This window comes from Marmota flaviventris, chromosome 15 (genome assembly GCF_047511675.1).
Source record: "Marmota flaviventris isolate mMarFla1 chromosome 15, mMarFla1.hap1, whole genome shotgun sequence".
Classification (NCBI taxonomy): Eukaryota; Metazoa; Chordata; class Mammalia; order Rodentia; family Sciuridae; genus Marmota; species Marmota flaviventris.
The window spans coordinates 20450438-20522526 of NC_092512.1; the positions used below are offsets into that span (position 1 = coordinate 20450438).

The 72089-nt window shown below is 36.6% G+C and overlaps 1 protein-coding gene across 1 annotated transcript; it reads right to left on the reverse strand.

Annotated features, from left to right (window-relative positions):
* Nucleotides 1–10193: 10193 nt before the first annotated feature.
* On the reverse strand, nt 10194–42729 carry Colec10 (collectin subfamily member 10). The gene is made up of 6 exons (XM_027952710.2): nt 42582–42729; nt 23307–23378; nt 21836–21907; nt 13881–13934; nt 12413–12508; nt 10194–10585 (listed from the first exon to the last, which is right to left on the reverse strand). Exons 1-6 carry the CDS (start codon nt 42727–42729, stop codon nt 10194–10196), a joined length of 834 nt encoding a protein of 277 aa, XP_027808511.1.
* Nucleotides 42730–72089: the final 29360 nt, after the last annotated feature.

The window sequence follows — 72089 nt, forward strand, 5'->3', positions numbered from 1 at the left end:
GGGATCCCAGTATATCATTTTTTTTCTCTCTCTCTCTCTCTGTCAGAGCAGTCGCCTCTCAAGGTTCTTTTCAGGAACTTTATCACATCTGACTTTAAGTGTCTTCAACCAGATCCCCCTGGAACACTCTATCTCTATTAGAATCATTTTCTTTATGTGAAGCTGTATTTTTTTCTTGCCTTCTGAGGGACAGAAATAAAAGAATAGTTTTCAGAATTCTTGAAATATCTATTTGTTCCTTTTGAGGAATAGATTAATGTTCCAAAATTTCAAGCCTATTCATGAATGATGGAGATGTCATGAAATAGCAATGTTTGTGTACATTTTTCTTCTTTATGAATAGATGTGCTATACACACAGATAACAAGCTTAGAAAAATTGAGTTGTGAGAAGTCACACAGAGCATGAGTGGCAAAGCTCATGCTTTACAGAGACTCTAAACCTTCCAAATATGCCATTATCACATGGTAAGACAGAATAGGACTGCCTTATTGAAATCTCAGCAAAATAACCTTAGGGTGACAGTGTGTGTGACTCAATTTCCTTGCAGGTAAAATGGAAATCATAATAGTATATGCTACCTAGTACTGATTTGAGGATGACACTAAAACCATGTGTAAAATGCTTCATGTAATAATGTTCAAGTTATGGAAGTTAGTACAGTAGTCCCTGCTGACCTGCAGGTTTGCGTTCTGTCATTTTAGTTACCTGGGGTTAACTGTGGTTAAAAGCTTTAAGTGGAAAATTACAGAAATAAATGATTCGTAAGTCCATAGTTACATGCTATTTTGAGTTATGTGATAAAATCCTGTGCTGTCCCACTCCATCTCACTCAGACATGCATCATTCCTTTGTCCAGCATGGCCACGCCGTGTACACTACCTACCTACTTAGCAGCACCTTAGTTTTCAGATCCACCATGTGGTAGTACTTGTGTTCAAGTCACCCTTACATCACTTATTGGCTCCAAAGCACAAAAATATAATGCTGGCAATCCTGATATGAAAGAGAAGCCCCCAGGTGCTTCCTTTAAGTGCAATGGTGAAAGTTCCCTGCTTAGTAAGAAAAGAAAAAAAAAAAAGCATGCTGATGTTGTTAAGATCTCTGTTAAGAATCAAGCTTCTCTCTCTGAAACTATGAAGAAGGAAACAGAAATTTGTGCTAGTTTTGCTGTTGCATCTCAAAATGCAAAAGTTAGGGCCACCATGTATGGTATGTGGTTTTAAATGGCATTAAATTTGTGAATGCATTAGTGGGAAAAATGTCATATATAAAGGGTTTGATACCATCTTCAGGCATCCACTGGAGGTCTTAGAATGTAATCTTCCCAGATAAGGCAGGACCATTGGACTGTATGCCCTGTTTTCTGACTAGACATGTCCAACCTCCATTCTTGATCTTGTTGTTTTGACTCTTCTTTATGGGCAAACTTCTTCATCCTCTTCTTTTTTGGTTTTCTTTTTTTTCTTTCTTCCTTTTTTTGGGGGGAGGAGGGTACTGGAAATTGAACCCAGGGACACTTAACAACTGAGGCACATCCCTACACCATTTTTAGTGTTTTGAGACAGATTCTCACTAAATCCTCAGGGCCTTGCTAAATTGTTGAGGTTGGTTTCAAACTTGAAATCCTCCCTCTCCCTCCCTAGTTGCTGGGATTATAGATGTGACCACCATGATCAGCTACAGGCAAACTTCTTGAAAGTATTTCCATATATGTTTACTGAAATTCTTTGCAGCCAATTTTCCCTAAAACCTAACTCTACTTTGGCTTCTGCTTCCATCATGCTTTTGAAAAATCCCAGAGACACTTTTAAATCATTATTTTAAATTAAATTTTCAGAGATATTCAACACAGTTGAATGATTCCTCCTTCAAACATTTTAGAAATCTATCACTACTTTTCTGACTACTCTTCATAAGTCTTCCTAAAGAAACCCTCCACTTCCCTTCCCTTCAACACTTACATTTTAGAATAACTGAGATCTCCGTGTTGGAATTTGTACTTTGCTCATTCGATATCTTTACTCTAAGCAACCTCATCCATTTTTTACTGTCAAATTCCATTTCTGTGTCCATAAATCCATGTCACTGTATGACCAGGACTGCCTATAGAAAGAACCTAAAGTAATATAAATGGAAAATGTGTGGGCTTTAAGTTACAGGCTCAGATAATGCAGGATTGCAATGCTGCTGGCACAGAAGAATTTCAAGTCCTAAAAATTGCTCTTTAGGAGTATATAATATGGTTGCTCAGGTGCAGAATCATCATCTTATGTAGTAGCATACGTTCTTTCTGATTGGACTTTTGGAAGAAGAAAATATCGTGCTTCTCACATTGTGTGGGGGTGTTGAGTATCACTGTCTTGAGTGATTTCTAGTGGGTAATAGGAGGGAAACTTGCTGTGATGTATAATTTGGTAGATATTTTGATTAATTAATCAAAAATTTATGATCTTTATCTTTTCAGTCTTTGAGTTCAACCTGATTTCTTTGATCTAGATCTAAGACATTCTTAGCATGTTGGCTAGATGGTAAAAATGATCTAATACTTACGTGAGAGGAGAGGAAACAAAGACAAAAAGGCGCTGTCCTCATGTCAGAGTGAACTAGCACTGAGCTTGGCCCATGTGGTAAAAGGCCCAAAGACTTGGTGAGCATGTTCTATCAATGAGGAAAACCAGGAATTTATCCTGATGTATATGAAAGGAGGTAGATAAGAAACTAACTCTTCTTGGCTACCTAGAGTAGTTGGAGAGAACATGTTTAGTGAAGAGGAAGGACACTGATAAAGTGAAAGCAGAAATCCATATCTTTCCAGAGCACATCAATAAATCAAGGGGAAGTTCATGGTATTGTTGATCACCCAGGCAATGGGGTCCTGGGCCCTCAATGCAGTGCCCACCATGCATTTTTAAGAAGGATCTAGTTAGCTAAACATGAAATTTCTGGGGAAAGCCCTAGAAGGGCAGGGGTATAGAAAATGATCCAATATGACCAAGTCTCAGGTTTAATTCCCTGAGACTTCTAATGTCCAGTGGGTGCTCAAGTTCACTGCTGTCTGGAACTTAATAGAGTATGCCCCATGCTATCTCTGCCCACAACCAGCAGCATTAGTCGAATTCTTCCAGCAGGAGTTTGATGAGAGGCATCTGAGAAGAAACTATAAAGACCTGCTGTCTTCTAGTACAAGTGTCTCCCAAAACAGGGATATTATTAAAACATCAGTTGTCTTCAGTTTTTGTGAATTGAGGTGGGGTTTATTGAGTTTGGTGGGAAGAAGTTTAGTTCAAGTGTTAATCAAAGGAGCCATTGAACATGTAGACCTAAGCGAGGAGGGTTAACTTCCAATGATCATGGAAAATTCCCTTTATTCATCTTTAGGTATCAGAGGAAGAAGTCATGTCAGGAATAAAGTTTGGGTCTACAGTATGAATAATATGTGGTAAGTCTACTCCTGCAAAGGGCTGTAATATGGCTGGTAACGTCTAGGGATTAGTGGGCCAGAAATATTTTGTTAAATGCAAGGTTGTTTCAGAATCCCAAACCTGCGAATTATTTAGGAGTATAAACAATTTGAAAACTTGCAAAAGAGTCTCAGAGGTTTCTCATACCAGGGCCCAGATTCCAAGTAACTTTTCCACTTGGATATAAGGGCTTGTTTTGGGGTGATCAAAGGGACACATTTATTGTTTCATGTATAATTTCACCTTGAAAATATTATCTTGATAATCGATGGGAGCATAAATGGGTGAAACCAGATCATTAGTGCATGTTGAGCTATTAAATTTCTTAGCTTGCAATAATGAGGGAAACTTATAACAAAAATATTTTTTAAAGAGAAATAGTCATGTAAAACCCCACTCCAACCCCAATGAGATAGATCATCTGAGGAAATTAGCCCTCAGCTATTATCTCTTTTGTGCTTTCAATGGCAGAGACATAAACATGAATATTTATTCCCTGCCTTATTCCTTTTATAAAAATCCTACTATGCACAGGTTAGCGAACTCAGAAAAATATTTTCAAGCTCATTTGGAAACTGTCCTCTTTTGATATTTCATTGTAGGGTCTCAAGTATTTTGGGCTATTTCAACATATTTCCTCTTCTCAAATGTGGAGACCGAAATTAGACATAGTTTCCTGTGTTTAATTCTGTTCTTTAAATCTTATGGTCCTTGAGGGCAAGGACAATGACACTGTTACATAGCAAGTTAAGAACTATGGTCCATGCAAATGCCAGTAGAATCAATCCTAGAGTTTGAGTCTCTGAAAAGTACCAAGGTCAATGACATCAAAGATGAGATCACAAAACAGGGGGTTTGGGGAAAAGATTTTTAAACATAATCATTTTCAGAAAGTATTTACCTTAAAAACACATCTCTTCCAACAAACTGTCTCTAGAATCACCTTCTCTGAGTTGATTCCGGAAACAACCGCGTGAATCTACTATGTGGTCATAGGGGAAGAGTCTCCTATAGTTTATACTACACAGACTACACTGCTCCTGAAATATCCACCTTGAACTTATTGGATTGAAATTGGATGTGACTCCCATCTCCAACCCCGCTCTTAGAGGTCCATCAGCTAGGTTTACACAAAGAGCAATGGTTAACTATTGATAAATTAATCTGTTTAAGGTTTCCAAAATGTGCCTGTGTGTGTGTGTGTGTGTGTGTGTGTGTGTGAGTGAAAGAGTTACGTATCTTTGAAATTGCACAGACACACAAATCTCCATTTATCTCCCAACTTCAGTTGCTAATGTGGTGAAGAATCTGGGGTTGCCACATGCACAGGTCTGTGAATTGTAGATGTCTGACTCACCTCTCCTATCTCCCTTCTTACCCCTCCTTATTTTGCAATGAAAGTGACAATCTGCAGCACATCTGAGTTTCCTGAATGTCAGGTGCAGGTCACCAAGAGAAAATAAGGCAAAGAAACACTTGCCACTTGTCAATGCTCATTCTCATTCATATGCAACCACAGGATACATTCTGTCTTGAGAGGAAATAGTGTGGGCAGGCATACACACTGACATGGGAACGCAGTGTTCACATCAAAACTAGTAAGTCAAAGTAGGAGTGCTAATGTATTTGAACAAATGTGTCAATGTTACTCTGTAAGAAAGAGTGACGCAAATACTCCCACAAGAAATTCATTTGCCCAATTTATTTTAGTATATTGTTGAAGAGTTGTTATGTTGTAACATAACAGAGATATAAAAATAGAATACATTTATGTAATCCTGAAAATGTATTGAATCTGGAGGCTCAATGTCCCAGGTTTGAGACACAGAATGAGCCTGACATAGAATTAGCTTGAAGTACAACCTACCTATGAGACTAGAAATCTGATCTGTCTTCTCCCATTCTGTCTCCAGTGTTTATTGGTGCCACATAAAACATATTAGATATGTTAGCAACTTTTAATGAATTCATGAATTCTACTATTCACCTAAGCCATAGTCTTCATGCACCTGGACACTGATTTTGACTTTATTCACTGACTGGCACTGGACATCTGCCCTACATCCTCTCAATAGGCCTTACCAACTACCTCCCTCCCTCCCAGGTGGTTGAGCTCTGTCTATCATGTACTGTTTCCTAATATACAGATTACTTATGATTGGGATGCTCCACTTGACTTTGAATGCTATTCATAGCCTACATCTGTGTCTCTTGTGTCTCAGCAACAAAACTTAAATTCAGTCAATGTGGAACATACTGTGTCAGTTATTAGGATCACGAAGTACTGGATATTCACCAGTATTCATATTATTGGCCAAGGACATAGTGGGGGAAATTCTTAATTCTATTCATCTTTTCCATAAGAATCTGCTATTGATGCCTCAGCTTATCTTTGTGCTGGGCCTCTCAGATAGAAATAATAAAAGATAAAACAAGGACAACAGGGGAATCAGAAAGAAATGTATTTTAGGTTTCTATAAGGAATATGTTTCTAATAGGCTTATTGAAATTATTGAAAATTCTCAAATATAGATTGCATGACTATTAGGAAACAGTAAAATTAAGTCTCTTATTCACAAAAAGATTCATATTCTATATGGAAAAGGGCAACTTTCCTTCAATCCCCATTTAAAAAGACTTAATAGGTTTTCCCTCAAATTTTAAAAGATTTAGTTATATTATGAAGGTCTTACAAACTCAAGGCAATACAAGTCAATGATTTCACTTTGAACTTTAAAAAAGTTAATATATGTGACAGATAGAGGTTCAAAAAAGCTACATCATAGAAAAAGTACAGATGATTTTAAGATCAATCATATCCAGTTATGAATCTCAGATCTAAGTCTAATAAGCATAGTTACTTCTGGCAAATTTATGTACTAGAATAAATTCATCTATAAATAAGTATAAAAGGTTACTTTGCTATGTATATTCACATAATATCTAGTATGTATACACATATGCTGTGTGTATAGTTTATATAATTTATTAATAACATACATGTGATACATACAGACTTAGGTATTTTTTTTATATATTAAAAGATGCAGTTTGTTTCTTTAAAAAAACTTATAGCACATGTAGCTTGTAGTAATGTCTAAGTTTTACTGCATACATATAGCATGTTTAGCTGTTTCTCTATTGAATTCTTTGTTACATCACCTCCTCAATTACCACAGTACTTTCTGGGGAGGAACAATGTAAATTAGGAAAACAAGTTTTAGAGCACTAATAGTCCCTAATGTGGTTGGTAAGTGCACAGTCAGCTCTGGTACTCAGATAGTCATGACACCAGATCTAGCTTTTGAATTTCTAAATGATGCTTTCAGACTCTTGTTCCCCTCATGGAATGACACCATCATTTTCTTATCAAGGATAGCACCTGCAAAAATTCAATTTCAATCTGTTGATGATGCTGTGAATGACTTTGTTTAGTTTACCCTTTCTATTCCACAAATATCTTGTTGCTTCTAAATTATGCAATCTACAGAGCTGAAAATCAGTTGGTTAACAAAAATCAGAGCTACTCATATTTAGATAATACAGATTTTAGAAGAATAAAACACATTTTTTTAATGCCAGCAGTTTTTATGGATGAGCTGTACAAAATGCAATCAATGTTTGTTATATCTCTTTCCGCCTGGAGTATTCACCTTTCTACTGTGTTTGAGCAATAACAAGATATAGGATATTTCTTCCAGCCTGGTTGAAGAATGTGTTGCTTTGAAAAGGCAGGATTGTAAATTTTTTTTTTAAAAAAATTCTCTCCTTGAAACTTTATGTAGTCCTTGGGAGATACCCAGATGTAACCCTGAAAAGCCTAATATAAATTCACTTGTTGAGAACAAAATTGTTTTAAAATACTATTTATGGGACATTTCTAGTGAATTATTGTATGAAGAAATGATTATTCAATCAATTTTATTTTGGAAAAATCTTGATTTTTCCCCATATATATAATATGATCTCCTTCTATCTGTAGATATCTGCAAAATTGTACTGAGCTTGTACTAAGTCACCTTCACAACACTATTGTCATATATTGGCAACTATGAATTTAAAAGAAACCAGTGAACACTGAGTCTTTAAGGCAAGATTCTGAATCCCCTGCATCTCTGTTAGTTAACCTTTGTCTTTCACTTGAAAAAATAATAGAGATGGATTATTTGAGCCCCTACTATCACAGGGCACTGTGGATGAACTTCCCATTCAACATTAAATCAACAGGCATAGGCAGGATAACAAAAACCACTGGATTGGCAGTTTCAACCATCAGACTGGAGGCCTGCGTTTTTTTTTCCCTCCAAAGAATTTATTTTGTTAAAATTCCTTGCTTCCTGGGGCCTTAGTATTCTCATTGGGAAAATGGTATAAAATGCCTATGCTTCAGAGTTCACAGACTTCATCAGGATCAAATGAGCAATGACATGCAAAGGCATTTTATAAAGCAAAAGTTCTTTGCAAATGTAGGTTTTCATAGTAATTCCAATTAAATGTGTGGTGCCTTCTAAATATCTTCCAGGCAAGGATTCAGGATGAATCTTAACTCTTTGAAGGTTGTCATCTCTAGGAAACATCCATAACAAAGATGAGTCATAGAGACAACTTCTGTTAGTATTATAATATTCATAACAGATATGATAGCATTTGCAGTATGCATAATAAGCATTCTTATTTTGGGGGACTTAGAACAAATCAGAATATGGATCCCCATGGGCGCTGTTTCTAGGCTGGATATGCCGTCTGTTTCCCCCTCTTCTCGTATCCCTTTCTTTCCCTCCACATATTTCTAGGTGTTCCTGTTCCTAACCATCTTGGCTGGCATTCTACCCAAGGATATGGGCATGGGCATTGTTGTCCTGCTTTATAATTTTTATTAAGCTGCCTATCCTTCAAAATAGCCTATGCCACATTCTTAAAAGAGAACAAGTAATGAATTCCATAACCTGACAAATTTCTATTATTAAGGTGAATTGAATAAGATGTTAATGGGAGACCTTGACTTTCATGTCATCATATCTTAATGACATTTATATGATTAGAACCTTCAGAACTTTGCCCCAGAAGTGAAAAATGGAAAGATCACAATTTTGGCTAGTAGACTTTTTTTTGAATGACTTAAAAATCTAGGTTAAAAATTGATTAGTTGTCAACATTTAAAAATATGAAGATATAAAGTTACAGCTTTCTGACTTCTTTTCAAATGCCAGGTCTTGTAGCAACACGGATTGCTCCATGGCAACATTAACAGTGGCTGAGGAGCATATGGCTCCTCCAGAAAAGCAATTGTGTTCATGTATCAAGGTCCTCACCTATTCCACCTTGTTTATGTATGTCATCAGTCTGGCCCCTCTAGGATCTGAGTTTGTGGTCCTTGCTGACCCCATAGAACTAACCTCATTAAATCCCAACTCATACCCAGTGATGGGAAAAATCGTGGACAGATGGTTTAAGGAGAACATATGTTGTTGATCTGTTTTTCTCATTTCATTAACCCCTTTGCCAGCATTTAAAACAGTCTAATCATATGTCACAAACCATAACTGGAGCATCAGTTTATAAGAGGATAATCTAGAGTTTCATTGAACTGTTTATTTTTAAATGTCAAGTGAAATCTGCTTTAAGATTTAGTCTGTAGTTCAAGGCAAATTTTACCAGCTCGACCAATGTGAACTCTACACACATTCCAAATTCCATGCCAGACACAGACCTGTGATGTCCAAGCTGTAGGAAGGGGACCTCTGGTATGGATTTTTCCACAATGTAAGTAGATAGAGAGTGAAAGGTTTCCCCATGAAATGTTACATGTCACATGTTAGAGGGACATGTTAGAGGCAAGGGGAAAGACACCTGGAGACACAGTGATGGTAGCATGTTTTAGTATCTAGAATTTCCTGAAGGCTTCACAACCCCTCTCTCATTCTCCGTACTTAAGGGGAGGAAAGTCTATGTGAATAATCTCATAATGAAAAAAAGTGAAGATGTAGTTAACGGGAGGCAGCAATCAGGAACACGTTGTTTGAAAACAACCCTTCTCTTTCTTTTTTTTTTCCTTTTCAATTTCCAGAGTTTCCTTTTACTTAAATAAAAAAGTTTCTATCTAGGGGCCTGAGATGAAAGTGTAGGTCTCTAGAACAGGTCCAAGGCTCCAGTCTAGTATTCTTCAGTGAAGGATACAGATCAGAAGCACAAAAGGAGTCTCTATGATCCCATGTGACCTGGAACAGGTCACTAAGCTAGAAGTTCCTCATAGAGAGGTTTGAGGTTAAGCATTTCTATGTCCGGGTAAACAAGGGGAACTTTCAAGTTTGACCAGGGCCATAGTGGGTGACTGGTCAAATATTTGGATTGAAAGGCAGGTAATACCTTGGCATTATTCACAGAAGTCTTTCCTGTGTGTCTGGCTTTGAGCAAGGGCAGGTTAGCTTATTCATCACCAACCAACCTAATCATCTCTGACCAACTGGTCAATTACCCACAGTGGATAGAGCTCTAAGGGGAGGTGTCAGAGCAAATTCCAAGTGAACTCTTCATGTGGGCATAGACAAACACCTTCTGCTCAACTAGTGATTCAAACTCTCTCAGGACCCATGTCATCTGGTGAGGTCTTGTGTCAAGGATCTATTACATACAAACATATTAAGTATGTCACAGAAGAGAGACAAGAATGGATAAAACCAACTGCAGTGGAAAATGCAGGGAAATTTCAATTGTGTAGGATGAGGGAAATTACTTTTTCTTCTTGACAAACTCACAGACAAAGTACATGGTGAGATGACACTCCGTATCATTCCATCTGCCTGAACTCAGCATTTCCACACAGTCCTCATGACCGTAGGGGTCGCTGGGCTCCCCCTCCTTCCAGTTGCTATAGTTCTGCAGTGGGGTGTTGTCCGTGAACACATACTGCCCCTCTCTCTCAAGGTCATTCACCCCAATGAACACCCGGAAGAAGCCACTCTTGGCAACATAGTCAGCAATAAGGGTGTTGATGGCTTCATCCTTGGGCATGGCTAGCATGCCTCCCCGGATCCTGCAGTGGGTGAGGGATTCCCTGTAGTTCTTCTCCTCCTGCACGATGTAGTAGAATTTCTCTTCAGTTTCCCTGATTCCTGCAATGACTATATAGGGAGGAAAAAGAGAGTATCATTATGCATCTCCAAAAGACAAGGGTCAAGTTTGACTGAAATACAGACAGATGTAATTCATTTGTTCAGCACTCGAGAATTATTTTGCAAGGTCCTGTCATGCGAGCATCACTGGTTTTTCTCTAATCATTAAGTGGAGAATGAACATCTACCATCTGTCCTTCCTTCCTTACCTCCTCAACCTCCCATAGAGCTGTCCAGCAGGGAGTTCCATTGACAAGGATTTGCTATGGGAACTGCCACCCAGATCATTCCATACTATCTTCCCAGCCCCACTTATGTTTTAGCCATATTTGCCCATGATCATGTCCCCCTCTGTCTTCTATTTCCATGTCTGGAAAGTCTTACTGCTCTTCTACCTGACAGACTCCTATTCATCACTTAAGCAGTCTTTCTGATGCCCCTGCACAGACACGGGATTCTAGTGTTCTTCCCTGTATTCCAGTGCTCTCCCACTTTACAGGTCTTTACAGGCCTCAGCATATTCTGCTCTAATTGTTTGCCCAAGTGTTACTTCTACTCCACTATGAATGTCTTGGGGAGAAGGCCCATGTCTTTGACGCTCTTCAACCTCATTGCATCAACAATTCCAGGGAATTATAAATGCTTAATGACTGGATAGAAGAATAATACAGAACCTTGTCAACTTTGGGCGAAGTTCTGAGGCTGTAAACTTGTACATTGAGATTGTCCATGTTATCCAGATACAAGAGGGAGACCAAGTTACTGACTGAATTTCCAATACAATGAGAGACTCAGAATCATCTTTAGCTCATATAATGGAATACTTTGGGCTTTAGGGGCATCTATGCATACATTTGGGGTCCATAACTTTAATTTATAAGGATGTATGTGACCACTAAACTATTAGAAACTATTGCTCTGTGTTGTACCTTTGAGGTCTGGTTTATCCATGACAGTCTAAGTCATATCAGATACAGAATCTTCAGTAGGGTTACAACTAGAGCTATAATTAAGGTGATTATTTAATATCAAGTATTTCCTATGCCTCTAGTATTACCAGGTAACTATGAACACAAGATGGCAGCTGTGTGCTTCCTATAATATACAACATATTTTTGTGAATTACAATAGATAAGAGTACAAAAAAAATGAAATCAGTTATAATAGTAACTACTATAGTTCCTTCAATAGTTCCCTCTTTCTCTGAAGAGCATATATGAGCACTTTCTACTTTAAGGACCTCACTGCTAACTGTTATGGGGAAATAGACAAAGGATAACAAAAATGACCAATATGGGAAGTTACAAAACTTAGAGAAACATATGATTTGTACTGAGTTTTACTGTGGAGTAAAAGGACTCAGGATAACCTGTATTCAAATCCTGTTCATTAGGTCTGTATCTGTGGGCAAGATACTTTGTCTGAGCTTTAATCATGGTATCTGTCATAACAATCATAAACATTCAGTGAAATAATGCTAGCACTCACACATTATCTCAACTGCTTAAGGAAATGGGTCTTGTTTTCATCTCTTTTCCTGAGATTCTTGCTGTCCCTTTTTTATCCCCAAGGCACAGGTTACCAAGCTCTACTCTTTTCTCCACTGCCCTCTTAGGAAAGTACCTTTTTTTTTTTTTTTAACCAAGAGGCAATATACGCATGCATGAATCTATGTCCTAGAATCTCAGTGGATATTTAGCATTTCAGTAGGCCTGTAGACTGGTGACACTATCCCAGTAAGTCTTTGTCCAACTTAAGGTATTTTCTGCTGGGAAATGTGTTGAAAGAGACAAAACCCATAGATATATAGTCCAAAGCAAAAGAGAACTTGTTCACCATTCTTGACGAACTTCATAGATGTCTTAAGCCGGGCAACACTAATGTCAAGTTGTCCAACGACTTTCCGGTATCTTCCACAATCACAGACAGTACCTTAAATGACAAAAACTGTGCAATCATGTGGAAGTAAATGCAAACCAATTAGAAAGGGCATTTGTTCCTTTCCTAATATTTACTCTCTTTTTCTAGTCTGATAATAGCTCTCTGTGAAGACTATCCATTTAACTTTTTGTTTAAAACAAGGTTTCCAATTTATATCCTTTTTAGGAATCCAGACAACATCTTTTAAAGTGTTTGAAATGATTTAAAAAATTCTAAAGTAAATTTTTGAAAAGAAGAATAAATCTGACACACCACCAAACAAGCGTGGTGAACCATTTGGCATTTTTGTTGAACACAGAACTTCTCTGTTCAATCTCAGAATACAATTTTTACAGCCTCCTTAAAACACATTTGCAGCCAGGATCTCTTGTTACTGCATTATTCACTCACACAGCTCTCCAAAGAGAGGAGACATTTTTCATGATTTGATCAAATGTTAATTCTGATTATTCATTTAAAGTATAGCTTGCATGTTTCAATGTCTATGTTTAACTCCTGCAAGTAGGTCTAATTTATAATTTTGAAAACCAGCTGTCCAGTTTGTTGGTTAACTATGATTTTAGTTTGCCAGTCTCCTTTCCTCACCTACCTTTTCACTTTTCAGTCACCTAGAGAAGCAATTAGATGGAAAATAAGATAAAACTCAAATTGAGTCCCTTTTTCTGTTTAATAATGTCTGTATCATGTAAACATTTGTTTTCTTTTTTCCTTGGTCATGTAAAAAGTAAAAACAATTTTATTAACCAAAGGAACAACAACAACAACAAAATCTGTGGCTTAATTATTCCATATTCTCTGTTAGATATAAGGTATGAAAACAGTTCTTTGAATTAGTTAGTCTTCACCATACCCCTGTGAATAAAAGCCACTGAAATTCCCCAGAACAATTTACCTTGTTGAATCTAATTCAACAAATATTTATTTTTTTCTTTCTCTGGAAGTGAAACTGAATACTAGGGGAACTCCCTGGCCACGGAGGGCATTCTGGAACCACGGGCCCTTTCTGGATCAGGCCAGCATTTGGTTGAGATGCTAGTGGAATGTAAGGCATGGTATGTTGATGCAGGCTCTGCTGATTCTCCCATGGGTCCCAGAGATTGAGGGCTGCTTCCTGACTTGCTGGGTTTGCTTTTCACAATAAGCATGACAGGCATGGAATGTGCCCTCATCTCCTTCCCTAGGGCTTGGAAAGTCACCGGTGGATAGAGAGGAAAGTCCCCTTCTTCCCTTTCCTCTAGCCTGAGAAAAGTCAGGTTAAGCAAGCTGAAAGTAATTTTGTTTTTCTTAAAAAACATACGCATTTTTGAGATGAACATATTAGGGATGATGCTAGAAATCACGGAGAAAAATGAGTATACCATACCTGCCTTTCCTTTCTCTCCAGGTATCCCAAGCAAACCCTTTTCTCCTTTGTCACCTGTATAAGACAGCAGCAGAGACACAAAAGCACAATGAAATAAAAAGGTAAATTATGTATTTAGTTTGGACTGTGGATTGAACCAAGGGATGCTTAACCACTGAATTATATCCCTAGCCCTTTTTATTTTTGAGTTTGAGGCAGGGCCTCTTTAAGTTGCTGAGGGCCTTGCTAAGTTGCTGAGGCTGGCTTTGAACCCATGATCCCCCTGCCTGCCTCAGCCTCCCTAGTCCTTGGGCTTATAGACATGTATCATGGCATCTGGCAAAAGGTAAATTATTTCAAGCAGAAAAAATCCTACACATTTAAAATCAGAAGAAACAGTTTTTCAAATTGCATGGGCAATATCTCCAACTAATAACCCTTGGTTTTAGATAATTTCCTTCTGCATTGGTTGTATAGGCACAGATAATCAAACGAGTCATAATTTCTTTAGATGGAATGTGGTATCCCAGCAGGATGTGTAAGAAACATTTGAATCCGTGGTATCTTTCCTACTAGCATTTTTTTAAAATAATGTGGCCTTCTGAACAAGGCTAATAGAATTCTCAGTGTGTTTTTAATTTTAGAAATACAATTGCTTTGCAAATCTGGATCAGTCGGTTACCACATTGCAGTGTCAGTGTATTTATTAAGCCCCAAGTCATTCTGTGGCTTTGCTCTTGGATTTTGAAAAACATGTGTTGTGCTTTTTCAATTTAATTCAACAAATATTTATTATTTACTCTCTGCAAGACAAAGACCTGGTGAGGATATACAGGGAGGGAAGATTAAACCTCTGACTTGAAGGTTTTACAATTTTCAGGAGAGATGTGATAGATGTAAATATCTATACCATAAATTATGTCAAATATATTTTACTGATAATCCTCTGTATTCTCCTTTGCATGTGACCATATTCTTATTTAATCAGACATTCAAAGAATAATTCTTAAAGAATTAGGAATTTTAAGACAAAGAGAAAAAATGTTGATTTTTTTTAAACTTTAAAATTAGCTCTTGAAACCCACATCAGACACAATAGTTGAAAGGAAAAGCTTTTCATTTACAAGAGATAAATGTTTGGTGGATGTTCTTGAGGATCAAAAGAGAAGACCCTGAGAGAAATAAAACAGATTTTAAAGTTTCAATGGTTATCTGGGATAAGAATAGGAAAAAACATATGAGGGATAAATACAGGCTGAAGATCACCCAGGCTAGGAGGAATATGGGGCTTAACCCCATTGGAGTTTGGTGCAGCCAGGAATTGGGTATATGACCCAAGAGAACAAAGCGAAGGAGGGAAGAGTCAGCAAGGATGTTCTAACTTCATCCTTCACCAGCTACCGGGGAAAAAACAAAGCCATTCTAAACCCTGTAGGGTGCCCTTTGTCGCGGGCACTGAGGACGCCCATTAGCTCTTCTCCATATCACTGTCTGACGAATGCTTTTCCAGAATACAGTTTAAGGTGGAAGGGAAAGTCTCAGAACTTGAAATTTAGACAGTGGTAAAGTCAATGACACTTGAGGATGGAAATGCTGTGAGAGAGATATCACTGGACAAAGATAACACCCTGAGAGGGAGCCAGAGGAGAGAGTGTTTCATCTGGAAGCATGAAGGAGTGTTCAGCCTTTGAACTTGGTTTTGAAAAGTTTCAGCATCAGAAGATAGAAGTGAGGGCTTGGACAGCATATAGCAGGGGGTACAGCTGGGGAATGAGAATGGAAATATGTTGAGCACCTTACCGAGGAAGATTGGTCTGCTTACAGCTTGTCTGTTTCCCATGAATTCCTTATTTCCTTATGTGCAAATTGGAAAAGAACAGATTTTCCAGAATATATTAAAGGAGGCAAGGGAACATGTATTTACTAAAGGCCAATCAGTTGCCAAGAACTGTTCTGTATACTTTACACATGTTATCATATTAAGTCCTGTGAACCAGATACTATGATTATATGTATTCTACAGCTGAAGCAACTGAGGGTCAGAAAGCAAATAACTTGCTCAAGGACATCCAGCAATTAAATAGAAGTGCTGGTACTCAAACACAACCATTTCTGACTCTGCAATTCATGGTGTTTCCCAAATGGTTTGACCAATGACTTAATAAAGTAGAGTATTTGAAAAATGTTCTCAAAGTGAAACAAACCAGAAATAGAAAGACAAATACTACATGATTTCACTCACGTGTGGAATTCAAAAAACGTGGCCTCGTAGAAGTAGGAAAAAGAGTAATTGTTATGTCAGTGTAGTGGGGAGAAGTTGGGAGAGGTTAGTCAATGGGTACAAAGTTGCAGCTAGAGAGGAGAAATAAATTTGGGGGTTCTATTGCACAGTAGGGTAACTATAGTTGATAATGATGTATTTCTACTTCAAAATAGCTAGAAGACAAGATTTTGAAATGTTTTATCACATAGAAACAATAAATGTTTAAGATAATGGATATGCTAATTAGTGTCATTTTATCATTACACAACATATACATGTATCCAAATATTATATTTTACCCCATAAGTTTGTACAATCATTATATATCAATTAAAAATAAAATAAAACAAGGGGCTGGGATTGTGGCTTAGTGGTAGAGTGCTTGCCTAGAATGCGCAGGGCCCTGGGTTTGACCCTCAGCACAACATAAAAATAAATGAATGGAATAAAGGTATAAAAAATTTTAAAAAATAAAAAATTAAAAAAATAAAATAAAACAAGAAAAATGGAAAGTAATAGCAGTCCTTATCACCAATAATTATATGAACTTAAAACATCATGAATATGAGTTTAATATTTTTATTTTTTAAAAATTTGTATTTTATTTGCATGCAAATCCCTTGTAATTCAACATGTATTAAAGATTGTTTCCACTTATGTTATGATTCTAGTTCTGGGTAAGTCCCACAATAGGCATACAAAAAATATAAATACAGAGCAGTAGTTCCCCCTCTTTTTACTTACTTTCTTTCTTTTTCTGCAGTTTTGCTTTACACGGTTTCAGTTATCTGTGGTCAACTGCAGTCCAAAAATATTAAGGGGAAATTTTCAGAAATAAATAATTTTTAACTTTAAAATTGCATGCCATTTTGAAGAATGTGATGAAATCTCAAATCATCCTGCTCCATCCTCCCTGAAATGTGAATCATTGCTTTGTCCATAGTATCCACATTATATGCTACCTACCCATTAGCCACTTAGTAGCCATCTCTGTTTTCAGATGAACTGTCATGATAGTGTAGTGTTAGTTTTCAAGTAATACTTATGTAGTAGCCTAATGCTATCTCACAATGCCAATGTCTTTCACATCACTTAATCTCATTATATAGGCATCGTATCATCTCACATCCCTGGGAGAAGGGTGAATACTACACAAGATATTTTGAGAGAGTAAAGGGGGCAAAAAAAAAAAAAAAAGACCACATTTGCATAACCCTTGCAGTATATTGGTATTTTAAGTTATTGTGATTAATCATTTAGTTTGCCTAATTTATAAATTAAACTTCATGATATAAGAGAAAACCATAGTATATATTGGGTTTGGTACTATCTGCAACTTCAGGCTTCCACTGGAGGTCTTGGAACATTTCCTCTAGGGAAGGGAGGAATACTGTATTTGCTTTGGAAAAATTATGAGATTAAAAAAAATGAAACATATGTAAAAGATAAAGGAGAAAAGATGGATGATATCATATATGAACAGTGAAATAAATGAAAATCCTGGTAAAATCTCAATAGGAGAGCAAAAGATGCCTCCCTAGGGTTCATGGTAGAGAAAGGGGGATTGAAGCTAGATTGAAGTCACCTTCAGCTGAATCTTAAAAATGCAGGAAGCAACTTCTTAAATTGGCATGTGGCTTTTCTTCTGAGAAGATGTCAACACTCTAACTGCTTTCTAGTATTTTGATATTAATTCCTTTCCTCCCATAACAAATGGGAACACCATAGTAGTATGGTGAAGTGAGACCATAGAAACCCCACAATTCAGGGTTTAAATCCTGGCTCTGCTTTCTAATAGCTAAATGTGGGCAAGTTATTTAATTTCTTTCTTTTTTTAAAGATGGAATGAAAGTATCTAAAATGATAAGATCATCAGGAGAATAAATTAGGTAATGCTATCTCATAATTGGATGAACATTGATCTGACTCACAGAGGATGCTCGACTGATGTTAGCTTCTGCCCTGTACCTGAGTTATGGTAGAGGAATGCAGGACATGATCTTAGCTGGTGCGCAGAGCATCTGGGATTAGTGCATCTATTTCTCCAAAATTCATTACAGTTTAAGGTCATCCACAAAACTTGTTTTGACCCATGAGTGAGAACATGTCTGTAATACTGTCTTAAGTTTGAAGACTTAGAGGTCACATTCAGACAAACAAAAAACCATAATGCTTTCAGTGTAAAAGGATTATTGACCTCAAGTAAAAACATTTATTTTGCTATGAGATTGAATTTACCTATACTAAATCATTGTTATTTGTTATTTCTCAAATGAAATATTGACATCCAGAAAGCCACCTTACCCATGCAAGTGACAACATTAAGGTCAGCCTAAAAAGTTAAGATTAATCCAAGTCAATGAAAAACTTAGAAGGGCCATCATCAAAATGAGGGTGATAAATATCAAAGTAGAGATTAAACATGAAATTAATCCAGGTGGCCCAGAACACTGCATCTCTATTTCTTTCGAAAATTCGAGGACATGCTCATAAATTTTGATGACATATCTTTGGAGGAGAAGGAAATCTTAGTGGCCAATAGTGGAAATGGATGCTAAGGGAAAACAGAATTTATAGGAAGAAGGAGTAGGATAGAAAGCCGCATTGTGGGATATAAAGTGCTTTATTGTTCTTTTTAAAAATTCTTATTGTATCAAACAATTTGTAAACTTTCTGCTATATAACAGGTTTTAGGATAAAAGTGGGGTTCCCTAAGTAGAGCTTATATTTATTTAGGCAAACAGACCCAGTGAATCTGTCATTCATTTATCCCCAGAATATCAGGGGGAAACACAGGAGCTAATAGCCATGGCATTGAGGACAGTGACAGAGGTATGCATAGTGCTTCATACCTGAGCCTCTAAGGAGAAGCAGGCCTGTGGGAGATAGGTGTAGTTACCCCTATCATTTCCAGACTCTTAATAACTCAACAATTCTGGGAGTTCATCCACAATGAGATTCCCCAATCACAAAGGGTGGAGACTCTTTGCCTTTTCTTGTCTCTGTTGTCTACCACTTTCCCCAAGTCTCTTGGTCTTGTTCTAGGAGATGATTGAAACTTAGACCAAGATCTTTAACTAGCTCTGCTTGTTAGAGACTTCATAAACCTGACACATCTGCATCTTGAGAAGTGCAGTGTCTAAGAATGACTCACTGAAGCCATTCACTTCGGGACTTGTTCATGTCAGTGGATTGCCGCTATCCTCCACCTCTGCTCTCTTCAGGGAAGTACACAGTGTCTTCAGGTGGGTCTTAACCTCCTCTACCAGGGCTAACCTCTAGAAGTCTTGAAGTCCAATATATGCCCCTCTAGCTGCACCCTCTTAGGTGTAGATATGCTAATTCCAGGTGATCCATGTACCAGCCAAGAACATGTCCTGTGTTCCTCTACCAGAAACACTTTATCCACTGATTCCCTTCTGCTCCAGACCATGGCTCCTAAAGTCCTATTCATTTTGATAGCCATCTTATGCCTCCAAATATGTGTGTGATTTATTTTTTTTTGACCTAGCTAATCACAATTAGTAGAAAGAGCAACCTAATGCAGGCCCATCTCTCCTGGCCTATAGAAGAAGCCTGAAAAATTTCTTCCACCTTTACAACTTATTATTGACATATTAAAAGTAAGAATATTGTACAAATTGAAAATATCCCCTTGCAAAGTCTTTTTCATTGATACCAAAACTTTGGATTTGGACAAACTTTCCACACACTTTCTCTGGCCCTGTATTTTTCAAACATTATTTATTTTCCACAAACTACACATTTCTTGTGCCAGATTCTCCAGGACATATTGAGATAATGATCTGACCTATTGCCCAGTGCTTTGTAACATGATTTTGGATAGACCTGCATAATAAGTGGTAGTACTATATTTGGAGGCTATTCCTACATTGGACTTGCTAGCAATAACTTGATTGTACATCAAAATAACTTCAGACTATGTAAATGTACCTTATGAAGTTCAAACTTAATGTTTTACCCTCTCTAGCTCCTCTTAGCTAACGCCCCAAATACTTGTATCCACTCCTGGACACCTGATACTAGATGACGGAGGGAAATTGGAGCAGGGGAGAACAGCGTTAAGTCATGCTTTCTTGATGGGTAACATCACCTCCAAATATCAGTTCTTGGGGGTGAAAAATTCTAGTTGTTAAAATATATAAAACATAAACATATACAATATGAATAAATGAATATACAGCCCATGAATAATATTAAAATTTCACCAGAAGAGGCAATTAGGAAAAATACATTATAAAAGGCTTGTTGGAGGAGCAATTATTTAAGAAATGTGGAGAAGCACTGTTTTAACCAGTTGAGGCCAAATGTCTCACTAAGACATAGAGTTATGTGAGCCATGCAAATGAGAGGCTTGTTAAGGGGTCTTGGGAACCATGCAAATGAGGGACTCTAAAGCCAAAGTTTCACTAGCCACAAACAGTCTGTAGCAGGACCTGCGAACCCTGAGGAGGGTGTGTAGCTCTTCTCCAACTACAAGGATTTCAATCAGAGGTGAATGTGCAGTACAAATCCCTGGATCAAAAATTACCATAGCAGTTTCTTTTCAGTACACTGCTCTGCATCCCCGCCTTCAAATGTCACCTAAGGAAATTCCTCAAGGGAGTTAGTTAAAAAAGAGTGGAGAGAGAAGAAGTACTGAGTGAGTTACAGAATGGAAGAGAGGGGCCACAGCCTCAGCAGGGACTCCCAACTATTACCCTATCTACAGGAAGACATGCAGGCCACAGAAGGGCACTTGTTAAATTATGCAGAGGCTCAAGCACTTACGAAAAGACAGAGGGTACATCAAGGTGGCAGAAATAGTAATACCCCAAGCCACTGAGCTTCCCTAATCTATGACTTTGTACAAGTTTTCTTGCATCTTTCTTAAATGTCTTCTCCCCATTCCCTCAAGACCTAGATCACTTCCTCCTCTTAACAGTCTTGCCTTATTCTCCTATATGGCCCCTGTAGTAATCATGTCATTCAGTATTATGATTTTTATTGATAAATTTCTATCTTTTTGAATAGTCTCTGAGTCACTTTCTATACAATTTTGATTTTCCTTAAGCTTTGTATCCACAAACCAAATGGAACAATGCCTGTAAGTTTGAATTATTGAATATCAGAAGCAATTAGAACCTGTTACTATTGTGGGGTTTGGGGAGAAGAGGAAGGGAAGAATTGCTTAGAGAATAAAGAGGAGACTATCTCTGTTTTATAATATTGAGATAGTGACTATGTTCAAGATCAAAATATGTCTGAAATCAAATGGGGATGCACACATATACCTCAAGTTTTATCCTGGTAATAGATCACAGGTATAGAATCATTAGTTTACTTCATTCAAATTATGAAAAAAAGTTATTTTCTTCTGTACTGATTTATGTTTTATGAATAATCATCATGCCATTTTAATTGTACCAAGAATTAGTAGCCAATGAGTGGATCTGAAGGAAAGTTTAATACAGACACTAGTAGAACTTTAGGCTTGTCTCTGTCCCTGAAATCTTGTTAAATTTTGCTCAAGGACTTTCTTTCTTTGAGCTGCGAGATATATTGCTTGTGTAAGAACCAAGATAGGAAGACAAAATTTATCTTTTAAAAGAGAGAAAAGGGATCATTTTCATCATACAGAATCTTAAAAATATATTAAGGATATGTTAAATTTACTTTAAGTTGCTACTACAGAAAATAAAATGCAACTTACCCTTCTTGCCAATAGGCCCAGACTTGCCAATATTGCCCTGGGCTCCTATATCACCCAGTTCTCCTTTAATTCCTGAAAAACAAGAATGCCATTTTTAATACCATAAAGTTTTTTTCTTCCCTTTAAGAATGTGGCTAACATGATATTTGCCAAAAAGAAATAATAAAAAGTATATTCTTCTTCCTGTGATATCTGATTTGTATCTTGTGCTATATTATCTATTTTAACAATTATACTTTATGTATATGTTATTATGAAAATGAAATATAGGTTACTATGACAATCCTGAACATGATGATATTAAAATACCTGCTGGTACAGTATTTCTAATGACCAAAGCATAGGATGTTTAATTTTAATGTTAGATAAGGGCTCAGTAGAAGGATTCATGTCCTCCTTTTTGGATCTGTTCCTCTACACACATTTCAGCTTTACTTTGGGATTCTGTTTTCTCTCTCTTTTAAAGCAAGGTTTGCCCATCTTAGCAACTTTTTAAAACAGAGGAGGAAGTGCAATCCTAAAATCTGGTGATCAAAGCAACATCAGAGATGGTCTTGCTGAGTTTTTATTCCAAATGTATGATCAGGGATCACAACACTCTTCTAAAGCATTATTGATTTTGTTTTTTTAAAAAATATGATAATGTAAAAATATTTACAAGTAATAAAGCTTTATTTTGTAAGATTTTTTTTAATTGACATACATATTTCTAGAAGAAGATGGCCGTTTCTCAAAATAAGGCCTCAAGGACTTATGTATCCTTTCTTGCCTTTCAATTGCTCAAAATTTTCAAATAAGGGCAACTATCTTGTAGCAGTTGGCAAGGATTAATTCAAAAGTTCAGATGCATCACAATCCAGAGGCTGTGTTTTAAGGAGGTTTACTCTGGACATTTTAAGGGGAAACATTCCCTTATAGTTTTGTGTTATCCTCATCTCTTTTGCTTCTGATCATCTCATTCCCCTCTCCTTGCCCATTGTGTTATTCATTTTTAGAAGAAAAGAGGATTTAAAGAAATAGAGATCTTGGGGAAAGGTAAACATATCCATGAATCAGGCAGCTCTTTCTATTTCTTTGTGTCTTTCCCCTGAAGCTCTATGCCAACTGCAGAAAGTTTCTTAGTCTCAGCTTCTGAAGAGAGATTCAACCTTGAACACAGCTCTGTTTCTTAAACTCCTCCTTTCTTAGATATTCTTGGAGAGAGCTACTCCTTTGGGGCTCCCAGAGTGTCCACTCTGGCCAACCCTAGGAACGCAGCTGCAGAAATATGTCTTCGTCTTGTTGACAGGCAGGCTCATAGGAGCCCTTGGATGGTGAGTTAATTCATGTCTGACATATATTCCATGTGTCATGGGGGCAGAGAAGATAATGAAACTGCTAAATTTCCAGGATGAAGGCCAGGGCCAGGACCAGGAGAGAGAAACATAAGCACTTTCACATTGTAGTGTCAATTTCCTATGGGTTTACCTACCTTTTGGTCCCCTGCGCCCCACTTTGCCATCCTTTCCCTCTTCTCCTGGATCTCCTTTTTCACCATCATCTCCTTTAAAAACAGAAAACTAGAGAGAGTGAAGCAGCTCAAATAGACACCAAAGTGCATTCTTCCCAGGGGAGGGTGAGCATGGTTAGATTCTGTCCCCCAGTACAGAGCTTGCCTTGCAACTCAGATGTGATGACGTGTTGAGTTCAGGCAGGCTGGAAACCCAGGTCAAAAAAAGAAACTTCCAGTGTATCTTCTCTTTTACTTTTCTCTGCATCCTACTTTATGTTTAAAGAACCCCCAAATTGTAAGCATGAACCAGGAAGCTAAGAACAGGAGATGTGGAATGCGGAACAGCTTCAAAACAGTCGCATATGAGTGGCAGCTGTCTGAGTTATAGGAGAGTGTGGCTCTAGCACCCTGAACAACCCGGAAGGGCTGAGCGACTGGTTTCATGGAAGGTAACCTGGACTATGAATTAGGAGTCCTAGATTTTAACATCATGTTCATTACTCACTAACGTTGTGGTAATTCACTGCTGCCACCAAGAGACCTGATGGCCAACTCCATTCCTTGGGGCCTGAGATGAGGCAGAATGGCAGAAGTGTGTGACAGAGAAAAGCAACTGGGAACATGCACCAGGAAGCAGAAAGAAAGAGCTCTCCTCACCACCACTAAATATAAACCCCAAAGGCAGGCCTGCAATGACCTACCTCCACCAGTCGCAATCTACCCACTTTCAGCTCTCACCCAGTTAATCCTATGGGGAGCAATTCACTGATTATAATCACTGATTATATCACTGATTAACTGGTAATATCTGGTTAGGTTAAGGCTCTTATAAACCTATCATTTCATCTGTAAACCTTCATGCATTGTCTCACACATGAGCTTTTTGGGGATACCACATATCTAAATCATAACATATGGATTGAGCAAATCTTTGATAAGTCAATGATTGAGTTTACTGATTTTGGAGTAAGACTGGTCTGGACTTGAATCTCAGCTCCTCCACTTACCCTATCTGGAGGAATGTGAACACATGTTCTTCAAGTCTCACTTTCCTCTCCTGAAAACTGAATTAATAATGCCTATTATAGTGGGCTCTTAAGAAATTCAAGTCAAATAAAATACATAGAAGACCTGGGACACAATCAGTGCTTATGCAATGATGGCCTTTGCCATTCCTTCCTTTGTTGCTGAAATTTCCTCTTCCTTTGGGTGGGCATAGTATCTGCCCTTTCTGCTTCGCCCAGTTTTAAGATCAACAAGGCAAGCAGATGATTGTTGCTTTGAAAATAAAGAGCAAACAAACATTGTGCTAACACCAGATACCTACATTATCACTGCAGTAATCTCAGGAAATGAAGGTCTCTGTCCATCACCAGAAGAAAGATGGAAAAACAAAGTTCAAATGGTATTAATGAAATTCCTGGAGTTGGGAGGAAAGTTGGGATGTTCATTGATTTGTCCAGGTAAAAAATATACACTGAGAGAGTTTCTCCATTTCTTTTTCCTGAGAGGAAAATGGGGTGGGAGGAAGAATTCTGGGCAGTAATACTGGTCAAATTAAATTGTTATATATTGCATGCATGTATGAAAAAATTAAATAAAATCATGGAAAGTGTATGGGTAAGATGGATTTCTAGTTGTGAGATTTGGGGTACTGCCCAAGGGGATCTATAAATTTCTGAGGAAGGGAAAAGATGCACAGAGGATTTATGTGGTTAGACCAGAGAGATACAGTTTGGACCAGGTTGCATTTTTCTAGCTAAAGTTAACAGTAAATGTATATCAAGCAATTTTAACATGTGCTAAGTGCTCAGTTAAGGACTTGACATGGAATCATCATAGAAGACTGAAACTACTATTATTGCATTTTATAAGTAGAAAAAAAATGAGACTCTGTGGGTGACGGTGCGTGCTTATTGTCACAGAGCTAGTTAGTGGTTGAAGGAGGATTCAGCACCATATACTCTTCTGCCCCTCCAGATCCCTGTCACTATGTGGTATTACTTTCAGCCTGGGCTTCTGTGACTCTTAACAGATGGTGAATTTTAGAGAATTTGGCACTTTGTTGAATTCTTTTTTTCAGGGAGAAAAGGTGATATTCAGAAAAAAAAAACACAACAGTTTATATTATCTTTTAAACAAGAAAGATAATGGGGGTAAAAATCAAAGAAAAAGGCTTAACTCACTATCTCAATGACTTAAACCACAGAAAATGTATCCTTCTGGCAGGTTAGTATAATTGAGAACTAACTTTGCCACTCACCAACTGAGGGACCTTGGGGAGTCCTTAGATTTTCTGGGCCTTGTTTTACTCATTTGTACAATGAGAGAAACTTTCTCCAAAGCAGTTTTTCTTTTTTTTAAAAGAAGTGTCAAATTATAAAGGTTTTAGACTCTAGGAAGACCTCTCTTTGTCACTCTGTAGAAATTTAAAGCTAAATTATTCAATTATTCCTCTAATAGCATTTGTTTAAAACGTTACCTTACACTCAATGTGTCAGTTCATCTCTGTCCATCCCTTACCTCCTTCTGTGACCTTAGATACGGCTGTGATCATAAGTGATTTATTCTAGCACACCCAGAATTTAACACAATGCCTGATTCTGGTTCTTAATGCCTGTAGAGTTGTATGTACTTTGAAGGAACCATAAAATATTTTACAAATGTAGTAATAGAATTATTGAGTACTATGTGCCAAGAGTGTTCTTGGTTCTTGATATGCATTCCATAATTTGATTTCTGCAATCTTTGAGATAGATATTACTTTGAACTCCGTTTTATAGTTGAGGAAATGGGGACAAGGGGAGGTGATGTCATTATATAGGGTCATACAGCTTAAAAACGGTAAAGTCAGGATTCAAATCAGACCATTTATCATCAAAGCCTGTTCTCTGAACAAGCTGTATGATTCAGAGGAAATCCCTATCTTACAATTTCTGGTTCTTATATTGTTCTGTACAATGGGACTAGGAGGTATGTCCTGTTCACCAGAGGTTGAATTGTAAAGTCAACTGTAAAGTCATGGATGTGAATATTAGCATTATTATCACTTTCATTCCCACTTCTCCTTCCTGTGAGTTTTCCCATTCATTTCCAAGGAAGTGTCTAACTGGAGGCAGCTGGTGAGTGACAGTCATCTGCTGCTCCCTGGTGGCTCTGGGAGGGTGAAAATCGCACTGCTGTTTTTGTAACCTATGTGACTGTATCCAGCCTGGTGGCGAGCAGGAGGCTGGCAGAGATGAAGTAAACAACTTGTGTCCTTGCCTTCAGCTCAGGGCCCGGTTCATTTGATCTTTGGGACTTGCTTTAATGAGAACAGAAAGGAGACATAAAAGTAAGCTTTGGGAAGGACCCCCACTTGGTTCACAGTTGTCCACTTTTATCCTTCTGGCAATAGTTCACTGGATTAGTAGTGCTATTTAGCCTTCATTTTAAAATAGCCACTTACATTTGAAAATTAGATGAAAAGCTATAAACTGAAATAAATGAATTTCAGTTTTATAAAAGTGATTTGTTTGGGTCCCTCTAGGCCATTAGCTTGGTATGATAATCTCTCCAGCTGAATTCCAGCAGAGTACACAGTTGACCACATTTTCTTAGGTACTCTTTTCTTTCCTTTCTCTCAAGCAATCTTTTAAAATTGAATTCTACTTTGAAATTAAATAGCTGAAGCTAGGTCGGTACCCTGTACTCAAAAGAAGTGATTATTAAAAAATTAGGGCATTCATTTTGGAAATGTTAAAGAAAAATTCAAAGGAAGCTATGCCTTTTTCATTGCCAATATCATTTTAGAGATGGAAGGAGTTGTTAGCAATCTTTCTCCTGATCAGCATTAGAATCAAGTAGGATAGTTACCATGGTGTTCTTCATTAATGAGGCAAGTACTCCTTCCTAAAACGTGTGCTTTAACCCCTATATATATCTTCGTTCCACAGGTGCCAACTGCATCCTCATGTTTGGAAATTTCAACAATCGTATTGATTATTCCCCAGACCTCTCTGATACACATCAAATACACTAATAGGGTCATACAATGGATCAGCAGTTTTCCTTCTCTAATCGTTTTGCTGAAATATTTGGGCCTCCCTGAGATTTGCTATTGCTCACCTTTTCCCCATTCATCCAGTTTACCATACCCCAAGGTACCTGCACTTACCCCTGACCTGTCTTGAGTTATTTCCACCCAGTCACTTCCACACAGCTCTCTCCAAGGCAGAGGGTCCGTACCATTGCTAAGAGCCTGGAGCAAGTCATTTCAGTTTTCCGAGTCTCAGTTTCTTCTTCCATAAAATGGAGAAAAATCATTCTTACCTTGTAGGATTGTTATGAATTGAAGGAGATAGTGAATAAAAAGTGCTCACACAGCTCATTGGGTAAACCCCTCTATTTTTCTCTAATAAAGGAAGGGAAGCATAAAGTGATTGTTCCTTGGTATTCACTACCTCAATCTTTAGCCTATAACCATTACTAACGGTTTTTATTTGCCCATATTTTATTTAGTTTTACTCTTTCCTATTGTGTTTATCAGTATTCTTTTTCATTGTGACCAAAATACCTGACCAGAACAACTTAGAGGAGGACAAATTTATTTTGGACTCACATTTTCAAAGGTTTCAGTTCACGCTCATCCTCCTCCATTGCGGAATCATAATGGAGGAATGGCATGGTAGAGGGAAGCTGCCCAGTTGTCGGCAGTTCAAAAGCAAAGGAAGGAGACAGAGACAGATATATTCCCCAAGGTCACATCCCCAGTGACCTACCTCCTCCAGCCATACCCCAACTGCCAATCATTTTTACCACCTCCCAGTAAACTTATTCAAATACTTAATCCATTAAGTGGATTCATCCATGGATAAGGTTAGAGCCCTCACAATTCTGTCTTCTCACCTCTAAGCATGGCTGCATTGCCTAACACATGAGCTTTACAAGGCATAATCCAAACTTAAATCACAACTATGAAAATTTTCACACATTCAAAGATGAAAAGACAAACACACCCATCACTGAGTTTAGCGACCACACTGTCATTGCTTCATCCTTCTTTCTGATTTTTTATTTGCCCATATTTTATTTAGTTTTACTCTAGTAAAGTCAATGACATATCTTTCTTAACTACTTTAGCAAGTGTCCCTAGATGATGGGAACAGTCTCCTACATAACCCTATCACCATTATATAGATCTTGTTTTCTAATGGTCTACAAGTATTTGCTAAAATCGCCTTCATAGAATTCTATAATCTTGTTTGTCTTGAGTCCAATATGATTAAATATGCTATGACATATTTAATCTAGTAAAAAAGGAGAAACAAACTCTTAGAAAGATTTGCAGAAATTCACAGACTAAGCCTAAATTCTTTGAAAATAAATCATGACAAATCATTCATTTGCTCTTTTGGTAGAACTAACTGATAGATCAAGAAACTACCTTAGGGCTGGGCATGTGGCTCAAGTGGTAGCGCGCTTGCCTGGCATGCGTGCGGCCTGGGATCGATCCTCAGCACCACATACAAACAAAGATGTTGTGTCCGCCGAGAACTAAAAAATAAATATTAAAATTCTCTCTCTCTCTCTCTCTCTAAAAAAATAAAATAAAATAAAATAAAATAAAGAAACTACCTTAAACAAGTATTTGGAAGAAGACAAATTCCCATTGGTCATTCACAAAAGGTGGTTTCTGGGAAAGTGGGCTGATCTGTGATGAAGCCCATAGGCAGCAAACTTACCTATCCCCAGTGCAAGTCTCCTCATTATATATGATTACCTGTTGCTGTAGTCTGGCTGTTAAATGTGTCCCTACAGCCCACATGCTAAAGACTTGGTCACTAGGATGGTTCTTTCTGAAGAACAATAAACATTATGCTTCTCAGGAATACAGAAGAAATATTTACTTGGCAGTGGGACATGGATCCTCCAGGATATATCTGATGTTTTCCTCTAACATTCTGTCACACAGTTATGATGAATGTGCATAAAATAAGATCATTCTTGTAGAACAATGAACACATTCCCTAACACATTTAAAGTGCTCCAAAAATATTGTAGGAATATAGCTACAAAGGGACCAGTGGAATCTTAGTTTATAGGAAAACTTGTCTTTAAGTAGAAAAGATATCTCAGGGAGCATCTTATAAGAAAGATATTCTTTACAAAGATTTAATTTGGCAAAGGTCTTCACTCTCAGGAACCATGTTTCTATTCAATTTCCCTTTGGAAGCCTGATGCAATAGATGAAACTGGAATTTATACATATATCTGTATATAAGTATGTATGTATTTATGTATATATGTATAAATATACAGACATGTATAAATATACATATTATACAGATATAAATATACAGAATAAGTATCTATTGGTTAGTTCTTCCAGAAGAACAAATGGAATTATGGAATTATTGATCATGATTTATTTTCAAAAAACTTAGGCTTACTCCTGTGAATTTCTGCATTTCTTTCTGAGAGCTCATTTCTGTCTCTATATAAATATAAATATATATATATATATGGCTATATCACAAATATATGTATACATATGTATACACACATGTAAGTATTCATGCATGAATATATGAATTTTAGTTATACACACATACTTAGATGTATATGTGTGTATTATACACATATGTATATGTGTACAAACTTAGGCTTAAATTCTGAATTTGTCATATAATAGCTCTTTAATTGTATACTAAATAATTTATACCTATACTTCAATAAATAATTGAGTTTAATAAATAATTGAATTTTAATCATTTTAATAAGTAACTTATTTAATAAATTATTTAAACTTAAATTAAATCTTGTACTAAATAATTAACTTCCCTGCTTCAGTTTTCTATCCTGGAAAATGGGGATAATGACCTTTTCTCACAGAGTTACTTGACGACTAAAAGAGATTATGGAGGTAAAATTCCTAAAAGAGCCCTTTGCATGGGGTGTGCCCCACTACTCATAGATGCTGTGTATATAGTGGGTATTCTTCCTGGTACCTATCTCTGGCATTCTGGTAACAGCTCTACAATTTTCTGTAGCAAATCAACACTCACTCATTCTTAGACCATTTGGTTTGGGCTTTACTCCTGGTGATTTGTTCAGTAAATTGACAAGTGACCCAATTAGAACCTATTAAGTCTCAATTTGAGGTTTTCAGTTAGAACTTAAACAAAACAAAACTTGATTTGTCTACAGGGATTACAGAGGAGATAGACTATCATTGAAGAGTTTGAATCTATCTTGACACCATGAAGACAGAATCTGCTTTACAACAAAGTCATTATAGAATAAATTAAAACCAAATGAGTAGACTGAGTCCAGAATATATTGCTCAAGCGTCTGCATCTAATGCATCTTGAATTCCTTTTTGTAGTGAGTCTCTAAATTGCACTTGTCTCCTGTTCGTTTGTTTGATAAACCAGGGTAGGTTAGGTTTGTGATGGGTTCTTGTGTTTGCAAACACAAGTTTCCTTACTAATACAAGCTTTAAGCAATGACCAGGAGAATGGTGTCCCTTCCCAGGGGAGGTAAAAACCTCAGGAGAAGATAGGCATGAAAGAGCCACTGTTATGGTGCATAAAGGAAGGAATGCCTAACTCTACCTGCCCACATCCCAAACTCTCTTCTTGCTTTTTTTTTTTTCTTTTTTGGTCAGGATTATGTAAATGGAATTTCTCACACTGGGCTTCACCCGAATAACCTTACATCTCAAGGTATGTGCAAAGCAAATAAGCAATCATATAAATTTGTCACTATATTGTAGTGGGTTGGTGATGAAATGTCCTCACAAGTGAAAGCTCATGTGGATTTTTATTTTCTGTTGATCTCCATGTACCTTACAGATACAGGTCATGGGTCACCTCCTCTGTCTATGTCTTCAAGGTACAGATGTTCCTGCTTCCACCTCCCTTGTCAAGAGTCAGAATTTCTCTCTCTCTCTGAAGGGCACCGATTTTGCTCTTCACAGCTCCATACCACGCAGAGTCCTAGAGGGTCTGGGGTGATACATTGCCTTCTTTGCATCCCTAGCTGTTGGCATAGTCTGGGGTGTTGGTGCTTTCTCAATAAGTATCCTCAATATAAAAGGAACAGCTTTTCCAAAGACAAGGTGGATAAATGAGAACTTAATGACAGTACAGTCAAATGAATTTGTGATTGATTAAAATGTCATTCTCAATAGTGATTGGTTAATAAATTGACTTCAGTCTTCTAGGGGTCTGTGGTGATGGCCCTTAATCTAGCGAAGCAGCCCAGATGAATACACAAACCACTGCTTCTATTCTACTGTTTCCACGGCTGCCCTACACCCCACATTTCTGCTTTCTCTTCAATTTTACCTTTGTCTCCCGATTAGTTCTGAATTTCCCAGGCTCAGCTTTGATCATTCCCCCTTCCTCAAGTCCATCTGGATTCCCAATTTTTCTCATGTCCATTCTTTCTTTTTCCTCCCATACTCACTTGCATTACTTTGCCTCTGCCTGTGCTTGTGCCCCAAACTTTGTCCCTGTAGGTGATTCCTTAATGGTCTCCAGAGTGTTTGTTTTATTGACTTATCTGAAGTGCCTAGAATATTTTCTGTTCAATAAATAGTGTTGCAACACTTGTTTCCTTGGATTTGGACTTCAGTTTCCCAAACCATCTTGCAAATTAATCTTTATAAAAACCAGGTTTTCATCGTGCTATTGTGCCATTCAAAACGTTTTAGCAGTACTTCTATGTTCATAGGCCCAATCTAAACTAATTATTCTAATATGCAGACTGTCAGTTTGGCATCCAGGGAAATTCCTCAGGTTATTTTCTGGCATTGACCTGCATAACCTTGTCTTCCTGTCCAACCTGTCTGTTCATCGTTCATCAAAATGCCCTTCAGGTCCTGTTTCCACAGAGTGGCACATGCTTGTTCTTTCTATTTGAAATTTATTCACTTAGAGAAGAAACCAAATGTTGTAAATGATGGACATATGTGACCATATGAGATTAAAGTTTTGATATGGTGAAAGACACCACATAAATGTACTAGGTTTATTATCAAATAAATGATAGACAAGAAAAAAATTGAACACTAAGACATTAAAATGAATATTAGTCTTAATTTACAAAGAACATTTGCAAATGGCTTTGCAAAATGACAATAAATAAATTAAAAAGATGGATCAAATATTTAAACAATAAATAAGAAATGAAAAGTGTCCAGGTTCTTTATTAGTTATACATATGTATACTAATACATATGTAAATATCTGTATCATATTTCACTAATCATATCCAAAGGTACTATAGATATAGAGAATTGAATGTTCTCATTCATTGCTCTTGACAATTTAAATTGCTACACTTATGAAAAATAATCAGTCAATATGATTAAAATTAAAAACACATATACCCTAATTTACCTTAGGGAACTTATTTTACGGGAATAACAGTAACAATAAAAAAATATACAGTGGCAGAAATATAACCCATAAACAATCTAAAATTTATATCATAAAATTGATTAAAAATATAATAATTTATATTACATTCTTATGGCTAAATTTGTATTTAAGATATGACACAATCTTCAATGATAGTAAAAGTAATGAGTTATAGAAGGTTTTCTGGATAAGGAGTGAGCTCTACATTACGTTTCATATAGAATGTTTCTTGGCGAGTAATGTATCTAGTATGATACTATTTAGAATAAAAATAAATAAATATAGAGAATAATATTAATATCAAGGCATTGATGATGGTTACATGGTAGAAGTGGATCCAGAAATAAAAAGGTGACCATAAAGAAAGACCAATATCTTTACATGTCTCTATTTTGTACATCTTTATACATGTTACATGTTACCATTAGCATGAAATTCTCTTGCAAATTAAAAATACATCATAAATAATGTAATGAGAACTATGGCTCTTCTCTCCCTTTATAAATTTTACCCATGAGTCTTATCTCAAGTTAATTTTTAATTTCTATGAATTTATTGATAGAATTATTTCCTTGATAATTCACCATCTGGTTCCTGTTACTGCATTATAATTGCTGCCTTGGAGTATTATTTAAATAATGCATTCTTATTTAACTGTTCGTATTAATGTCAACTTACTTAATTAGAGTGTGAGTTTTTTGTGATAATAGAGGAACACTTTGATCTAGAGTGTTGTTTAAAGCTTCACAATTCACTCACTCGTTCACTCATTGAACAAATATTGATTGTGTTTCTACTGGCTATCGAGCTCTACATTGGGTCTTAAGGATTTCAGCACCATCTTGGGCAAGACATTATCAATGCCTAACAGTTTTATGGGGAAGGAGGAACCAAAGGAGGTCTTGGAAATGAGTAATTTGCTAATGGGAAATTGGAGTGTGTTGGTTTTTAACAAAGTGAGACTCGGGAATCAGGAGAATTGACTTTGACTTGTCTATGCTTAGCCTGTTAATAGCTTCTTAATCCCCACCCACATTTTTATATTCTTAAAAGTAAAACAAGAAGGGGTACAGGAGAATGAGCTGAGATATGAAGCATTTGGGGAGATTCAGTTCCTGTTAATAAAGACTTGTAGGCAAAGGCAGAGTTCCTTTGACAGCAGTCAGTGCTGGACATGTTGCTTTTCACATTCATTTTCTCAGAATTAAAATGTCAGAGAATCAGGAAGAGATGACAGCACAAAACGTTGTTCAAATGATACCCATGTGGTGTTGCCTCCCCTGATCATGGGGAGACAAGAAAACCTTCCCTATACAGGTTACTCAAATTTTAAGCTCATTTAAATTTGAAAAACAAACATCCTCTTAAGTGCACTCCAACCAGGAAAGTGGGTCACCTCCCTTGTACCGTACTCTGTATGAACTTCCTGGAAGCACATTGCTCTGTGAATAGGATCATACACCAGGGTTGCCCCACAATCATTGATGGATTGTTCTGTCTTGCTCCTCAGTGATAAGCATGGCACTAGGGTGACACTGGTAAACAGTTCCAGAGGTCTTCCTTGTGGTGTGTCAAAATCACCTGGTTTCTATGGGGACCTTCCTTTTTCTTTGGAGCACATTACCTATTTACCCTACCGGCTGCCTATTCCATCTCCCCACTTCCCATTAGACATATGGGCCTCCTCTATTTGGTCGTCTTGTCATTTGGTCACCCAGCATGTGTTCTGATGAGAGAGAGGTGACTTTGTTGCAGCTTTTGGCTCTGAACAGCAAAATCATTTTTCTAGATACTGGTTTATCTCAGGCCCAACTGAACAACACTATTGAAACTATTTTTGAGGAGACCCAATAGTATAGTGTCTTACATATACACTGGCTCATAGCAGCAAATAAATGACCCTCAGACTCTAGAAGTTCTTGAATAGAGAGAACAATAAGAGCCACCTCCTTAAGGAATTTGGTTTCTTTATTATATCTAACCTGCTTTATTAAGATATGGCTGTTTTCCTGAGAGAAGACTATCTGTTTAACTGAGCTCAGCTCCCATCAACAGCCAAGTGGGCTAGGTTTCTGCCTTCATGGTTAGGGAGGTAAAGTGGGCACTGGATTTCTCTTCAGAATCCTCCCTCACAGCTATGCAGTCAAATCATATCTAAGAGAAGCTTTTTTTCTCTTCAATAAGGAAAGTAACCCCTACCTAAGTCAGGAGAGCTGAGACAAAATAATAAACCCTTTATAAATTCTCAAGAGTTATGTGCATGTATTTGTTTAACAGATGCAAGTATAGACTAATGGTCACAAGAGACCTAAAATGATGCTCCCAGTATCAAATCAAGCACAATCACCATGAATAATATGAAAAGTATTAAGTTATTTAGATGCTACCTCACTTGAGTCTCTGCATGTCAGGTTTTTACTGTACATATTTACAATTCTTTTCTAAAAGAGCAGTGAGAGCTATAAAACATAATAAAGAATTTTCTAAAATTATAGGGTACACAAATAAAATATGTGATGCAGAAAACTGACAAACTGGAGAAGGGATAGAATATCATGAGACGATGTGGGGAGGCCTAATAAAATCATTCCAATTGAGTTGTTAAGTTTTCACAAGTCAAATTTCGTAAACACAAACATGAAGAGTAAGAAAGTGAACAGTTGTGCCTGGCTTACCCATGTCATCAACCACTGGAGCCAATAGAACACCCTGCTGGTGGAACAGATAGTAACTGAAGGAAAACATTTCTTAAAGAAAGAAAAAGTACAAGACCTGAGGAAGCATAGTCTCTTTCTCCTTTGGGTCCTGCTAACCTCCAGTTTGGTTACATTGACAGAGTGCTTGACACTGAGTCTGTTCTATGCCAAGAGCTTCACATGTCTTAACTCACTCTTGCTCACCTCAGCCCTATGGAGGAATGGCCTTGTTATCATTCCATGCCATTGATGAGAAAACTCAAGCTTAAGTTTAGCATGTCTTAAAACCCACTGCATCCCTGTTTTAACCCCAGGGGTGTTTATACTGTTATCATTCTCATGTTACTAACAAGGAACACCAGGACCAGATGGAGAACTGCAGAAACAAGGCAATATTAGTGGAGAGAAAGGGTGACCTCAAGTTCATGAGCTATTGAAGATTGGAGGCTGACTTTGAAGTGAGACTGAAAATAGGGAATTACAGTGAGAGGCAGAAGGTGGTGGCCTGTCCCTGGTGGGTTTCTATTGGGAGATAGTGTTACAGTTTATTAGCTTTACCTTAGGAACTGGAGAGGACGAGGCGGTGGGGAGGGGATGAGAGAAAGAACTTATGGTGATTAACAACATCAATGGAAGATAATGCAAGAAATAATGATAGCTAAGTTATACGCTAGCCATATTTTAGCATGTTTAAAATAGGCATTTGATATGGGTAATATTTGTATCTCCCTTTTGAAGATGAGAAATCTGAAGCTTAGGTCACAGCTAGGTCAGTAGCAGAGATCAAATTCAAAGCCCACGATTTTAACCAACATGCAAGTGGTTAACATCATGGTCTCTACTAGTGATTGATATATAGCCAAATTATTACATAAAAGAGTTAGGGAGATAAATGGCATTGGTAAAGGATGTGTTCTTATTAAAATGAAGCAAACAATTTTTTTTTATCATTACTAGTCAGTACCTGACTCGTATTTATCCATATTTTGATAGATTGGAATTTTGTTCTTTCTCTCCTGACCTTGAAATTTCTTGGCATCTACTCAAAGGGAGAAGAGGGAAAAAAAGGCTCCAGACATCCACACCCTGAAATATAGAATTTAAAACAGCAAACCACCTAAAATATTGGTCTGTCCTTATGCGTAAAATATATATTAAAATGAATAATAAAAGAATCTAAAAAATTGATATAATTAATAAAAAAGTTTTGGGGAAATTGCCTACTTGCTTAACCAGTCTGATAAAGTCACCAAAAAGGAATATGCAGCTTAACTTATATCAAGGTGACCGAGTTAAAGCAATTCTGTGCCATGTTTAAACACTGAACTCTTTTTCTTACGTTAATTTATAACACTGAAGGATTATTCCATGCTTAATGAGAATGATAAAAGATGAGTACAATTATGTAATAGAGTGGAATGGGACAACTCCAGGAATCTGCAGTCTAAATTCTAGTTTTAGCTTTGCCACCAATTAGTAGCTGTGTAATTTGGAGCAAGTTATTTAACTTCTCTGGGTCTCTATTCAGAAAAGCAAAAACAACTGGGGTTCAACCACATTATCTCTGAGAGTTACCTTGCAAGTAGTAAGACTACTGGTTTGAATGTTTGAGATCCAGATATCCCTGGGCATGTCTCTGATTGGGGAAATCTCAAGAAAGCCTCTGTGATGGAGGCTGAGAAGTATTTGAGGATTTGTAACCTAACTTGTGTCATTGCTGGGATATGGAGCCAAATCTAGTAAAATAGTGGATGGCTAAATAGAAGTTCATTTTCTTGTAGTTAAAGGATTCACTAAAAAAGAAATTATCCCAGAAAATAGGTATGAGCTCTGCAGGATTTCCCTCATGGTGTCGTCTCACTTACCTCACTTAGAGGCAATTGTGCACACCTTGCATAGTCTGGCACTCAGACGTATGCCCTGGCCTCTCCAAACGTGAGTTCCATGAGGATCAATGGAATCTCTAAGCAAAAACCTGCCTAAAAGCCCCTCCCACTGATTAGAAGGTTTAGCAGTCTGATTGGCATACAGAGTCCAACTGTAACTGAATTGATTCTACCCTGCCCCTTCCATCTCTGCAGCTTTGGGCTAGTGACTTAATAATTCTGAACCTCAGTTTCTTCATCTGTCTAATGGGAATTACAATGTTTTTTTTCCTCCTCAAAGTCTGTTGAGATACTTAAATTGAAATATGGTTGTAAAGCACTTGCACTGTTGCAAATGGCAGCTCTTGACAGTCATACTAACACACTGGTTGACATTGTCATTAGAGCCTTGCTGAAGGGGGAGACAGTCTTTTTCTGCCGTGTGATTCATCGCAGGCCACATGAATGGAAGAGTAGTGATGGCTACTCTCAGGAGTTGCCATGTTCTAGAAAGTGACCCAAAACTCTTCTAGTTGAATGAGGTGGCAGCAGGTCAGTGCGTGGGCTGGGCTGAGACAGGAGCACCAAGGAAGCAGTGGCACTGTTGCACTTAGCAGAGGATCAGTGGCCACTGGCAAGGATCCAATCACAATGCCCCCCAACAGGAAAAAAACCTTTTTTAGAATCATCCACAACATTTTCTATGAACAGACAGGATATTATGAAGTTGTATTAACAGTTTACATTATTGCTAAAATGTTAAGGGATTTTGAAAAATTTGAATTTATTTATTTAATCAAAAATGTTAACAAGTACCCACTATGTGCAGGAGCTAGGATAACAAATTTAGTAAATGGGTGGGGTCTTGGCCTTCATGCAGCTTGCATTCTAGGCCTGACTAGACACATATAAAATGCACAAGAAGTTCTCATTTAATAGTGAGTCTGTGAAAATAGTAAGATGTCTTAGGAAGAGGACAGGTGAAGCCAGGCATGGGCTTGCTGTGCGTAGGGCAATTGAGCTAAGATCTCAATGAGAAAGAACCATCCTTGGGAAGACAGAACCAGGCAGAGACCACGGCTCTGAGTCAGTAATGAAAAACAAGACCAGAATGTCCAGAGGAAGGTACAGGCAGAGGAGTAGTTTGAAATGATGTGGGAGAAGTTGGGAGAAGCCAGATATGAAAAGACCTTGTAGACCCTAAAGACAAAAATGCCATTGAAAGAAAACTAAGAAGCTAGCAGAAGCCAAGATAGGCAATAGGGTAACAGAGCATTGATTTCCAAACCAACTAATGAAGGCCTGGTTGATTTTCAGAAAGGAAATATGCCATAAACTTTCAGCATGTTTTAGTGTCTAATGCAACTGTTGGGCTATGGGGTTGCATGAACCCCATTGTCTTAGTCACTTGCTATTACCAAAAATATGGCCAGCAGATTATTGTGTGAGCGTGTGTGTGTGCATGTGTGTGCATGTGCGTGTGTGTGTGTGTGTGTATGTGTGTGTGTAGGAGAGAAAGAGTGTTGGGACTGAACCCAGGACACTCTATACTGAACTATATCCACAGCCCTTTTCATTTTGAAAAGGATCTCCCTAAGGTGCAGAGGCTGACTTCAAACTTGCAGTTCTCCATCCTCAGTCTCCCCAGTCACTGGGATTACAGATGTGCACCACTGACCCAGCAGGTCTGTTTTAAACCCAATATATAGCTAGTGTAAACTAGTGGGTGTCATGTAATGACAACAGTCTTATAGTCAGAGGCCAGAGGTCAAATTTAAGTTCCCTGTTCACATCTACTGAAAGACTCTGGGCAGTCATTGAGATTGTTTCCTTACATTATGTTTATGGAATTACCACCACATAGGAAAATTGTGAAAATTTTGGAATTTCCTTGAACATTTTAAAGCATCTTCCAAATATGTCTTGCTAATTCAAAAGTTATTTTCTAAATTTCTTGTCATTGTTGTTTTCAAGTAAAACCACTAGGGGTCAGAATTTCACATAAGTTTCTAAAAGAAACCACCAAGGGTAGAAAAAACAGCACTTTTCTACTAAAGCAGCATAAAACAACAAATTAAGGCACAGAAAGAAAAATAATGGTGACTTTCAACAAATAAGTTTTGATAATTGTAATGATGCTTATTTCCCGAATTGTTACTTAACAAACTTAGGGAAAATTGTTACATATCTATTTTTGATGTTTGGTTATTTCAATATTTTCAGGACAAGTCTACAATGAAGGTTCATTTTTCAAATAAAGAAACAGAAGCAAAAAGTAGATATAATAATAAGCTGAAGATCAAGCAGACTGAATATATAGTGCCTTTCTTTCCACTAAGTGATACTTAGGAACTTGTACTCTAAAATAATGTCTTTATATTGGGCAACTTTTCTATAACTGAATAGTATTACTGGTTGTTTTCCAACTGAAACTCAAAATAACTTGCATATTTCCTATATGAGATTAAAGTTAGTTACTTTTATTGTCTGTTTCCCATACTATCTAGAGCTTCTGAGCTCAGTGCTGCAGTGCCAGTAAATAAGGTAATGAGATGGTTAGTCAAAAATACAGACCACTTAGTCTTAGGAAAAATATATTAACAAAAGTGATAACCCAGCCCTTTGAAGTGTTTATATAGCCATTGAGCATTTTGTTTTTTCATTCTGTGGAGTTAAAGATCCAAGTCTGCCTTGTTTGGGGTTGGGAGGGGCTGTTACAGTATTCATAAAGGAATGAAGTAGAGATGGTATTCTATATTTGAGAGAAGTTGCCATATCTTGTTTTTTGGTGTGCACATGATATCTCACATAGCACCTATTGTAGAGGAAAAGCAGTAATAAATATGCTTAGATAGTTCCATGTACATTTGTAGGCAATTTGTAGAGAAAGAAACAAGTGCTGATCCTAAGAGTCTGCAATCTAATCCCAAACTTACCCTGTAGACCTAACTCCTAGGAAGGTTCCTTATCTTAGCTTTAAACCCTCGGCATCTAACCAAGGACTCCAGGGATGTACAGTACATTCCAGAATCATGGCATCTATTTATTAAGAAGGAACTTAGAATGCTTTTCATGCAAAGTCCCCAGGCTCCAGGGAAGAGAAGAAATGGCATCTTGAGTCCCTCTTCCAGTGTCCCTCTTCCTTAGATGTGTCACATTTTCATCCTGCCATACTCTGGTTGTAATCATCTCATAATTCTACACAGACTCAAGAATAGAATTAAGGAAGTTTCCATCCCTTGAAATTGTAACAGCATTTGTAATGGGAAAGAGTTTTGTGGTAGGTGAAGAAATAACGATAAAAGGATACAGGGTAGACAGCCTGCTGACATTCAGCAAATATTAATTACATCCTGATTAAAACAATAAAGTAAAATAAGATGCTTTCAAAGGATTTCTAAAGTATACTCCTTGCTTTTTTTCTTGGAAAGATTTAAGGTTTTTATCTATACTTTTTAATTTTTTAAAAGCAAGGATTAAGCAGGGCATGGTGGCAAATGCTTATAATCTGAGCCGCTCAGGAGGCTGAGGCAGGAGGCTTGCAAGTTCAAAGGCAGTCTCAGCAACTTGGCAAGGTCCTAAGGAATTTAGTGAGACCTGGTCTCAAAATAAGACATAATAAGGGTTAGGGATGTGTGTTACAGTGGCTATGCACCCCAGGATTAAATCTCTGGTCAAAAAAAAAAAAAAAGAGCAAGGATTAAGGGGATTCTTCAGCCAAGTGCATTCAGCACATTTTCTAGTTTCTGTTAAGCTTTACCCATTCCTTGGGTATTCTGATCTGCCTAAACAATTCTTACCTAAGACCCATCTGAGTCACTATCGTCTTAGAAAATCTGCTCTGACCTCTGTGCCCCCATAAATTATTTACCTCTTCATTGTTTATGGCACTTAGACATATTATCCTGTGTACATCTTGTGCCTAAAATAGTGCCTGACACTTATTAAGTTTTCAACATATGCCAGTTAAATTGCAATGAATGAAATTGTTACATTGACATATATTATATCTTGGAAATTATTTTAATAATATCTTATTGTTCTTTCAGTTGGAAAGTTACAGTTTCTGTGCATGGAAAATAATTTACTGGTGCTCCTTTTAAACAGACCCTCCCACTTACACAATCAAGGAAAACATTAATTTCAGCTCTGTCCATGACACCACAGTAATAACACAAAGTTTCCTACACTCTTTGGAAAATACAGTAATGGTTTTAAGTAAATACTTTATTTCTAATCAAAACTTTCTTTTCTGAACATTTGCCCTCACATTATTCATTTATTCACTCAAGAAATTATTTGGAAGCCCCAAGGTCTCATTGTTCCTTCTTGCATTTATTTTATGGTATCAAAGGTTAAAACTTGGATTGCAATCTTTGGAGGAAATTAATTCACTGATTAAAAAATGCACTTTAAGCAATACACATTTAAATAACTGACAAACATCAGGCCTTTTAAAAAACAGTTTTTGGAAAGACCCTTTTTTCTACTTAAAATTTTAAGCAGCTGCAATTCTTCTGCCCTATAGCCTGAAGAAGCATAGCATGAATTACTAATAAGAGAGCACCAATCTGCAGTGCAGTGACCACTTTCAGAACAAAAGGGTAAGAGCTGAAGCCAGGAAAGCAGATTTATTTTTTATTTTTAATTTTTTTTTTCAACCAGTTGCTTGAAGCATATTTGGACCTTGGCTCTGCTTGGAAAAAAATTGCAATATTCAATCATTCTTCAGCGAAAGGCACTTGACCTCAAAGATTCTACTTTCAAATAAAGAATTGTTCATTTATACACTACCTCCAATCTTTCACCCCATCACCCCCCAAAATTCATCCTCTTCATTGGAAACTAGGAGCCAATTAATTAATGAAACATATGTTTAAGATTTAAGTTTTCTTTCACTGAACTTTTGCCTAAATAGCTTTAGCAGAATCAGTATGAGAAAGGGGAGGAAGAAAACCAGCCCAAGAATAGAGCTAGATGCTCTTAAAGAAAGTGTTTCTGAAGAACAATGACTTGGATGCACATCTTCCTGTGGGTATGATGGAGGAGATTTCCTCTGTCCCCTGGTAAATTCAATCAGATTCCTACCCCAGGGCTTACATCTCCTCCCAACCTTCTCTTACCTAATATCAGAGAAGACTTCAAATAAGTACCTACTAGTGATTTCCCAAAATATAGGTGGGAGAAAGTTGATAAAGGGGATAAAGGAAAGTCATTGAGAACATAGAGTGGGGATAAGGGAAGAGATGGTCTTTACTACATGAGATTGAGGGTTTCTTTCCTCACCTTTGGGTCCTGGTGAAATTGTGTGTGTAGCGCAGACTTCTGTGGTAGGGCGACTATCAATATCCAGACCCAGACTCTGAATTTGCAAGAGAAAGAAGAGCAGGAGGATGAACTGATTATTTCGAAGCAGGACTCCAAAGCCATTCATTGCTGAAGTTCTTCAGAAAAGGATTTTCCTGAAATGCCAAATAAATAGCTTTATGTTAAATCAAACTTCTGCTACAGGGAAGAAAGGGAAGGGCTGGGGGCACACATTCCAGAAAGTGCTACAAAGACAAGAAGGAAGCTGACCCTGAATTTTGTTTATTTTTTCAGTATCCCAAATAAACCGTACATGGTCCAGACTGTTTATTCTCAAGTGACAACAGTTTATTGAAAACTATCTCTTAACTAAACACTTCAGTGTGCAGGCCAGGAGAAACATCCTGAGACTAAAGAGGATAGGGGTGCCTCTGCTCAGTACTTGGTCTGACAATTTTTAGGTTGCACTGAATTTAAATGCTGGGTACCAGAGAGTTGTGAACCAGATGTTTTTGCAGATATGATGCAAACACCCTGTAAGACTTTGAACTTTTCCCGAGGTGACATCCATCAGCTGATGTGGCAGCTGACCACAGAGGCTTCCAATGTTCCCCATGTCCTTCTCTTGCTAACAAAAAGTGATCTTGTGATTAAATCTCAAAGGAAAGAATAACCATCTTCTCTGCAGAACAATTTGGCAATAAGTAAAGAACATTAAAACCATAACGGTGGCCCTTAGAAATTGCCCTCTGGCAACTAACTCAAGGAAATATTCTGAAATGTAGATAAAGTTTTATTTGAAAAGATACACTAATGGTTGGCAAATTATGGTAAATAGAAGTGTATGAGAGAGTATGGTGTGACTGTTTTCTTAAAGTGGTGTTTGTAGCAAATTTTTCAAGTGGAGGAAATAGCTTACAATATTATGTTTCTTAAAAGGCAGACTAGATTTAGATACAGATTATATAGATCTGATAAAGACATAGATATGAATTTTGAGATCAATCAACCGACTGACAGACCTACCTACCTACTGGCCTGCCTGCCTGTCTGCTCACCTACCTATTCCAACAACCCACATCCTGTATGACTAACCGTGGCTTGGTAAGATATTGGAAGATTAGAACCAGAATCATTTATGAGAGGTTCCTTGCCTTCTTTGTTCTCGAAGACACATTAACTCAGAGTTGGGTGAAAGGGATTCTCAACCTGCTTTCCTTGAATTTGGAAAAGATGGAGAGATATTGTTACAAATAATGGTCAATCCAAGAAATATGGGTATTCAACTTCCCCAAAGCTGTCATTAAAAGGATCACAAACCCAATGGCTTACTCAATATACATTTTTTTCTGAGATACTGGGGGTAAGGACTTCAACATATGAATTTTGGGTGGAGGACACAACTCAACACGTGATGGCAGGCTCATGGTATGTCTGAACTGATCTCTTTATCAGCAATACAAGGAGAGAGGGAAAGGAGTTGACATCAATCCAACAGTCACTATGTATAGGCAGAGGTCTGCTCTCAATTCATGTTTACTATATTTAGACCTCAGAGCATATTTATGGTTCAGATAATAATTCTCCCATTTTGCAGACAAAGTATCTGAGGTTTAGGAAAATTAAGCAACTTGCAAACAGTCATATTCATTGAAGAAGCCACCCTCCCAAAATCAAATGCAAATTCTTTCCAAAAATCCCTGCTCTTAGGTGGGGCAGAAAACTATTTGGTTTCCATAGGATGAATATTCTCAGCCCTTGAGAATGCACTAATTTTACACATTCTTAAAATTTCCAGAGTGGATGTATTTGTGAGGTTAACAGTGATAGGAAAATAGTGAGAACTAATACCATGAGGTTAGAAACCTCAGATTTCATGTGTTATGACCAGATACATGACACAGAGCAAGACACTCAGCTTCAAGTGCCATAAGGCATATAAAGTGAGGTGGATTTGCTATCTAATGTTCTTTTTGAATTCTATGATTCTTTAAAATTGATGCTCTTTAAATTGTTTAGATTGCTCTAAATCCATTCCACTTCTGCTTCTTTTTTAATCTTGAAGCATCTCTTGGACTGCCATGAAAGTATAATCATTACATTTACACCTAGAAATCCACTGGTAAAAATCTGAAGAAAATAGTAGTTCTCAGAATTTTTCCGTGGTATGTCCCATTTCTTCTCTTTGAAACTTCTATTCTTTTTTTTAACTGAGCAACGTCTGTAAGTATATTTCTGTGTTTTTCAATAGATTATTACATCATAATTTAAATTGCTATGGAGTATTCATTGCATATTTTATATATAAAGCAATATTTAATCAGTCAATGCTCTATTTCTGGGAACTTAAATATTTTTATATTATTAACATAAATAATACTGTGATAAACATCTTTGCAGCTCAATCTGCATGCCCAATTCCTTTTTTCTCTTGAGGAAGACAAATGCATGTGGCTTGGTAATTCATTGAATTTTAAGAGTAACAGGTAAAGGTAAACGTTTAAAACTATCTCATGTTATAGTCATATTCTACTCCCTTTTCCCAGTCATATTCTACTCACTTGTCTCCAGGTTTTTTTAACCCTGGTTTGGAAACTTTAGTTCCATTTATTTCTCACTGAAAAAAAAGGAGAAGCTTATAAATAGGTGGATATTAAAAGAAGAGGACTTTAATGGAAGAGAAAGGGCTGCTCTCTTTTAAGCCAAGATTTACAAAGAAAAGTGATCTTCAAAATTACTTTGAAGCTTTGACCTAGACGATTGGACAAGTGTTACTTCCATGAAGTCAAGCTGGTAAAGAATCAGTTTTGAGGTAAAAATAATGAGGCTGATTGAGTTTAAGGGTCAGGGAAATAACTGGTGGAGGTTATGAAAGCAGGGAGTTTGGGATGCAGGTCTTGATTCTGTTGCATGTTGAGAGAGCTTGTATTTAGTCACCAGAAGAAGAAGGAAGGGCTAGAAAATAAATCAGAGAGATGGCAAAATATAATGGAAGCCAATGGACATGTCCTGGTACCAACAGATGCATGGATACACTGTTATGGGCCGGGCTATATGGGCAATGACCAAACAGACTCCATTTTGCCCTGAGACTCCATATCATGTAAGAAATGTTTCTCCCATGGGAAAGCCCTGCTTCTGTACCTATTAATAGTTACCTAGCATAGCATACTTGGCGAACAAAATAGCAATTCTTACACGATTGTTCTCTTTGGTTTCCATTTTTCTTGAGCAATGTACCATTGTCTTGACGTTACTAACCATTCTCTAACCTGCACTGAATTAGTGTCATTTTGACCTACTTTCCTTCTGCTTGCTTGTTGCTATGCCAACCTGAAAAGTCCTGTGGGAAATACCAATGTACCCATTGCATTGTCTTGCTGACTGCCCAATTCAGCTTCTGTACCTGCTTGCTTGCAGCTATGTCAGCCCCCATGTGGTTTTTGCCTTTAAATATCCTAAAATGCTCAGGCTTGGGGCTGGTCCTTGCAGAGAGACAGTTGTGGGTCCTGCGGGGAGCAGTCACCTGCTGGCCTGCTAAATAAAGACTCTTCAATTTGGACAAAACTGGGACTCAGTGTTTTCTGAGTGACCTGCCCCAAAACAACACAAGACAAAGGCTGAGACAAACTATAGGATTTAGGAGTCAATAATTTGTAAGTAGATCCTTATAAATGAAGTAAACAATCCAGTGGCATAATTTTGGAAAGATGAGAATGTTACTGAAAACTTGGCCCTTGTTCCTAATGCCAATCCAATAATAAAGGCAAGGCTTTGAGAAAAAGGCAAAAGAAGTTTCATTGCTTTGCTAGAAAAGGAGAAACACGGGGAACTCCTGTCCCAGAGTCTGTGATTATTCCCATCATGAGGAGAAGTTTTTCTTTTTCTTTTTTTTTAACAGAGGAATTTTGTTTCTTGAGATTAGGGAGATGCAAATAGGGAGGAGAAGATCAGAGAGAAGAGGACTTAGGGAGGAGAGGATCAGGGAGAAAAAGGTCAGGGAGGAGAAGGTTGGGAAGAAGAAAAAAATGTCAGTTTTAGAGCAACAAGGGGTATATTCAAAGCATAAAGTGAACCACTGTTACTAGAAGAAAGGAGTGACCACTGGAAAATCGCTGTTGAATGGTCCTGTCTATGATAAAATTAATAATAATGACAACAACCTCTGTTGAATGCTTGCCATGTGACAGGCACTGTGCTAATGATTTAACATGGTATCATGTTGTTGAAGAAAAAAATAATACAGTATTTATTGTATTCCAACTGTGAGTCATTTAAGAGAATAAGGTATATGCTTGAAAATTGTGAGCCTGATACAGTATTTTAGAAGATTTTTCAGGCTTCTTGATATCCCAATAAATATGAGATGACACAAGCTTTAGGATAGAAGATATGAATGGATTAATGACGGAAAGTTGTCAAATTATGTTAAATGTATATTCTTCGGCTACAAATACCTAATGCTACCCAGAGAGATTTCTATCATCACTTAAAATAATTGACTTTCAGTTACTCAAAAAAAAAAAAAAAATGAAGCCATTGAGAATTTCAACTCAGTGCTGGTTTTTCTTTAAAACCTAGTTTTGAAATAGGCATCAAACCAACAAATTTATAGCTGGCATTAAATTCGAAGGGAGGGAATAAATGCAAATCTAAAAAGAGAGGAATCATTGGTCAGTTTATAAAATTGTCTCCATAATTCCACATTTTCTGGCTAATTTCATCTTCCATCTTCCAGGGCACTGAAATTCCAGGATTAGCTTTATGCTTCCCAGATGACACGTCACAAAAGTGAATAACAAATGATATTTTTCCCCTATTATTCTTCTACCCATTTCTATTAGGTTGAATGGTGTACCCTCACAAAACATGCCCACATCCTACACTCTGAACCTGTGAATGTAACCTTATTTGGAAAAAAGGTTTTTGCAGATATGAATAAGGGAAGGATCTTGAGATTACTATGGATTGTCTGGGTGGGCCCTAAACTCAGTGGCAAGTGCCCTTACAAGAGACACCTGAAGGAATGAGACAGGGACAGAAAGAGAAGACACATGAAGACAGAAGCCGATATTACAGTTAAGCAACCACAAGCCAAGGAAGAGACTTGCAAACACCAGAATAAAAGGCATGGAAAGATTCTCCCCATGGGCCTTTAGAGTGATCTCAGCCCTGCTGACACCTTGACTTCATGCTTTTGGACTTCCAAACTGTGAGAAATCGCTGTTGTTCTAAGTCACCAAGTTTTTGGTAATTTGCTATGGCAGCCCTAGGAAACTAATATACTAGCTTTGTGATATTCATGAACAGTTACTGGAAGAAATGACACATCAAAACATTTGCTCAGTGTCTGACAGGGACCTAGAAACATCTGTTCTTGTGCATTTTAATTATCATGCATCCAGCTCAGATGATATCTGGAGAAAAAAAAAACAAAACACAGGATATGAGCGTATCCTAAGGCAGAAGTGTTTTACCAGTTAAAACAGGACAGTGACACGATGACAATCTCATCTCCAGAAGGAATTTGCTGACAAATTGATGTAACTCGGCTTTGGACATGATTTTGGCTCTGTCCATTCGCATACGTACCCTATTGGATTCAAGTTCTCTCTTGTGGGTTAACTCAATTTGATGCAATTTGTAAAAAATGGAAATTTGTAGAATGGCTTTTAAAATGACATGTTTAGAAACAGCATGCAAACACACGTGCAATTATTATTATTTTTTTACATGTCAAATTTCTTATTAAAGCATGGTTTAGAAAAGTCAAATGGTTTTTATAGGCTTATGAGATAAAAGCAGAAGCCTCCTGGTCTTTCCTTTTCACTGCTGATTCTTACTCCTTTTAAAAAAATTATTTTAGTAATATTATTACTTCTTTATCACATCTGCATTTTAAATAATAAATTGATAATATGATTTTTTCAATTAGAAACTCATCAACTTCTTAACATGAAAGTAGAGATTTATTTTTCATCCCTAGCCACCTCCCCCCATTCCATGTCCATTTCCTTTCTTTCTATATTTGTAACTTAATGGCATAATTTTAATACCATATCCAATGTTTATTTCATGATAGCTCTATAATAATTACTCACAGTTGAGTTACATAGTGCATTATAATTACATTTTGTTTCTTGTACTAATTTTGTTTTCCCTATGTTAAATAACTGAGTTGGTTTCTTTGGAATAGCTTTGTATGTACCAATTCCACCTTAACTACAAATTCTTTTGAGATTTTTCAGTTTTATGGAAGTGTAAAATGTTCAATTAGTTTCTACTGCTCTTAGAAATATCTCTCCTGAACATTTTAAGCTTAGTGCTCCACAGACAGGAAAGCTTGTTACAGAGCTGTTATGCTGTGATTTCTCTTCCCCATTGTCTAAAGACAATGATATGTGCCCCTTTTCTGATACCCACATCTTTCTTTTTTTAAATTTTTGTACCAGGGATTGAACCCAGGGGTGATTAACCACTGAGCAAAATCCCCAGGCTTTTTATTTTTATTTTGACACAGGGTTTTTCCAAGTTACTTAGGGTCTCACTAAGTTGCTGAAGCTAGCTTTGAACTTGGAATCTTCCTGTCTCAGCCTCCCTAGCCGCTGGGATTACAGGCATGCACCACCTGATACCCACATCTTTTTTTTTTCTTGGTTTCATCACTCATTGTAGTGTATTATATCCTCTACTGTTTTTCTGAAAGCAAACTCTAGATTAAGTTTTGAAACATTGTATTTCTGAAATATAATAATTCTACCTTCATATTATGTTACATTTTGGCTGGGTATAGAATCTCAGGATGAAAGTAATTTTCACCATAAGGTGTAAAATATTGCTGAATTTTCCTTTCTCTTCTAATTTGGCTATTAAGAAATCTGATGTCTTACAAATTCTGTTTGTGTGGAATATATTATTCTTCTTTGTGGAAGTTTTTGAGAGTTTCTCTTTATACCACATGTTCTAAAATTTCAGTAACAGAGCCTTAATGAGGACATTTTTTAATTCACTGTATCAGATTATCTGTAGACTTTTAAATGTAGAAATAACTGTCTATCAGTATTACAATTTCTTTGTGCTACTTCTAGATAATTCTCTTACCTCTACCATGTCTCCATCTCTATCTCTCAGGACCTTTTATTATGGATATACGGGATCATTTAGACTGATTTAATTTCTGCTATATTTCTCCATTCATATCTTTTGATTCTTTTGTTGACTATTTCTTTTTCCGTTAAACCATTTAAAGTATTGGATATTTGTGAAAAGTTCCAGTTCTATTGGCCCTGATTCATAATAGCTATTAAATACACACATTCTTTAAAGTTATACTCAACTCACCCAAAATATTTATTGAACACTTAGTTTGCCTTGCTAAATCTTTCTTCTTTGTAGAGTCTGTCTTTTCAACAATTTAGCTATCAGTTACAGTTTATAGGGAAACTTTTGTTTCTTATATTGTTCCTATTTAGTCATGACTCTCCTTACTTCTGTTGACTTACATGTTTCTTATTAATATCGTTCTTAAAATATCTGGAAATGCTACACTAACCCATTTGTAGTTAGGAGCCACTGAAATGTTATTTGGAAGATGTGTATATATAAATGTGGGTAATTGACTAAGGACTGTATCTATTGTACTCTAGAGTAAAAAATTAATGAGTTACCTAATTTGTGGAGAGCTCCTCATTCTCATTATCTGTGCATTTTTTTCTTGATCTGTTAAATCTTTTATCCAAGATGATACATTCATCTCACTACTATTATTTGGACTCAGGAAGGGGTTTAAGTCTCTCATGGTTTTTGTTTTCTCAGTTCTCTGTGGCTCACTATCACCTCAACTATAGCTGCTATCGTGAGTCTAGAATCTTTCTCACTCAACCTTCCCACAGGACAAAACCTCAGCTATGTACTCAGGGATATCAGGTGTAGCCTTCTAGCTGCATAAAATGGTCATTGAAATCTGGAGCAGAAATTGCTCATTTTAAAGACTTTCCCAATCTTCCTGTTCAGTCTTATTTTGTCATCATTCAAGACACAAGGCTAACCCTAAATATTTGGTGCATTATCAACTTAAACCTCTCTGTTATTCCTAGTCAGAGATATTTTGTTTACTTTTTTTCTGATCTGTTAGACAGTAACAGTAACCACTTCTCCAAATTTTTGTTAGCTTTCAAATAATCAGAGTGCCACTTTTCTGTTTTTTTCTTCCCTTCTTTTTTTTCTGTTGCAGTTTTTTTTTTATTCTATTACTGCTATTTTGGTGACAATCTATTGGGAGCAGAGAATAAACACGTAGATTCAATCTGCCATGTGGACCCAGCTGGTCCAAACATTACTTTATAATTTAATTTAAAGCAACTCCTATGGGAAAGTCTGCTGAGATGAGGTTCAAGAGCATAATCTTCCCCTTAAAAATCTTTTATGGGGAGAAAGTTCCAGTGGTGGTTATATGAAAAGTTCAGAGAATCCTTTCTACAAATATCCATGAAATTATACAACATTATCAAACTTAACTATTTCAGGGTTCTATACATTGACCTAAGCAGTCAGATTTATATTGAATTTATTCTTGAAAAGATTCCATAGATTTGTGTCAGAACAGTGAAATTGTAAAGCCTTCATACATGGAGTCAGCTGCATGACTACCCTCATCTCAACTGGTGTGAACAGTTTTATCAGCACAGGGATGGCCAGAATATCCAGCCACTTTTTTTTGCCACTTGAGAGACTCAGTAAGGAGTATGGCATGAAAACACACTAGTGATTAACATAGCCAACTCATAAATACAGAAATAAATTTCACAGGAATGGTTAATTGATAAATGAACAATACTGAGTGTTGATGAGGATGTGGTAAAGTGGAACAATCATTTACTGTTAGTAGGGATGTAAAATGATTTAGTCACTTTGGGATACAGTTTGGCAACTTCTTAGAAAAGGTAATTATGAACTTAAAATACATATAATCTAGCAATTCAACTGTTAGATATCTATAAACAGAAAGCAAAATATATATCCACAATACTTGTACATAAATGTTTATAATAGTGATATTCATAATAATCAAAATTTGGAAAAATGCAGACATTTATGAAGCAATGAGTATATTAAAAGTGTTATTTTCATACACTGGAATATTATTTAACAATTAGAGAAATCAGTTACTAATAAATGCAACACCACGGATGACATCTCCTCTCCAAATTATACTAAGAAAATTTTTAAAAAGACACAAATGATTGGACACTATGTGATTCCTTTGAATGGAAGTATTTAAGGAAAGTATTTAAACCTGGAAAGCAGATGTGTGGTTCTCCAGGTCTGAGGCCGGAAGCAGAAAGTGATTATAAACAGACACAAGAGAACTTCGGAAGGTTATGGCTTTGTTATAAAACTGGATCCAATGATAATAACACAATTACATAAATGTACTAAAAAATCCACCTCTTCAGTTACAATTGGTTAATTGTAAGACATATAAATTACATTACCATAAAATTATGACAAAAGAACCTATCATGAAAATTACATTCCAACACTCTTGGAATGATCATAATTCTTTTATAACTTTTCAGTAGTGTTAGTAGGTGTGGAAGGAGTCAATTAGATAAATTCAGTTTTACCTGTATTTTGGAGAGAATTACTTCTAGATTCAGGAAGTCAGTGATCTTAATATTTTTCTAGTTCTATTGGCCCTGATTCACAGTAGCTATTAAATATGTGTGAAGCATTTGCAATCAAAGGAATAGATTTAAAATAAGATAAAAGAAAAATATTAGCACAGACACATAAATACATTTTGTGATTTAAATATACCTAATTATAAAGTTAATTACAAAATTAATTACATTAAAGAGTACATGCATCTCCGATCATTTTTACTTACTAGGGATCAATATCCTTTTCTGGTCCTAATGGAGTTGGAGGCAAGTCATTGATTTTCATTATTGTTGTTTGGTGATTAATTGTATAGTAGTGTCTTGAATAATACTGGATGAATTAGAATGGATAATTATATGGACACATAGTGATGAGAGTTTGAGCTTGAATGATTGGTATGTGTAACGATAAGGCATTCATTCATCTACTCATTCAGCAGCTCTATAATATTATTTATCAGATAGAGTGATAAGTTATGGAGTTATTACAGTGAATAAGAGAGCACTCTCCATAACAAATTTATCTTTATCTTGTTGAGGGGATAGAGAAGTATAGAAGTAATTGTCATTAGTGTGAAGAATATTCTAAATAAACATCAAGTTTGTGTAGTTATCAAAGTGACCTGCAGGAGAGGAACCCAAACTATCTAGGTTTGATGGGTCAGGAAAAGTTCCCTGAGCAGGATTTTGTGAAAATTGTTGAAGTCAGACAAGTAGAATGGGGAGGAATAAAAGGAAGACACTCCACATACATAAGTGCATGGAGAACAGAAAGGAATTCATTGAGGCTGTAGTTTGGAACTCAATGAGTTAGAAGAGGCTCAAGCTGCAGGTAAGGATGGGTCATGAAGGGCACCATGCAGGCTAGGCAGGTGTTTGGACAATCTCCTAAGGATAATGAAGGCCCATGCAGAATTTTAAGAAAGAAGGTCACTCTCAGAAGATAGTGATGAGAGATGTGGCCAGAGCAGAACTCCATTGTTTTCATGCAATGGAAATCCTGCAGCAGTGACTTGCTGGATTGATGAAGTAAGAAGAGTTTTGTTTGTTTGCTTTTGCTTCTTTGTTTTCTTTTTCTTTTTTTTCCTTCAGGTAATAAGAAATATGGAGACAGAGAATCCTGATAAGTAGCACCATAGGAGTAAGACTTCTCTCTGGCTTCCCTATTCTTGGCATTTGGTTTATTTTCATGGTCACAAAAAGACGGTTTTAATTTTGACATTGCACCTATGCTCCAGGCAAGATGAAGGTCAAGGTTGGGGAACAAGGGTCAAGGAAACAAGACAGTTAAGTTAATCAACTTCCTAAAGAACTTTCCAGAAACCTCTGGGGTCAAATTTTACTTACATCTCATGTACCAGAATTATGTCTTATGCTAGTAGCATGGAAGACTAAATGATTAAGATTTTTACCTATTTGAATGAGGTAACAGCTTTGGAAGCAAGAATGGATATTGAGCAGGCAACCTGCAATACCTTGCTCTAGAAGTGTCTTGAACATTATCAATGACAATGGAGAAAAAGAGAAACGTATTCAAGGGATAGTAACAAAAATGAAAGTGAAAAGACTTAAAGATCCTTTGGAAATGGAGGGTAAGGGAGAGGGAGCAGTCAGGGTGATCCCCAAGTTTCTGCTTTGAACAACTCGGCTTGGTACCATTTACTAAGACAAGAGATAAAAAGGTAATAAATTAAATTTTGGATACATTGAGCACAACCTTCTTCGGAATATTCAAGTGGAGTTATCTTGTGGCTCAAAGAAAATATAGAAAATGATCCATATCCAATTTAACTATAAAGCCATCAGAGTACATGAGATATGAAAAAATAAAAAGAAGAAAAAATGGCCAAGATGCTTTTAAAAAGAATCAATAGGATTTGGTAATTTGTCAACTCTGTGTAGAGGAAACAAGTTCAGATTCTATAACTGGGAGATTCTTTGGTGGTCTTGTCAGTACAAAAGGAAATTGATCCTTTATAGCACTCTTTTATTTCTTTTTGACAAGGCAGTTTAACTCTCTGTACTCACCTCAAATGCATGATCACTCTCAAATTGCTTTATAAGCTCCAGAACAACAATAAACAAAAGATGATTAAATTGAATATGTTTCATAGTACTATGTTAAATAGTAGTTGTGACTTGACATTTTAGAGGCCTGAGACAAACTTTCCATTCTATCACACCTTTTACTTCTGGGATGATAATTTTCTTGTTCAACATCTCAGCTCTCCATTTTGCAAATATGGCGACCATGGCCTTTTCTCCTGGTTGAGGTAGGTCAAATTAAGGTTCACCCGAGAAAGAGGCAGATACAGGTTTTAAGTTACTGAAGGTCATCAGTACCTCTTCAGTACCTCTTTCCTTCCTTTACAGAGGTCAAAAATAAGTGTTCTTCAGGGTGATTGCTAATGCCCACACTCTAACCCCTTGCCTCTGAGAGCTGCAAATAGTAGCATTTCCATATACTCAACACAGTGCAATTAACCTTCTGCATTTGACACAACACAGAGGAGTGAAGAGAGAATACCAAGCATTTGTTGAATTGATAAAACACAGAATACAACTCATTCCTGGGAAAATATTTTCAGTCCTACTGTAGATAAATATTTATTTCAGCTCTGCTGGGAAATATGTGCCTAATAAATGATGTTTCTTTTTTAATGGTTTGTTTACATTTTAGCGAATTCACATCAAAAATTTTTGGTCATTTATATCACATATAATTTTCAAGGCATATTTTCATAAAATACTTCTAAGAATATTAAGACTTACTCATCAAGAAAATATCCTTCATTTTCTAGGTTCCCATAAATGATTTTAAAATGTGTACCTCATTACATGCATAGATACTGAAGTCTTTTATTCATATAATTACTTTGTATTACAAAGAATCCAAAAGCTTACAAGGAAGTGTCATAATCAATTAACATCCAGGGACAACTGTTGTTTAAAAAAAAAGCGTTTTGTTGCAAAAACATCTTATAAAAACATGTTAATTCTAGAACTTTGTTAGTTAGATTTTCATTGCTGGAACAAAGTATCTGAGAACAACAAAACAAATGAGGAAAGATTTATTGTGGCTCTTGGTTTCAGGGGTTTCAGCACATGATCAGCTGGCAACAGATCTTTGGTGATGAGGAGAGACAGAAAATCATGTAAAACCATTTTAAGTTCAACTTGTGTGTAAGACATTATACAAAGGCCTTCATTTCACTTTTTATTGCCCTCAATCCTGAGAATCCTGAGTTATCTGTACTTTTAAAGGGTTTAGCAACTTCCTTAAGGTTTCAGAGCAGGTAATGAAGTCAGGATTCAAACCCTGTCTGCAGACTGCAAAGCGCCTGTTAAGGACATTGCACACGGCCTCCACCCTGGCTTTTCACACCACATACGTTAGAAAATATGGAGCCCAGATGTCAGCCACCTAAGTCTGCTCAAGCTTTCCTGCTTTGTGTGTCATAATGCTCTCTCACAGTTAAATGAAGTTGTCTTGAGCCTCTGTCTTATAAACTGTGGTAGCTTCTTACCCTGTTGCTGAACATTCCAGAAGATTCTCATTTTCTCAGGTCCTGCTCATCATAATTTCTTGTTGCTACTTATCTCTTTCAGCCCCTTCTGTCTTTCTGCAGCTCATTTTGTGTCTCTACCCTGCTTTCACTCACAGAAGCATCATCAACACAAGGTAGTTCTATATAGTGTCTTTCCCTTTCACTGAAGTGCCCAGGATGGCAGAGGGTGATCATTTCAGAATACCTCAAAGCACTTGAAATGGAAAAGGAGGCACTCCTCTTCTTCAGAGTGCTCTAGCCAGTATCTTCCCCATCTCTCCCCAGACCTTTCCTTCTCCAGATATCCCTCTAGAATTCTGCCTCTTCCCTTCCTTTCTTAATTCCCAGGTACCCTCAACCTCTGTCTTTCTCGAGCTACAATTTTGTTTTGTTTTTATTTTGCAAAGATTTACGCTTTCTTTCTTGTGTGACTTCTAGTAATTTTGCCTAATACCTTCTAAAATAAAATGCCCTCTTTTTCTTTATAGTAATATATAATATATGTTACCATAGCAATATATCTTCCAACTAGAATATACTATTACTTCTTTTTCCTCTCTCTTAAGTTGGGATGACATAAAAACATCTAAACTTGGAAGAGAACACTCCTTTGCTTTACCATGTAGAGTCTATAATTTGTCCCACAGTTATGGTTTTCATCTGTGAATCTCATTCATTCTGTGAAGAAATGAAAACTAGTGGACTTTAAAGGACACAACAAATTTGTGTATTTGTGCATTTAATATGTATTTAACCACATATTCAGATCTTAGAAATTAAAGTAATGATAGCTATGATAGCTTTAAAAATTAAATAAGATAATGCCTCAAGTATCAGAAAGATCTTTTTTTTCTTTTTTTTTATATTGGAAATCAAACACAGGAATGTGCTACCACTGTCTTTTAAGACGTGATCTCACTAAGTGACAGAGGCTGGCCTTGAATTTGCTGTCCTCCTACCTTAAGCTGGGATTACAGGTGTGTGCCACTGTACCTGTCTGGAATGAGTTATTTTTTTTTACCTAAAACATTTGTCTAGCAGATAGAAAGTAGCTCTTACCCAGTGACTTTGACTAGTAGCATTAATATGATCCTTGGTTCCTTGAACAAAAGCAGTATATTCAAAGACTTGTTATTGCTACCATTCTCTATAATTTATCCAGCTTCTGACCTCCTTTTTATTTATTTATTATTGATTTAAAAAAAAATGACAGCAGAATGCATTACAATTCTTATTACACGTATACAGCACAACTTTTCATATCTCTAGTAGTATATAAAGTATGTTGACGCCAATTTGTGTCTTCATACATGTACTTTGGATAATGATGTCTATCACATTCCACCATCCTTGCTAATCCTCTGCCCCCTCCTTTTCCCTCCCACTCCTCTGCCCTATCTAGAATTCATCTATTTCTCCCATGCTGACCTCCTTTTTAAAAACAAACAAACAACAAAACACATGTGCTTTGCAAGTTCTAGCTAACAGTAGGAGATGTCGCTAGGACCATATAGACTAAAATGTTCTTCAATCACAAAGCCAATGGAATCTTGTTTCAGAACAAGAAATTTGCATTGTTTTGGGTAATATTGTGGAGGATACTGTAACAGTTTTGCCATCCTGATGTATTTTCTATTCCCAGGTGTTCAGGGGCAGAAAAAGTTACCCCAGAAAAGTTGCTTATTTTGCTGAGTACCTCAGCTATCTCTTTCACTGCTTAAGTCAATTATTGTCTTTCACATTTTATATATAAGAAAACTGAGACACAAAATGTATAAGTAATCTGTATAATATCACAAAGCAACTGAGCTGCTAGCTGGGATTCAAGCCTCAAAGCCTGTACCTATGCTAATCCTGAGCATCTATCTTCATGTTCAGCTGCTGGATTTAGAATCTTCACCTTTATCATTTGCCATAAAACTTCAATATATTGAGCAATGTGCATGTTATGCACTTGAGAAACTAACAATTTAATGCCTCCCTATTCTGTTAAGCTGATTTTTCATATATCTAAAATATTCTAAAAAGCCTCCCCAGCAGCAGTAAGAACTAAAGTATCAAATACTTGGACTAAGGATGAACTAGAGCAAAAGCAAACACTCTTTGCTTTCAATATATAAGTTAATTCTTACTTTTTTCCAAAGCTATGTGTTTAAATAAAACACATGTGTCTCTCAGGGCTATTGCCTGAAATCAGTTTCCAAAATGGAGGAGTAAGAGCTGTTAAGTTAAAAAACAAACAAACAAACAAACAAAACCCCTTTTATTTATTTATGGCCATGAAGGGTCTATAATAAAAAATAAAATCCATAAGTTCATTTCTAAGTAGCTATGATCTGCCCTTCACCTCTTCATGGTGTGCAGAGGCAGTCAGTTTTAGAGACTGGTGTTAGAAATGCTGAATCTGCTCTTCTAGCACTGGCCACAGCAATGTTACATTCCTCCCAAAGAGAAGGAAGTTGAATTTGTGAATAATTGAGTTTTCTGATCATTGAGGGAAATAGGAAGTATGATGAAAGCTACAGTATGGTTCATTTCCCAGTGAAATCAATGCCAAGATATTTTGCTTCCTCTTCAGAACCAATAATACAGTCTCCTATAATTAGTAGGACAAGAAAAATCCATATGGTCACAGGAACTCATGATCACCTACTGTGTGCTACAAACTTTCCTACTCCTTGGAAATACACAATGAATAAGACTTAGTCTTTGAGCTTGTGAATCTCGCTCTATGAAAAACTACTTTTGAAAAGGAACTAAACTTTAGAAATACTATTTTGCTATTCTTCTGCCTTAGTAAATAAGTATGTTAACAAATAATTTCTTTTGTTGGTGATTGATTGCCCAAAGTTTGAAAAGTATCATGTAGAATTGCTTTTATTTTATAGTCGTATGCAAGGGTATGTATATAGAGATAGATTAAATTTGGATTAAATTTGTTCAAACTAGGATTTGTCTTGAAAATTAGATTTTTCAAACATCCATGAGACAAGCATTTTTCTTGATATTTTTCTTTTTTAATAAAAGAAGGCAATTCAAACTTTCCATTTATTTGCATTATTGCTGAGGGCTGTGCTATTTTTAATTTTTTTTTTCCACAGTAATTGCCATGACATCCTTAACATTGAACACTCAAAGCCATTTATTTTATCCTGTTAGTTTTCAGTTCTTCCTTAGAACAAAATGCAGAAGACTGGAGAATTTTAGTACATAAAATGAACTGAATTTGTGCTTAAAATATCATATATTTGCACATAAAACAATTTTTGAGAACCCAGGTTTATTTACTCCAGTGGACCCAGATGACCTAGTGCTCTGAAGTTCTGGTCCCAGAGCTGAGGTTACATGGGACTTTTATAGAAAATTTGACATCATTTCTTAACCATTACAACATTTGTGGGTTTGAATTCTTGGACCATGCAACCAGGGGCCCTGGGCAGGGATTCTTGTGATAAGCAATTCACAGATGTAGAACAAAGGCAGGTGATATTGGGAAGTGGCGTTCATCACAGGCAGGAATTTCTCAAGATAACTGCAAGCTTAGACTCCTAAGAGTTGTAATTCAAACCTAGCATAGAAATTTTACCATTTAAATGAGTATTTAAATAATACTCTCAGAGACTGGTCATTAAGTAGCACTTTTTCAAAGCTATAAAGTAATATTTATCTCTTTATTTTCAGTTTGAATCTATTACCAATACTTTTGCTATGATCATTATAATTTACATCCTGTTTCACCCCTGTACACATTTCTTTGTAGGTGTATGCTTTTTAAATTGATAGGTCATAAAATTATGCACAGCTGTATCTTGACTAGATAATGCTAAAATAAGTGGTTGAATCAATTTATTGCCCCCTAATACTGTGTGAGAATTTTTATTGATCCACATTCTCACCAACATCCAATTAACCAACATTTTAAATTTTAACCAGAATAGCTAATAGAGAGGATCTGGAATGTTCCCAGTTTGAAGAAATGAAAAATGTCTAAGGCGATAGTTTGGCCGATTATTGTGACCTGATGATTACATATTGTATACACTTATTGAAATGCAAATAAACATTTTATATGAGAGGAAATTTCATCATTTCAACTTATGAAAAAGAGGCTTGAGAAAACTGCATTTACATATTACATATATAGATTAGTTCTTTTTTAGAAAAATTTAATGGTGCATTATAATTATATATAATAGTGGAATTCATTATGCCACATTTGTACATGCACATAGGTAATTTGAGCCATCTAATCTCCCTGTACCTTCCCTTTCTAAAAGAGACAAAAATGGATAGTTTTCCATGAATAGCCTAAAAGAGAAAAGTCTAAATTCCCTCCATTCTCTCTACCTTTTAGTACATGACTACTATAAGCCAATTGAAGGTTCCTTTCTGGTATACCAAACACAGGAGAGACTCTCCTGACTTAGTCTGAAAGGCTAATGGCTGGATTTGACACAGCATATGTTGTAACATACTCCTGGTTACTGAGTACACACAGAGGCTCAGACAGCTGGCCATGGCCACGCTTTTGGCTTGGACTTGTGCCCTGAACTTCCACAGCTGAAAGGAATCCATGATTTTCTGGCTGCCTGATCCACTACCCATGTGGCAAGAGAGCCAAATTGGTAAACCATTTTCACCACGTCTCCATTGTACCCAAACTGTTTACCTTTTCCTCTGATACAAATAGTAATTTTATTTGAAGGTGGCTGTTCTTTTGTGGTAATGATGTATTACCTCTTTTGAATACCACCCATTAACATATGTCAGTCTATATTCAAAATATATAAATGCATTCTTGAATAGAGATCAAGAGAGGAATATTTAATTACTTAGGAAAGCCAAGTCAACATTCAGGGGTTTTCCAAAGGTATGCTATCCCAAAGTTATCATCACATTCTTAGCTGCGTTCTTGACATGAATGTTCACGTTGGTTACTTCATATTAAAACCAATGGTATGTTCCTAACACAAAGAAATGATACATGTCCTAGGTGATAGATATGCCAATTACCTTCATCTGATAATTATACCTTGTATAACTATATTGAAATATCACACTCTACACTATAAATATGTAGAATTACTATATATTAATTAAATATAAAAATATATTTTAAAAATTTAAAGGTAAAGTAGAAAATTCTATTGTCCAATGTGTGTTGGGACCATTAACCTAGCTCATAGGGAAGAAGGCTATAGCTCAGGGTCAGTTTTAAATAACAGAAATAAAAAACAAAACTAACTTGATTCCTAAGTAGACAATAACAAGCCAGATCCATTTTTTGTTTATTTGCTTACAAGCAGGTAACCAAAGCAAACATCACATAAAAATGATAACAGGCTAAGATAAAAAATTATAATTATTTGGAAATTCAAGGTCTCTTTTTTTCATATTTGAAAGAATTCTGGCATCTATAACTTCAACTGAGAAATCAGCTGTATGGGTTGAAACATCTGAACTTTGTATTGTTTCTTTAAAAGGCAGCATTAAAAGGGTGGCTTGGCCACAGTAAAATATGGGCAAGCAACTGTTGAAATAGGATGCAGTTAATATTTATCTAGATGATAAATTCATGTCAAGAATTTCCAATTTACTGTACATCTATGGAGTTATGATACCCACCATTAATCATAGTCTTACTGCAAGAGCCCATTATAATCTATACGGAGCCACCAATGGAGCAAAAGCACAGAGGGGAAAAAAATAGAGGTTGCTAGGATGAAGTCTGCAGATTCTAAACAAAGATGAGTGACACACATTGGGTAGGATAAATCTACAAATAGCCTAGAGCCAGACATCAGACATTATTTGAAATGACAAACTTCACATTAAGTAAAAGAAAAGGAAAAAAGATCACAGATGGAGACAGACAGTGGGGCTAAACCTTATACAACTGCATGATTCATTTCCAGAAGAAATCAATGTTGAGATGACTTCTTTCCTTCTTCAGAACCAATAATGAGCCTCCTATAATTAGGCAAACTTTCTCTGTCCTATCAAAACAAACTGTGAAGCCACAGTGAGGCTACTGACACATCTACCTCTTGACCAAAGCTATAGTATTTTAATCTAAGTACAATGCAAAGATGCATGAGTCAACCTACCGTAAATTTTCAGCAAATAGTATGTGTCATTGGAAATAACTTCTGCTTCTCCAAAGACTGTAGATTTATTCTGTAGGAGTTTCAGAAACAAGCAACAATAATTTTAGCTAAAGCAATTCCCCATGTTCACTAAACCATAACTGTCTGAAACTAGTTATTTCTAGAATTACACAGAACCAAAATAGCAAACATGTAAACAGAGAGCTATGGGTTAGAATTCATCAAATGAAAGAAAAAAAGTTTCAAATTTTAAGGTATAAAATATCACATCTGTTAACTATTTTACATGACCATGTTTAATGCACAATACAAGCACTAATTAAAAATACTCTCCACAAATACAGAACCCATTTGTTGTGTGTGCAGAATGAATAATATAATCAACCTTCATCAGATACCAGTTTTTCTCCATACAAGCATCCCAAAACTAATCAACCTTTGGACTTCTCATGAAAACAGCATTTGAGGCTGGAGAAGAGAATCTCGGCTTATTCATGCCATCAAACAGGATTATAGCATATCTAATGCCATTGTTTTAGTTTTCTCTATTGACAGCATGAGCTCCTGGGCTGTGCTCTGAACCACTGGAGATAAAGCAGAGTTGATAGGCCATGCCACATTTCATCCAGTCCACACAGCTGTAGGCAGAGTCTTAGTTTCCACTGAGCTGATAAAATAAAACATAAGACATGTGAGTGATGTCTGCCCCAGCCAGGACATTGGGATGGAGAGATGATGCTCTTTGTTCCAAACATATGTTTCTGGATTGCACGAAAACCAAGCACAAATTCCAGAAGGAGGCATTCTTCATGCCACTTATTTCCCTTACTTTCTGAAATTTCTGAGGAAATAATTGTATCATCGAGAACTTTGGACTAATTTGTGGGTGGCATGTGATACATTTTTCCAGGAATGAATAAAATTGTGGAAATTCCTTAGCAAGTCTGTGGGAGTCTAAAACTGAAGCTGGAAAGAAGCACAGATGTTCTACTTTGTTTTTTTTTATTTTATACATGATAGAAATGATGAGGCCCAAGGAAGTAGAACAAAGAACCTACAGGCACCATTTGTGAAGATTGAACTTGACGTTCAAATTACCAGTAGAGTGCCCTCAATTATAACATTGCTTCACTACTCTTTCATGCACTTTCATTTAGCTTATTAAAAACAAAAATTAAAAAAACAAAAAACAAGAAAACAGAACCATAATTCTTACTGAAGACATCTTAAAGCTCTGTGAACATGCTTGGCTTTTTCTGGCAAGGATCAGCTCTACTATTGAGATCCCGTGTGATCTTGCTTATTTACAAGTACATAGTATCACTCAACTCCTGTTTTTAAGCCTAAACTCTAGTAATAATTGTTGTAGACGTCCTTTTGAGAAGTTCTGAAATATATTTTGTATTATTTTCAATTAAAATACAGACCATGACCTTTCAATGTGAAATGTGTGCTTACTTGTGCTTTAATTATGGTGACCATATACATTATCTTCTAAACCAGCACATTTTGGGGGGTGGTGGTGAATGGGCATGCTATTTATTATTACAACAGGAAGACAGGTGCAAGTCTGAATTATTCTTAACAGATTAGGCCATGCACCTCCCTAGCTTTATAGTTTTCAAAATCTGAAATAGTTTAAATAAATGCCCTGTAAGTTCAGGTATTCATGTTTGTCTGCTTTGTAGAGGTTTAAACAGGTTTTGTGTGTGTGTTTTCAATTTTTATTTTTTCCCATGAGTTGAAAGGCAGTATAATATACTGGGAAGATAAAAAGAAGCAGAAAAAAATGAAGTTAACCATACTTTTAACTGTAAGGACTCCAGCAAGTTATCCTCATTTCTTTGATTCAACAATGCTCAAAGATTTCTCTGGCTCTTGTGGCCTAAGATTTCCATTTAATGTGTGTGTGTGTGTGTGTGTAGATGTGTGAGCATGTATGTGAATGGGTGTGCATACATACACACATACCACAACATGCATATACAAAGCCTATAGGTTGACTATAAAAAGTAATAAATTTCAATAAATCAGATAAGAAAATAACAAACATGAGTCTGGAATGTATTATTGGTAGTGTTATCTTTAAAAAGAAAGCAAAATTTTTATCTATATCGAAAGTCACACCCAGAGAAATAATGTATTTATAGTAACTTGGCAGTTCACTGACAGACCGGATTTTTTTTTTTTAATCTGCGTCATTGACAAAATTCTACAGCTTTGAATACAGGTGGCTTTGGTATCATAACAGGGTCTCTTTGTGGTAGTGTCACAGTAGACGTTGTCTGGTTGCTCTTGGTTACAAACACTTTTCCTATTTGACTCACCTTCAATTTTTAGGCAAATTATCTGGCTTCTTGCTATTGTTTCTGAGGATCCACAAGTTCTTGCCATATTTTTTGTATCTTCTGAAAGGAAATACTTGGGGGATAAAAGAGATTTACATAGTCACATACTTTAGAGGTGTGAATTATTAAACACATAAAAGTGGTTGGATGAGAAACAAAATTCCTCATAAATTCTAGATTCATATCTAGTTTAATAAATCCTCTCTTTTAAATTATTTCTTAAAATTATAAGCAATAAGCTTTATCTGCTTTCTGCATATGTTGTGGGCACAAATTAGGATGGTGTTTTGTCTTTCCATATTGCCTGTCCAAACTCTCACATTTCAAAACTTTCTTACATCACCTGACTGAGCCAGGGAGACAAATACAAGCATGTATGTGGCTTCTCTCTTCTGTTGGAACGCTTTGCTTTATTTTTTAGAGGCAGAAGTGCAGGACTTGATTACTATGATACAATCCAACCCAATCTGCAGGAAAAGGAATGGTTGATGAAAAGAGCCTATTGAACTACGGGCTTTGGTGATATGCTAAGCATTTTATATAGAGAATCTCAACTACTCCTCAAAGCACTCTTTAGGGGATAGATGTAAATATTTCCATTACATAGATGAAGAAATTGAAGTCTAGAAAGAACAACTAATTAGCTCAGTTTGATTAGCTAGAAAGTTGTGGAGCTAGGATTCAAACCCATGTGTATCTGGTAAAGGAGATGCATGTACAAAAATCATTTTGAAGATACAAAATCAATGCTTGCAGAAGATCCTCCAGTGTTTTAAAGCCAGAAATTGACAGCACCAGCTCCAGAACCTGTGTCTTTAAAGTGTTAGCTCAGTGCAAATTCTCAAAAACAGAACTTCTTGCTTAAAATAGTTAGAAAAAAGGGATAAAAATCTTAAAGAAACAAAATCGGAAGCATACTCAATCATCAATAGGGCTCAGATGTGGATTAATCACAAATGGAGGCACCCTTTAACAAATGCTTTTTTATCACACTTACCTAGTTCATATCCCAAACTGTATAAGACCGGTCTAAATTTGTGACAACCCCAATAAATTAACATGGCTGACTCTGCAAACCTCTGTGGTTCCCTTTGTCTTATGATGGGCTACTCTATATTAATTAGTCTGTTACTTTCACAACTTCAGGGGTTCCTCAAGTAGAGAAACTATCTGTTCTAGGTCTTTCCATAAAGTGTGTGCTCACTAAAGTTCTGGTGAATACAAGAAGAATGTATTTCTTATTTAAGCCTCATAATACTAACATCTATTCAGTTTTCAGTCTTTAATATTTGTTAGACGTGAGTTATATAAAATAACTTAATCTTAACAGTAATATTATGGGGTAAGTATTTTTATCCCAGCTTTGTGAGTGCAGACAGTGTGGTGCAAATAATTAAATAGTTGTCTGGGGTTGTATTGTAGTTAGGGTCAAGGTAAGAGTTTGAACTCACTCTAAGTGCAATTTAGAAAAATAAAATTTTGAATTAATTAACACTTAGCTGTTCTGTTAGATTGTATTCTTTGTCTCTGACTCCTTTCCTAAATTTAAAATACATCCTAATAGTGGTTTTCAGTTACATTAATATGTTGGGTGAAACATTATTTTAAAAAGAGACTGCAGATAATTTTTACTTTTCAGTACTAAACAGCATTCAATCATTCAGGGATCATACCAGTGGGAAAAAAAATGCCACTTTAACAGTTCTCTGCTGAGAATCTAACATCAAGATCCAAAAGGAAGGAGCACAGCATGGGCTTTGGAAAAAGGTGAAGCAAGGTTTGAGACCCAGCTCCATCCCTGGTTCTGGCCAGAAGTAGGTTCCCAGAAGTAGACCCTTGGACAAGGATTTGCATTCTTTTTTGGCCTGGTGTCAACAAGACATGATGTTTCACCCTGGCTTCTTCTGGACACATGAACTACTATCTCAGTACCACTAAGTATTCTCTATTTGCCCTGCTCTTTTTCACTGGGTACTGTCCTCATTAGGTCCTATCACAGTCTCATTGCCCCACAGCTTCTGGGTTTGGATTTGCCCATTTGGTTGGAGATGGGGGTCAGGGTGAGATTCAAATCAAGGTATTCCCACCAGGCTCACCCCATGAGACCTGGGTTTTGACAAGGCCTCTTTCCCTTCTCAATAGCTACAGCTCCCCGTCCTTGTCTTCTGTTGATAGCTGTTGGTGCTTTACAATCTCCTGCTGGTTCCTCTATCCTACCCACACTCCTCTGTAAATGGTCCTCTCATTAAACTTTCTTTTCTCAAAGACTTTGATGCATATCTTCCTGTTAGACACCTGGCTAATATATCTCATATTTGTATGATATTTTCATTATGGATTTTAACAGAGAAAAAAAGTCCAGAATACCTGTTTTACTCCCTTTTGTTTTCCTCTTCTCCCAAAGTGCCCCAGAATCAGGAGGTGTGAACTTTCCCACTTCCCTTTAGAATCCCCTTTTATCATATCCCGAATTTTTCTTCTCATGGTTTAGAACAAGGTTTGATTTTCTATCTGGCACTTGCTGTGCCAATGTGATAAGAAAGAATTGAGAAAATTCTTCTTGCTCTCAAGAATATCTGATCATACTAGGTCATCAAAACCAAACACAAAACAGTAAATAACTTCAGAATCAAATATAAGAAATGATGGTCCTGTGGTGATTGGCAACTGCTTTCCTTTTCCCAGCATGTGATAACAGGACTTGGAATTGTTATAGACAAATCTGATTGATCAGAGAAGACAAAGGAGAATATGCCTATTTTCATAATTTAATACCATCTGCATGACTTTGGCTAGAGCTGGAAGATTCTTTGGAGGGACACTAACCCCACATCTTACTTTATAGATGTCAAAGTAAGTGAAGAGTGAAATCTTGAGATAAGCAGATTTATAGGATCTCCAAATGCCCATGCCCTCATCTCCAGAATCTGTGACTATGTCAGGTTATGTAGCACGGGGAACTTAAGGGTACAGATAGAATGAAAGTAGCAATTCAATCAGTTAAGTCATTTTACTTTCAAAAGGAAAATTATCATGGGTTACCTGAATGGACCCAGTGTAATCCAGAGTCTTGAAAAGTAGAAGAAATGGGCAAAGAGATGGCAGCATGAGAAGGAATCAGGAAACGAATCCCCTCCAGAGCCTCCAGAGTGAACATTGTATCACCAACTCCCTGATTATAGCTCATTTGGGGGCTTCTGGCCTCCCAAACTATAAGTTAATATATCTGTATTTTTAAATGATTAGGTGGCTTGTTTTAACAGCAAGAGGAAACTAACATCACTTTGTACTAAATATCCTTTGTCTTTAGCTCCAAATTTTCATTCATAGTTATTAATTGAGTATCTTTATGGGTCTTGCACTATGCAGACACTAGTAAGCAATAATAAACCAGACACATTGTGGTCCTTATCCTTTTCAGTATCTTACAGGCTGGTGGGGTGGGCCAGAGACTTAAATCACAGTGTTAATATCAAGTTAAGGGAAGAATGACCCAGATGAAGGGCAATATGCTGCAATGACCTGGCAGGCTCAGTGAACACAGAGCCAGGAAGGGCTCTGGAGGAGCAGCTCTTTCCAGTTCAACACTGCAGGGGTAGCAAAGTGAATTGACCCTAGAGATGTGGATGGGACTGGGAGCAGGGACATGGGATACAAAAGCAGAGGGAAAAACATGTTCCAGAATTAAAAGGTCTTAGTACACTGCCAAAGAAGTTTTGCATGGCTGAAGAGAAGGCCTAAGAGAAAGCATGGTCAGAGATGGGGCTGCCCAGTGTGAGTAGGGGTGTACAGGCTCTGGAGTGGACCTTGGACCTGTGGGAAAAAAATTGGGTGATGTCACCTAATGCTATTGGTAAGATGGTTACTACCATATATTTAATCATTGATATTATCCTTCTGTGTGTAACAGCAGCAGGTAGGTCATGTAAAAATGGCAAAGAACTCAAAGAAGAGCAATATGAATGAATCAAGGAAGAAAGAGGCACTGCAGGGGCTGGTGAGACCAAGCAGAATCTGATGCGTTTGGAAAACTGGTTCTACAATCCCTCTGGAATCAAGGTAAAGGTTAAAGGATTAAGTAAATATTGATGACAGATCAGCTCATGAATAAAAGATTGATTATTGTTCTAAAAGACAATATTTCACAATGAATGAAGTTCCCCTGGTGTTACATTACCACGTAGACACCAACATGTCTTGGATCAATGCATTCCTAAAACAAGTTCAAATGCTAACTTCAATAGGAAAAGAGGGAGCAAATGTACTTAAATTCTTGTGTTTTGTTTAGGATTTTTTTTTTTAGAGAGAGTAACTCTATGTACTAGTAAGATTTAATTTCTATATCTCAGAGGTAAAAAAAAACTTAAGAAAGAGTGATGATTCCCATTAAGTCCTGTCTTTTTTCTAAAATTACAATAAGTTCTTTAAATACCCCATTTAAATCTACTGGCCCATCTTTGACTCTAACCAGAGCACAGTTTTTTAAATACTTAAGGAAAAAAATAATACAGAAAAGGAAGCTAATATTTTATCAAGTGTCAGAGAATTTACTGTGTCTATAATCCTATTGTATTTACCCAGAAACCTCAGAGAAGCTGAAAAATGCTCAAGGTTATCAGGTTAGAAATGGCAAAGCTGTGATTTGAGTCCAGGTCCGTCTCATATCAAAGCTCAAGTTTATTCTATCTTACCATGTTGATATCCATTTTCATGCTCTCCATTCAACAGCAACAAAGTAAGATTCAACGCTTTTGCTGCATTTCCAAAGTCAAGGGTGCAGCCTAGAAAAGGACAGAAGAATGTTGAACTTCTGTGTAAATTCACCTTCTATTTTTTGAACCTCTATTATGTGTCAAATCTGTTTGTGAATAGCACGATGAAAAAGACAAGGTCCATATATACCAGGCAGCTACATAACAGAATTTTTTATTTAATACAGTCTTTCATGAAAAAAAAAATGCAATTAAATGAGATCATTGCTTTCTTGGAATGAATGTCAGCCAGGTCCAAAACAAAACTTACAAAAATAATGACCTAAGTTTATATGACAAAAGAAGAGAAGTCTCCACCAACAAAACCACAGAATGTACAGATGCTTGACATTATCATCTTAGGATTCAGAAAACTTGGGGAGAAAGCAGGAATAGAACATTCACAAGCTAGAATGCAATTTGTATACCTGGAATGTCTTTATTACTCATGTTCTCTATATGTGTAAAATCCACATGCCAGGATTTGCCCGATAGCAGCATCTGCTAGAAGATCAAGGCCAAGTACAACTTCAGTTATGGCCTGAGATATCAGAAGGCACTGGAGTCAGCTTTTTTCCAGAGGGAAATTTTCCTTGATTGTATCATACCACCAACACGGAATAACCCATTAATGATTAAAAAATGGGCTTAGGTAGCAATTCAAAATACCAATTCAGAAATAAGAAACGTTTGTTCTGACATGCGCTTATTTATACATGCATGCATTCAGTAATTCTGGATTGAATACATCCCGTGTGTCAGGCATCCTTCAGGGTTCCACTGACTGATGACTGAGTTAGACACAGTCGTCCTCCTCAGACAGCTTATCAAGTAGGATCATTAGACAAAGAACAAGACAACTTTTTACTAAAATAAATTGCCTTGCTCCCAGGCATATATAAAGATTGGTTACTGTGCTACTTTGGGATGGATCAAACTTGATATCAGGGCGATGTTAGGAATCATCTCATGTGAATGGGATCATTTGAACTCTTTGCCCCTTCAGATTTATTCTTTATACCCCTTCAATCCTGATTTTGGCTTTGTGAAGTTTACCAATATGAACACCAGCAAAGAGTGTGTCCTCTGGCTTCTGCTTGGTTTTAGCCAATGGGAAGCCCTGTGGCACTGAGGAGCCTCAGCAGGTCTGGGTTGTAACCTCCAGCCACCACTCCCCACAAGGTGAGCTTCTCCACATGACCTTCTTCTCTCAGTTTAGCTTTTGGATGGTAAAAGACCATCCACTATCTCTTTGCTCCGTTGTTACAGTATGAGTCTACCTGCATTTTTATTAGGCCCTTTGTAAATAACTTTTCCTTAAATGATTTTAATTTGAGTAACCTTCCATTCCCTGTTGGGAACACCTTTGTTGTCTCCCAGATTACTATTCTTAATTTTCTCATTCTATTGACATTGATAAGTCAACCAAAGTACAGGAGGATACAGAGACCACACAAAACTTGCCTAAAATAAGCACTCTCATATTCTTCCAACTTAATATAGCTCTCAAAATTTTCAATGTAGTTGCATTTTGACTTATTAATTACACACAAATATGAACCGAGATCGCTGTTTAGATACATTATTCTCCACCCAAATAGCAGAATGGTATGCAGATGTCGAAAAGAATGTAGAATATTCATATGTAATAATATTGAAAAGCCTCCAAGATATTATTATGTGAAAAATCAAAGTACTATGCAGTATGTTATGTATGTATTTGTGTAAAACAAACAATATACATATAGGTGGATCTATACAAAAATTTATATTTATTTATTTTTGCTTTGTTTTGGGATATACAGAAAATTTGATATTGAAAGGGCTATCTTTGAGAAGAGATGCTAGAAAAAGGATATTGTTACTTTGAATTCCTTTAGCTGTCAGTGTTTATTTTTAAAAACCATGTGCTTGAATTAATTTTATTACACAAAATAAAAATAGAAATAGAAATGTAATCTTAACCTCCTGTTTTGTTTCGCCTAATAGAGGAGTTCTGATTTCCAAATAGTAGTCATTCAGAGGGGAAAAAAATAGCTTGCTAAAACATATTTACAAGAAACTATATCAGTACATTAAACAATATCACTTCTGAAACCTGAAATAGGAGCACTTTACTCCACTTATTTCACATGAAAATCTATTGAAACCGACTTCAAAGACTGAACCACAGGTCTGTGATAGCCACCAGGGGCCTGTTAACATAACTTCTGCTTGTTTCCTCTCTTATTATTTTTGCAATACAATTATAACTGGAAGTCCCCAAACCATGTAATTGTCAACTAACTTTTGGAAAATGCAAATGGTTTACCGAAAATTTAAAAGGAAGGCCCCTCCTATCCTCTCTGAACTTTGTGGTGGTCTTTGGATGCAAAACGAACAAGTTGGGGCAGTCCTCAAAGATGAGGCAAAGAAGAGAATAATCATCATTTCAGGAAGTGTTTCTCTTTGGACATCAAAGATCTCTGAGAAGGGATCTGTATGATACTATTTCCTTTTCCCAGAATATATTGGCATCCATCCAGAGTTTTTCAGTGACTGAAAATTAGCATGCTCATATATATACATATATATACTTATATATAAATGTTTGATATCTGAGCTCAGCTGGGTTAGCCATTTTTATGAGGTATATTAATATGTTGTCCATACCTCAGGCACTATCTTATTAATCTGGCGCAGTTTCATATATATCTTCTCCGTATGTCTGCTTTTCACAAATAATCACAACCAACCATAGATAACAGATATTACTGAAGGTTCAAAAAAAATGGCTGATGCACATATAAAGCCATTTTGGGTTCAGATTTCCTTTTAGAGGAATTCAAATCATCAGTGTTACAAATTTTGATGGAAACTTCCAAGCACATAAACATATTGCATTAATTGTTTTCCATTCTGTTTGCTTATGGACACAACATCTGTTGCTGTCATTACTTTTATTTGCTCCAAAAAACAAGTAAATATGCAAGATAGGAAAAGTATCTTATTAGATGGTCTCTCTCAACACACAGGGAAGACTTTGCTATGAGTATTATTTATGTCAACACAATATATTAGTCTTTGCTATT

Excerpts from the sequence above, each read along its gene's own strand:
- Colec10 (XM_027952710.2), bottom strand. The coding sequence starts at position 42,729 with ATGAATGGCTTTGGAGTCCTGCTTCGAAATAATCAGTTCATCCTCCTG. Across the intron at positions 23,379-42,581 it reads AATTTCACCAGGACCCAAAG|GAGATGATGGTGAAAAAGGA; the intron begins GTGAGGAAAGAA and ends CTGTTTTTAAAG. Across the intron at positions 13,935-21,835 it reads TGGGCCTATTGGCAAGAAGG|GTGACAAAGGAGAAAAGGGT; the intron begins GTAAGTTGCATT and ends TGTCTTATACAG.